Here is a 65,613-nt window from a genome sequence, read left to right as displayed (position 1 = left end):
ATGTTTGGTGCAAACCTTTGGCACTGATCACACTTTTTAGCATACTCCTGGGAGGCCCTTTGCATGTTTGGCCACCAATACCCTTGAGTCATAGCTCTATGGGCTAATGATCTTCCTCCAGTATGACTCCCACATATTCCTTCATGTAACTCTTCTAACAAGGGCTCTACAGCTTCTGGATGTATGCAGAGCAGATATGGCCCCGAGTAAGATCGTCTGTACAGTTTTTGTTCTTCCGATAGCCAGTACCGAGAAGCACTTCTCCGCACCTTCTCGGCTACCATCTTATCTTCATGTAATTCTCCGTGTTGTAGGAAGGTAACAATCGGATCCATCCAGCTTAGGCCCACGTGAATGCTATGAACCCGCACCGCCGAGATGCCTGTGAGGCTAAAAGTCAACAAATCCTCTACCATTACCATCCGAGGCAACTTTGCGCCCAGTGACGTGGCTAACATGGCCAACGAGTCGGCATGAGCGTTCTGCCCTCTTGGAATTTGTCGTACTTGAAACCTTTTAAACAAACTTAACACCCCTTTGACTCGTTCAAGATACTTCTTCATTCTCTCATCTCTTGCTTCAAATTCTCCATTAACTTGTCCGACAACAAGTCGGGAATCACAATACAATTCCACTACTTCGCCACCCAGATGCCTAACCATTTGGGCGCCCGCCAAGAGAGTTTCATACTCGGCCTCATTGTTAGTAGCTGGAAACCCAAGCCTCAATGATTTTTTCAGAACTAGCTTCTCGGGAGTAATTAGCACAACTCCAATCCCGGTTCCCTTTCGATTCGATGCCCCATCTGAATAGACTTCCCAAAGAGGGAGGTTCCCCAGCCCAACATTCATTACTGTTATCATTGCATCTTCTTGATTAGTTTCACTTTCTGTGAATTTGGCCATGAAATCGACAAGAATCTGTCCTTTAATGGCTGTCCGGGGCATATATTTAACATCATAGGCCCCCAGCTTGGTTCCCCATTTGGCTACGCGACCAGTGTAATCAGATTTCCTCATGATAGCTTGTAGAGGTAATTGGGTAAGCACCACTACTGTATGAGCTTGAAAATAATGAGGCAACTTCCTTGTAGCATGTACTACGGCTAGAAGAGCTTTTTCCAAAGGTAGATATCGCTGCTCGGCCTCTTGTAAAGATTTGCTAATATAATATATGGGTTTTTGAACCCCGTCATCATTCCGTACTAGGACAAGACTTACAGCATGGTTCGTGACAGCTAGATAGGCATACAACACATCCTCTTTTTCTGGCCTTGATAATATCGAAGGGTTCATCAAGTATTGTTTCAAATCTTCAAAAGCCAAATTATACTCATCTGTCCACTGAAAATCTTTCCATTTGTGCAACAGACGATAAAAAGGTCAACACCTATCCGCAGACCGAGATATAAACCTATTTAAGGCTGCAAACATGCCAGCTAGCTTTTGCACCTCCTTAGGATTCCGAGGAGGGTGCAACCCTAATATGGCTTTAATTTGGTCAGGATTAACTTCAATTCCCCGATGAGTTATCATATATCCGAGGAACTTTCCCGAGCCTACCCTAAAAGAACACTTAGATGCATTCAAACGCAACTTGTACTTCCTTAGTACTGAGAATGTTTCGTGTAAATCCTTCAAATGGTCTCCCATCTTTTTACTTTTGATCACCATATCATCGATATATGCCTCCATATTACGCCCCAATTTTGAATCAAATATTCTTGTCACCATTCGTTGATAAGTGGAACCTGCGTTCTTAAGACCAAAGGGCATTACCCGATAATGGTAATTGCCGTTAGGAGCCCGGAAAGTAGTCTTCTCCTGATCATTTAATGACATGGGAATTTGATGATAACCTTGAAAAGCATCCAATAAACTCATCCAGGGATGCCCAACAGTTGCATCCACCAATTGATCAATTCTAGGTATGGGGAAGGGGTCCTTTGGACATGCCTTGTTCAGATCCGTGAAGTCAACACAAACTCTTCATTTGCCGTTCTTCTTTTTTACTACAACAGTGTTGACCAGCCACTCGGGATAAAAACTCTCCTTAATTTCCCCTGCTTGCTTTAGTTTACTAACTTCCTCCTTAACTGCCTCTACGTGCTCTTGGGATGCGCGCCGAGGAGGCTGCTTCTGTGGTATTGTCGTGGGGTTAACATTCAAATGGTGGCAAATGAACTCCGGATCAATTCCCGGAACATCATAGGTTGTCCACTCAAAAACATCAAGATTATCCTGTAAGAATTGCACCAACTGCTCCTTCTCCAGCAGTGGTAACTTTGATTCCACTTGAAAATATCTCTCCTTATCTTCTCCTATAAATATTTTTTCCAACTCCTTGGCAAAACCTCCATCCTTATCATTTCCCACTTCCCGAGCAGATTTCTTTAATTGCTATGATGGTTCCGTGATTTCCCTCGTTGATTGACTTGTTTTGATATTTGCAGACATTAAACACTGCCTCGCTACCAACTGGCTGCCATGCAATACTCCCATAGTTCCACGGACAGGATATTTCACCATTACATGTAAAGTGGACGAAACTGCCCCCATTACATGGAGCCAAGGCCTGGCCAAAATAGCCGTGTACGGTGAATATGCCCTGACGACTATAAAGTTAACTTGAACTTCGGTACCCTCCACCTGTACAGGTAACCTAATCATTCCCCATGGAATTACTTGCTTTCCGTCAAAGCCTACCAACGGGGAGTCATATTTTTCCAAATCCTCTTCTTTCAATTTTAAACCATTAAATATATCAGGATACATAATTTCTACACCACTTCCATCATCCACCAGGACCTGCCTCACGTCGTATCCCCCGATGCGGATAGTTACAACCAATGCATCATCGTGGGGTTGATACGTGCCCTCCATATCTTTATCAGAAAACCCCAATACCAGCGTTGCCGAGGACCTCATTCTTTTAACCAGCTGATTGTTTTCCTCCATGGCTCCGTTACCAAAACCATTTTGCACAGACATGATTCGCGAAGGATCCCCGACCTCTTCTCCCCGCTGCGTCAAAATGACGTTAATAGTGCCTAGAGCTGGATGGAGAGTATTACCCCAATACCTCCGAGTACCTTGTTGTCCCCCTTGCCCGTCCGGTTTGGCCAGGAAGTGATTAATCTTCCCAGCTTTAGCTAATTGATTCAGATGATCACGCAATGTCCGACAATCTTCTGTAATATGTCCCTTGTCTTGATGATAATGGCAATGAAGATTTTGATTCCTCGCGGATGCATCTCCACTCATTTTGTTGGGTGGTCTAAAATACGGTTCATGCCGAATCTTCTCCAATACTTGATGTATAGGTTCCTTGAATAACGAATTAACCAGAGGAGTTTCAGCGGGCACTGGGCAATTTGAAAAGTCTCGCTTAGGCCGACTACCTTGAAACCCCATTCCCCGAAGATCCTTCTTCTTAGGATATACCCTCACCTTTCCCTTACTTTGCATCTGATCCTCTTCCACCCGTTTATATTTATCTATCCGATCCATAAGCTGGCGCATATCTACAGCGGCCTTCATTGTCAAGGATTTTCTTAGTCCATGCTCCGTGGGCAGCCCCACCTTAAAGGTTCTCACAGCCACATCTTCCACATCTCCATCAATTTCATTGTACATTTCCCAATATCGATCGGAGTAGGTTTTAAGTGTTTCTCCTTCCCTCATGGCCATAGATAATAGAGCATCCAAAGGTTTTGGGATCCTACTACATGTTATAAAACGTGCCCCAAATGCCCTAGTCAATTCTTCAAAGGACGCTAAGGAACCTTCCACCAAAGCATCAAACCACCGCATGGCTACTGGCCCCAAACTGGAGGGAAATACTTTGCACATCAGCGCCTCATTATTTGAGTAGACGGCCATTTTTTGATTGAAGTGACTGACGTGTTCCACAGGGTCAATCCTTCCATTATAAATAGTAAATATAGGTTGGGAAAACCTGCAGGGGAGTTTTACCCTATGTATCTTGGCCACAAATGGGGATTTTGAGATTTGCCTCGAGCTTTACCCATTGCATCGTTTCCATCATCGTAGTATGCTCCACCTTCACCGTGCGTCTCCTTCCGCTTCTTTGTCCTACCACCCGAAGAAGCGCTAACACAGGCCTCATTGTTAAGAGACTCAAGCACTGGAAGCCCCTTTCCTCCAAATTCTGCTTCAGAACTTTTGCTGGAAGAACAAGAAGAGCTCTTCCTTCCCTGTTTCTTACTATCTAAACACCTACGTAAATAATTTATCTCTGACTGCATTTGTTGCAACCTATCGTCCCGAGACATTTGCCCTTCAGTTGGTGGTCGTTGCGCAGCCCCCTGACCGCTACGATATGATTCCACCACCACCCCTGAAGTATGTCCCTTCCCTACTCCATGTTGGAGACTTACAGTTAGGTCCCTTCTTCGTGAACTTACTGATTCTTCCCTTTTTGGACTCGCCTCTGCCATATGCCTTTAAACAGAACGTCTCACTTTGTTGTTCCCACAGATGGCGCCAATTGTAAGGACCAAAAATCATATATCAAATCTTACAACTACAACAACGGTTTCTGACTCAAGATCCAAATACAATGAATTTATAGAGAGGGTCCCAACAACAAAAGTCCCATTTTTCTGTGTCTTTCCTCTCTTATTTATACCCTTTGCCCTTATCATCCCAGCCCTACACCTCACCATCTACTCTACCCCTTTCAATTGACACCTGTCTGTTCCTTTGTAGTCGGTAGTGGAGAGAAGCTTTAGCTCTGTGTTTTGTACTATTCAGGTCATTTCTACATTAATGCAGCGGACAAAACTGGTACTTCCCATTCAATGCGGCCAAAACAGTTGGTACAGAACATTTAATGCGATGTTCATAGTTATCCAACCACACCCAGATATGTGCAATATGTCTCCTACATCATCAGTCTCTTTTTCTTCCTTTACCCACCCGGCCCACTTCATCCTCGGGCCTCTTTCTTTATCCTTCTCGGCTCATTAAACCTTTCAATATGTCTTCGGGTCTTTGGCTCTTTGGATCCTCGGGTCTTCGGGTCTTCGGCACCTCACAATTATGATAGATGATTAAAATAATTAAAATAAAATATAATGTTTTGGAAATTTTTTGAAATGGAATATTAAGTTTCTTAAAACTTAGTTAATAGAGTTTCTATTTTACCTAAAAGTGAAGATAACCATAGGCCCAATTTTTAATTTATAACATAGGATGTTACAATTCTGTATCATGTGTAATATGTTAGTCCATTATGATAGTTCTAAATAATGCCCTAATACCTATCTATATGAGTTTTCTTTTTAATGAGGCCATAAATGATAGAGTTTAATAGAAGCATTTAAGATCAAACGCATCCAATAATTTGTTTTAAAACAAATTTAATTTCAAAAGCCTTTTAATTGTAAATTTTTTTAATCATAAAATAGACTCTATCTAAACTCTAAAGGAAAGCATTTGGAATGATCACATCATTGATACCATATCATGATGGTTGCAAATAACAATATTATTATTTATGATTAATAGATGAATAATGAAACTGTGAATTAACAATTTAACAATTCAAATACCAAGTTTAAACTACAATAAACTACAATAACACATATACAGAAGACTCCAAATATTGGAACATACTTCTTCTTTCATTATTCAATCAAAACCAAAGTTTTAAAGATAATTCCAATTCTATTAAATCCAATACATACATACACATGAACGTAAAGAATTCCAAAAATAAAAAAAATAATCTCTAAAATTCCAAAAATAAAAACAACAATCTCCAAAAGCCTTTGCCCAATACAGTTAGTAATTTTTTTTTTCTAGAATGTGAATTCTTTAGTTCTTTTTCCTTTTATGTTTCCTCAAACTTTTTCTAATTTACCAAAATATCTCTCATATATGTTAACATTAGATCTGATAAGAAAACTTTACATACCTTTTGTTTTAAAGGCACTCCAAGAACCAAAATCAATGCAAGAGACTGTACAGAAGAAAATACCCAAACCAAAATAGCTCTCCCTCACAAATTCAAAGATTAAGGGTTGCACCTAAAACAAAGAGAAATTTACATTGCTAATCAATAACTTCAAAGAGATATTTATCTGTGACTCAAACTAACAAACCAAAACAAAATACAAATTTCCATAGAGCATAAATCAAAGAGAAGGCTACCAAACATATTTGCAGCACACACAAACCAAAAACATTGCTTAATATATATATAAGAGAGAGTACTTTCTACACAGCATCATACGTGACTCAATGTTAATGAGATTTCTTTCATACTTTTTAGCTACGCAAAATAACATCGCTTTTTTTTGGATAATCACAAAATAACATCGCTTGCTATTACACATAGCAAAGACAATCATACAATTTTCACAATGACATATTCACTTATAAGATAAAAAGGTAGACAACGAATTATGGACAAAAACATAGAAAAGGATTTTTCAGTGACTGAAGTCCTTGCTACCTGCACTTTGAAAAGAATTTCCTGGGCCAGTGCTTTACCCCTTCGTAGGGCTCTCCCGGCACGAACAGTGATTAGTCTCTGGTTGAAAGCCTTGAGGATACACTGTGGGCAACCAAAAAAAAAAAAAAAAAAAAAGTCCTTTCTTAGTGATAGCCAAATAACAAATCTTTTCGTTTCCTTGAATTGGAAGTTTGATTCCTAACCGGACCCTGACTATTCATCTCTTATGATTGTTTTCCTTGAGCCAGGCTTACACGCATCTCGTACGTGAGTTTTTTTTTTTTTTTTTGAATTAAATCAAATTAAAAAAATATAAATAAAAGATGCTGATGTCAAAAATTGTGGAGTGGTCAACAAAAATTCAAGGCTTCGGTTTTTTAATAATAATAATAATAATATCAACATTTGACTTTGAGTTTAAGTTGGACTTATTAAAGAGATAGAGTTTTACTCCTTGATAAGTTTGGATTAAACAAAATATTTTTGTATAAAAAAAATGATGAGTTTGAGTTTAAGTTGGACTTATTAAAAAGATAGAGTTTCACTCATTATTAAGTTTGAACTAAATAAAAATTATTTTATTTAAATAATGCTGACGTGAAAAAATGTGGAGCAAGCAAAGCTTCGATTTTATATATATATATATATATATAGATTAATAGCCCATCAATAATGATATCTTTCATAGCATCTCATGTTTATGGTTCAAACAACATCTATTTATCAATGAACTCCTGATGAGCACACTCCAAGTAAAATCAAATTGATAAATCTCAATTGTACATGTAGAAAGACAACATGGTCTTGATCCTAACTTTAATTTAGTGTTAAGTATACTGCAAAATGTTGCCTATTTAATTGATTATGAACACACAAAGAAATCTTACCTCTAAAACCAACAACATATATAATTCGGATCTTTAGAGCATTCAAATCAAAGATGAAAAATGCTAAATCCTAATTTTAACTCTCATCCCCTTAAAATATCATCCACAACAAGCATGCTATTCTTAAAATTTTTGACATTTTTACTATAGTGGAGTGTCATCTTTGACACCCTACTATAGCAACATTTTTTTTTTCTTTTTCTCTCTCTCACTATCTCTCATTGGATAAAAAAAAATGAATTATAAATAATTTAATGACGTGGTAAAAATAAAAAAAATTAAAACTTTTGATGTTAGATGTTTTATAAAGTAGAATGTTAAAATAGATAAAATAGTATTTTCAGATGCTAAATGATATATTTTTTTGATATGTTTGATAAGAATGCTTAGCATTTTGCTTTGGTTTAAACAAATCTCTCTGACTTAATAAAATAAATATATAAATAACTCATTGTAAAACAAAACAAAACAAAAGCAGAAGGAAAAAAAGTCCAAACTTTTATAATTGGATACGAGTAGTTTGAGACATTCAGGAACGCAATTGAGAAGTGAGAACAAAACTAACAAACTTGATCTGAAACCAGTCATGGTAATGTATTATTATGTATTATAAAGCAAACCATAGAGCAGTGACCAGTTATAGTAGTTGTGAAGAATCTGTTGAGTTACCCAACAGGCAACAAGTTGACTTCTTAATGTGAGGAAACAAAACAAAAGAGCAACTAACTAACTAAACTAAACTATATATATATATATATAGTTGGCTGGCAGCACCATAGCCAATAACATGTGTCTTTCGCCATATTTCCTATACAAATATTCAGCGCAAACCGGCGTGGTTTTCGGGTCATCACCCGAGCCTGCCAAATATGTTTTTATCACAAACTCCGACTCTCTCTCTGTCTCGGACCAATCATCTCATTTTTTTCTTCTTGGGTAAGCATCTGTTTTAATAATTTATTCCACCATTTGGCTCGTTGTTTGATTGTAGCCACTAGGCATCTGTCAAAAGGCCACTTGGTTTTAGTTTTATGCTATTGATGAGAACAAAATCCATACATATATAATTTTTTAAAAAAAAGATAAAACACCTGTTATCTCCCCAGGTAGAGCCTAATAAGAAAGGGACAGTGTGTTTGTCTCTATGCGCAAAGCGCAAAAGCTTATTCATCAAATCAAATGGGAAGTGATGATGAGCCATTCATATTCTTCAATTGAGTTCAAAACACGTGAGAGCCATTCATATTCTTCAATTGAGTTCAAAACACGTGAACGGTAAGTCATCTGTTTGTTACGTGTGTTTAAAAATTAAAAATTATTATTTGAAAATATTTGTAAAAATACGTGCGAGTGATAAAATGTGTGCAAATATTTGTAATGTTGTTTAAAAACTGAAAATAATTGTTTAAAAACATAAACCAAACACCCCTTATATATGAATCATCTCTTTATCTTTATTTTAAAAGAGGAAAAGGACTGTCCCTTGTACTTATTGTAGAATTAACAGTGTATATTTAATTACTGTTTTGTTTTTTAGAAACGAATTTACAAGTTTTGAATAAAAACATGTGCACAGATAATACTTTTTATACAGAAATGATGAAAATAAGAAAATGTGGTGATAATCATTTATAGCATGTTTGATACATGGATTTAAACACATATTTTTTAGTTTTTAAACAACATTATACGTATTTTTATACATTTTTTCACCACACGTATTTTTAAAAAAATTAAAAATTATTGTTTAAAAACACATATTAAACAAGTCCGTAATATGCTTAGACTTTGAAAAATAAAAAATAAAGAACGAAAAGATGAAGGAAGATAAATATTACCTTTAGTAATTTAATAATGGTTGGGAATAGAAGAGAAATGAAATGAGAATTGAATTAGGTTAGATGAATGATCAAATAATTAATTAATCATAGGGAAAATGGTTATAAAAATATATGGATAGAAAAGATGGTCAAGGGATGACAGTTGTCTTTTCCATCCGTGGTTCTAAAATGACTTCACTATTTGGACAAGAATTTGTATTTTATCCAGCACTAGCTTTCTAAATTCCTCGATCCATAGTTCAAACATATATAAATAAAACCATTTAATTGATACATCTTCAACGCAAAGAGAATTAAAGACTTGAGAATAAAAAATATATATAAAAAAAGATGCATGATTAGACTGTACTTAATAAGTAAACAAGTGTACAGGTGTACAAGTAGGAAATGTTTTAAATTGGGCCAACTTGGCCCATTGAATTGCCATTAATTAGTGGACTATAAATCTGGTGAGCTTACCCGTTGTGGAGATGTACAAGTACAACAAACCCACCCTACTTACATCTAATTCTTCTAAGGATGCCACATCACAGCTTAAGCGGCTTAGCCCTAGTGTCGGCCATGTACAACAACATTCATGCTTATGAGTTATGACTTATGACAAGGCTTTTACATTATTTTTGGTTAATTTTTGTAATTATTTTCACTTTGTGATCCTTATATTATATTTTTTTTATATATAAAGATGATTCATAAATGACTTTCTTCATTTTACAAATGGAGGGGTAGACCTCTCAAGAATTAGAATAGTATATGTTTATTGTTTTTTCATAATTTTCATCCATACATGTGCCTTGAGGCTTTAAATAGAATCACGTACAAATACTTTCTTCAATGAATAAAAATTTAGGCCCCAGAAATGTAATTTGTAAATTTTTTTTTTTTGTGTGTGTGTGTGTGTGTGTGTGTTAAGGAGATAATACTTTAGGGATGCTCCAATTAAGGTTTTATAGAGATAGTATTTAACTCAAAAGCTTAAGCTTAATAAGGGTTTGGACTCATTTATGTTATATTAAAACTTTCAAATTCTTTATTTTCCATCATGTGGATATTTCACTCACACGTATATACTTAACATTTTCCTCTCACAAGTGATTCATTGTCTTTATATAGGTTTTGAGATATTTCTATAGATAACAAATTAGTCTAATTAGTTCCCTGTTGCCTATGTCTCAACTCCACACACTCCTTCATGTGAACCACAATACCACATCCACGTTAATGGAAACTTTACATTGTGTCATTCGTCTTTGATCTAGCATTATTGGCGATACCACGCACATCCTACCATAATGACTATCTCTCAAAGAGGATGTATGCACAATTCTAATCATTGTTCATGAGACATTTTGAAAATCCTACAAATTAATAATGTTGTTGATAACACTTGGGTTCTACAAATTACAACATGTTCTTCATATCTATTGAGCTCATCACTTAGATGTCCCCAAAATAAGTATTAAAATCTTCTTCTTCTTCTTCTTTTTATGAACGAATAATGCGTAGAGGGAGGCAACTTGAATTGACGTGTTTCATCTAAGTGTGACCATAGTGATACTCTACCCGTTGGACCGAGCATGAGGGAGCATTGTATCATTGGGAATTGGGAATTTTTTTTTTCAAAACAACGTCATTTTGTAAACAAATTCGTTAGTTAACACAGTTTTCAAACTGTTTAGAAATCTAACAACTTGAGTTCGGTAGACTTGATTTCGCTAGCAAGTCATGTCTTTAAAACTCAATTTCCACCAGGAAATCGAGTTTGTAAATCTCGAGTTCCTGCTCTGAAAAACCAAAGAACTTCCTTCTTCCTTCTTCTTCTCCAACTCAAAAATCACGATCTCAGCACCGACATTGGAGCGGCTCTTGGAATTAAAAAAAAAAAAAAAAAAGGCGAAAAAGAGAAAAAGAGAGACAGATTTGATTCACCACTAAGATAAGAACAGGTGGGTATGGGTCTCCTCTTCTTCTTCATGGGTATGAATAGCGTTTGTTGGGTTTTGGTTTAAGGTTCCAATCGGGATGAGTTGCGGTGCGATTGTTGGTTTTGGGTTTGTGAGTTCTAATTAGTGGTGGTGTTGGTTTGGGTTTGGGTTTGGGTTTTGATTGGAACAATCGTATTGGTGTTTTGCTGGTTTAGGTTTGAAGAATTTGCTGGAGATGGGTTTTGTGTGAAACTCAAAGAATTTGCTGGAGATGAGTTGTGTGTGAAACTTGAATCTCTTGGGCTCGATTTCAATGGGGTCAGATCACAGAACTCGAGTCTGTTATGCTTGAGTTACTATAGCAAAATCAACTCTAACAAGCTCGAGTTGTTAGTTTCCTAAATAGTTTAGAAACCGTGCTAACTAACAAAATTGATTGCAATATATTGTTATTTTGAAAGAAAAAAAATCCTTGTAAATTGCCAAAAATAATAGAAAAACTCTACAACTTTTAAAGGCATACATGCGATCCAAAGGAGGAATTGGACTTGGTAATTGGACCGAACCAAACTAGATGCGATAGTTCATGAACCGAACCAAGTCCAGTCCAAGAACAAAAGTTGATAAGATTAGGGTAGGGCAAAAAGAGTAATCGAGAGACGCAGCCCACTGTCCATGCTGAGTTGTAGAAGGAGAACAACATCTCCATTGAGGATGCTATTGCAGCTATCACCATTATTTTATTTCTCTAACCCTAATTTACTGCTCTCCACCACCACCACCACCACCAGCTCTCCATCTCCAATTTCCAGAGCCTCACAGTCCCACCGTCCTCTCTTCTTATTCTGCAACAATAACATTGATCCTCTCTCAAGCTCAAGCTCAAGCTCAAGCTCAAGCTCTCACACTCAAAGCACCATGACTGGCATTTCCAGATGCTTCTTCTCTGCGCCAATCATCGAGCCCAATGATGACCCTGACCCTGTTCCGGAGGATTCTCAATCCCTTGTCGTTGTCTCCTTCTACAAGTTTGCTGATTTTCCCGACCATGCCCATATGCGAAAACCCCTCAAGGACCTTTGTCAGCAACTGGTACTTTCTTCTCTCTCTCTCTCTTTCTCTCTATGTAAAAGGATTGCCTTTTCTTTCTTTGCTTTCAATGCAAAATCGATTGCTTGCAACTGACCCTTTTATTTTTTCTGGCTGCTGAGTCTGAGAATGAATTCTAACTAAACCCATTTGATTGTTAGGAGATGTCAATCTGATTTTACAAGGCACTTATTAATTATTATTGATTTCCTTAGAATGTCTATCATTTGCTATTTATTTTCAATAAGGAATCCATGCCCCCACAAACTCTACTACTTACTTTGGAATGGGATCAAACCTCAATTTGTTGAGTTGAGGTGAACTTTATAAAGTTTGAAACTTTTGTATTGTTGGCTAACCAGTTAATCACAATGTTCGGACTCTGAATGTGTTCTCTATTTATTTAGTGCTTGGAAATTCACAATGCTAGTGCCTATTGCTGGGCCTGCCAGGGCAAACATCATATGCAATTTTGTTTTTCTTTCTTCCTGTATTGTATCGAATGCTATATGACTTGTCATCTTTACTTAGTCCAAGTTGCACTTCTGACCTTGTGTACTTGTACCTCACCAAGCTGATGCTTTTCAGCGTGTTTCAGGTGGTATTATACTTGCACCTGAAGGAATCAATGGCAGCATTTGTGGGACGCGGGAATCAGTGGAGAGAGTTCTTGGATTCATCCAAAGTGATAACCGTCTAAAGGGGCTAAGACAAGTGGAATCACCTGTAAGTCCTGAGGATGAAGCTATCCATCATGGTCATGGACACTCTACCAGTTCTCCTCTTGCTGCAGGGGAAGATGCACCCTTCAGATGGGATCATGTGAGGGTCAAGTTGAAGAAAGAGGTTTTTTTTTTTTCTTAAAACTAAGCCTATGCATTTTCTTTCTCGCTCATCATATAAATTTTAAGGCACTCTCTCATTATCATGAACGGTGTGAAGTACTTCAGGAACTCTGTTTATATGGTGATTTCTTATCATTGGTCTTTATCTTTTTTTGAAGCAGATTGTTACTCTTGGAATGCCTTCTGTATCACCTATCGAGAAGGTTGGAACATACGTGAATCCAAGGGATTGGAATGCTTTGATCGGTGACCCTGATACAGTGAGTGATCAAAACTTTTTCACAGTTGTTTACCCTGTAATTGTTATGAGGATTACAAATAAATGTTACTGTCATTTTCAACTTCTCTACAACTTTGACAAATACATGTTCTACTTATTATAGTTTTTGTGAGAACGGTTTATCCCAAAGCTTCACTTTTTTTATTGATAAGCTGGATAGCACCTGGCAGAATTAGGTCCCTGGCCTTAGAAAACTCATTGCTTTATGTTTTCTTGGTTGAATTGAAAAAAAAAAAAAAAAATCTGATAAACGTGTTACAAATCTCTAGTTGGTTCTTTTTTTTCCCCCTGACAGAAAACAGATATAAGATTTGTTGGTTATCTGTTCTGAAACAAAAAAATTAAAAGGTTTGGAGTTTTCATTACCTTTGAGAAAGTCACAACAGAAATAGATACGGTTTTGGGTTAAGTTCTGTTATCTGTTATACACTTATACCCATCTGACAGCAGCGAAGCAAGGTTTCTTGGGTAGAGGCATGCAATAATTATCATTTTTCCTGTATTATTTGTGTAGTGTAGAAGCTCTAGAAACTTTTTTTTTTGTTAAGTAACAGATTTTATTGAGATATAGAGGCGTGTAGACCAAGTACACAGGGAGTATACAATAGGCATACCCACACTTAAACTCTAAAATTACAATGATCAATCAAATTTAATAAATTTGTAAAATAAAATAATCTTGATGCGGTCATCCAATCAAACAAAAATCTGAAAAACAGAAGTTTCAGATCTAAAATGTCCAATTCACAACTCTCAAAGCTTCTAGTATTCAGTTATCACCATCTGTAAAATCGCATGATGAGGAATCACCTTCCAAATTTTTATTTTTCAATGTTGGCCAAAGTTGCCTTGCCAACAAGCTTGCAAGTCTATTACACCTTTAGGCATCACCCACTAGACAACAAATAGGTTGAACACCATTGTCCACAGGACAATGGAGGAGTAAATAATCATCTTCCCATTTCCTTTGTACATAAGACACCAATTTAGCAAAATAATATTCCTTTTTCTTAATTTGTTTATTGTTAAGATTCTCCCCAATGCTGCAGTCCACAAAAAAGAAAGCGACTCTAGTACCTTTGGCTTTCAGAGGCTCTTCAAGGGGAGACGTGAACTAAGGTACCATAGTAAGATTTGACCTCAAACCCCTTTTTTTGCAAATGGGGTCCAACAAAGCTTATCATAGTCGTGCTTTCTCCTATCTATATTCCAAATTTTCTACAAAAATTTCAAGCACTAAAAGTCATTTTGATTTATTTCTAGGATTGAAATAAATGTTAAAATTATAATAAGAAATGTAAACACTGTGTATGGACATACAGAGTGGTCACAATTGAAATTTGAAACTTTCATTTTGTATTAACTTTGCATGTGTGAAGACTGGGTCTGACTGTATTTAATTTACAGTAAGCAGGCATAGTGATAAGTATTTAATTTACAGTAAGCAGGCATAGTGATAAGTGTTGGGACTTCCATTTGCATACATATTTTGATTTTAATCTTGATTTTGTTAAACACATTTAGGTGGTGATCGATGTGCGCAATGACTATGAAACCAGAATTGGGAAATTCAAAGAAGCAGTTGACCCATGTACGACAGCATTCCGGGAATTTCCATCTTGGGTGGAGGATCAGTTCCAAGTTTCTGATACAGATGACGAGCATTCAAAGGGGAAGGAGATTGGGCCAAATGCAAGCACCAAAACACAAGAAGAGAATCCAGAGAAAAAAATGCCTCAAAGGGTTGCAATGTACTGCACAGGAGGAATAAGATGTGAAAAGGCTTCAAGTTATCTCCTCAGCAAAGGTTTCAAAGAGGTGATTCTGTTTGGAAGATCTTTTCTGCCAGATTTCTAGTTATTTGTTTTATGAGTTATTATACAAGGGTAGATATCCTGTGACCATGATGATGCTTTATCTGGTTATACATTTACTTCTGAACTTTGGAAACACATAGTAATTGACAAGTTTCTATCATGTGAAATGCATCACCAAAATGCAATGGATGAAATATGAAACCAACATGTGTCGTGTTTGTACTGTCTCTAGTGCATTGGAGATTTGGATGCAGGCCAAATCCCAATATTATTAGGGAAAAGTTAATGGATGCCCTAATGACATTGATTTAAGAAGTATTTTTAGAAACTTTTTATTAGAAAAGAAAAAAGTAACTAATTTTTTTGATAGCTTTTTATATTTCCTATGAAAATGGTATTAAAACTTTCTTCAAATGGGCCATTAACAAATGCCCTGAGGGCACCCGTTAACCCGACCCATGTTATTATGTGCCATTGTTTTGGCCCATCCACTTGTTATAAACCTTTATCTTTTCATTTTTCACTTGCATAGAAAAAGCTTGTAATATCATTTGTTGGCAACTTGCCATCACTTTATTTCTTAGAGAAACATAAAACAACCATCTGTTATTGCAGTTTTTATTTGACAATTTACATATCTTCAACTTTAATTCTTCCCAGGTTTATCATTTGGAAGGTGGGATTTTGAAATACCTTGAGGAAGTACCAAAATCAGAGAGCCTCTGGGAGGGTGAATGCTTTGTGTTTGATAAGCGGGTCTCAGTTGGCCATAGTTTGGTACAGGGAACTTTCAAGCTTTGCTATGGGTGCAAACAACCAGTGAGTGACGCTGACATGGAATCCCCTGAGTGGGAGTATGGAGTTTCTTGTCCATACTGTTACTCATTGAAATCTGATGAAGAGAAGGAGAGAGCAAGAGCTCGACAGAGGCAATTTGAGGCATGGGGCATCATAGGTGGCCCAGACAAGGGTCGTCGACCAACATCAAGTCAAGATGGTAATAGTATTGAGAGTTCTACTTCTACCCAGCTTTCTGATTCGGCTTAGCTAGTGCAGAAAATGCAGTTTGAGAGAATTTTGTGTTGGACAAATTTTGGTTGTGTTAGAAAAAGTTTTTAAGAACAATGAATTAATGTTATGATCTCTCTCTTGCATTCTGTCTAATTAGATGTCTTTACTGTATGCATGGAGGGTTTTCCCCTGTATTTCTTATGGTAAGTGAACTCATCCCATTATACTGTAATTACTATAACACCAGATCTGTGTGGGTTATAGAAAGCTCTTTGGATTGGCAATTGGTTAGGTGATTTTTAAGTGTATATACAAATATAACATGCGGTGCAAGAAGGAAAATGTCATATTTGTTTAAGTGCGTTGAGTGAATTTATGCCTTTGCATCTGCTTTGTTCACATTTGGCAAGAGAAAATAGAGCTGCGGAGAAGTTAACAACTTTTATAACAATATTATAAAGTGGTATAAGGTGAGTGGTAAAACTTGACGGAGTGATAAGTCCATATAAAAGTGATTGTCCATATCGCACAAAGTTGTGTTTTTGAGTCGTAGTGGGTATGCCTATTGAGTTGGAGAAAAGTTTTCTAAAAAACTTTAATCACAATTTTATAAAGTGGTCTAATGTGAGTGGCAAAAACACCACATTTGTAAGTGGTGATTTAATGTAAAAGTGATTGTCTACCACTCAAAGCTAGAGCATCTATCACTACATTTTCATATCACCATTTTTTTTTTCTACCTTCTCTTTGAGGAACCTTTTTTTTTTTTCTTTTTTCTTTTTTTTTTCTTTTTTTTTTTTTTTAAAGTTATGGTGGGTATGTCCGTTTCCCATCAACTTTTCAGTTTAGTTTTTAACTTATATTGTTTATATATTTTTTTAAAACTCACTTTTTCTAGCTTTAAACTTTTTTAACAGATAAGTATTGTGAGGACCTGAGGACCTAAGAACCCGAGGACCCGAAGAAAGGAAGGCTAACATTTAGTATGCAAGATGAGGTCTCTCCGGGTGTGCCCGAAGATGAGGTGGCGTGGACGATAACTACGTAAGGGACATGTTACAAATATCTGGATGTAGTAGGCTGATTTGGAAGGTTGCATTAAATGCTCAGCAACAACCATTCTGGCCGCATTAATTAGCAAGCATCACCTCTATCCGTCGCATTAATGTGGACATGACCTGAACAGTGCGGAACACAAAGTAGAATCTTGCTCCATTGCCGACGGACAGGTGTCATGGGAAAAGGGCCGCAGATTGCAAGATGTAGGGCTACGATGAAAGCAGAAAATAATATAAATAGGAATTAAGAGACTACGAAGGGGGACTTTTTGTTGTTGGACCCTCTCTACCAAATATATTGTAGAAGGATCTTTGATCAAGAAACAAAGAAGGAGTAGTTAAACAAGTTTGTGATTTCTCAGGTCCTTACAAGTATAATTTAGTTTACTTTAGTGAAAAAAATAAGACAATCAATAAAAAGCCAAATAAGTTAATGCCAAATGGACACAAGCTTGTTCACCAATAAAATGAATCAAGATTGAATATATAATCTCATTTATTGATAAGTTTTAGCTTGACTCGTGATTAAAAATTAAATTAAATAAATAATAATTTCTAATATTTGGTTCTCATACAACTTAGGCTTAGCTCAATAAAAAGTTTGTTCTTGTTTGTTCGTTTGTTTATAAACAAACGAAACTTGAGCTTTAGCTTTAGGCTTATTTAATATACTAGCTAACCCCACCCCCCGGCGGAAAAAGGAAAAAGTTCATGAGAGGACTTTTAGAAAAAACAAGTTTAAAAAGTTAGTTTATAAATTAGTTTATAAACTTGACATAAGTTTAAAAAATGACAAAGTTTAGTTACAAACATTGGTTGTAGCTTAAAGTTACAACCTTTCTCAATAACATTAACATTTTACATATTTCAAAAATCTATTCGCTGAATTGCACGTTCTTTAAGCTCTTAATACATATGTCAAATTTTGTGTCAATCGGATATTATATTTTATATATAATTTTAAATTACAAAAACTTACAATTTAAACAAGTTATTGATGACATAACTATTAATCTTTAATTTTCTAGAAATTTTACAAATATAGAGGATATAAGAAGAAAATGTAATCCAATAATGGATTTGTAAAAAATCAAATTTAATATAAAAATATCAAATAAAGTTGTAACCTTAAGCATATATCTTACAACAACTTTGAGAATGATCACTAGGTAACTCAATGGAGTTTGATAGTTTATTTGCATTGAATCTCAAGTTTAAGAAATTGATATTCAACTTAACTTTGAGCTTTATATTAAGCTTAAGCTTTATTGAATTCGTTCCTGATGATAGCTCTTTATCATCAGACCAAGTCATCAATCAGTTTTTGGTATAAGCAAAAATTGAAGAACATATCTCTTATACAACCCATCAAAAATTTAACTAGTTAAACTAACTAAAACTTACCCATCATTGTTGTTGGGCTCAACCCCTCAAGCATATTTTAGTTTTGTTATTGAGCCGAAGGGGAATATTCTATACTAACAAGAGTCGGGTCCTATGCAACAAAAAGAGAGTTGAAGGTGTGACGTGGCGGGTCCAATGAAATGAGTCCAACAGTTTCTCGTCCTCCAGAAAGAATCGAACGGTGTAGAATTTATGAGATGAGATCCATAAGACATTGATTTGAGACAAAGATTGTTGGATTGAGTAGAAGTCAAATAGGGAATTTATTAGGCTTTTGCAAATCTAAAGAAAAGAGAAGAGAAGAGATGGCAGGAGTGTTCAAGTTCCTGAGTCCTAAGGCTCGTCCCCAGCCGATTGACATCCAAGCCGCCGCCTTGTGGGGCGTCGCTGCCGTTACCTCCGCTCTTTGGATCGTCCAGGTTCCTTTTTTACTTTGTTCAAAAATTTATATATTTTACCTTTTATTATTTTGATGATTAGAGCTGAAAAGTGAAAACTGTTGTGGCGAGGCGAAGGAATTCTGGTGCTACTGCTACTTCTACTTGCTTTGCTAGCCTATTTGATCATTTTGTATTTTCAGCCTTTTCTCACTATTATTTCTTCACCTTCAATTTCTGTGCTTATTCGTGGAAAATAATCAATGGGTTTCATTATAAATTTCTATATTTTATATGCATGTTCCTAGAATTCTTTTTCAAGTTGTTATTTCCTTCGATTTAGACTTAGTTAACCTTATTTTACTCATAAAAAAACACACCTTTAATGCTGTTGTTGGTTTTTTTTTTCTTGTCCCCCTTAGTTGTTGGTATGATCAGTTTTGGAGTTCATAATATACACACGGACACAAGTCAAATTTCTTAGGCCTTTGAGCATGAGCTTATTTTTCTGAGGGTTGGGTTGTTCATATCATATGTAAATCGATGCTACCAACTCACCCGTATTGTGTATTTAAAAGGATTTATATGATTTGATATGTTGATAAGTACTAGCTTATTGTTGCTTCTGAACTTGTTTGCATTTCCAGGTTCTATCTATGTTAAGATGAAGAAGTGGAATTATCTTCGAAGAAGAATAAGAAGAGAACATGTTTGCTTCTTTGATAAGTAGAAAAGAACTTGTTTGTTACAAGATTGATAGTGCTGAATGCTGATGCTAAAATAGTTGGGACTAAGATTGCGTAAAGAGAGTTTGTTAGACATAATTCCATAGCTGCTTAACATTTTTTTTTTTTTTTAATTTGATAGTTGGGAGAGGGGGATTAACATATAGAGGATTTAAATAATTTTTATCTTTATTTTTTCAAAAAAAAAAACAAAAAACAAGTTCCATTGAATTATCTAAGCATTGTCTACTACAGTTGATTCTGTGTTTTCTAAGTACTAATGCCACTTCTTTCTGAAATATTTCACAGCCGTTTGATTGGTTGAAGAAGACCTTTTTGGAGAAACCAGCGCCTGAAGAGAAGTGAACAAAGATGTCAAAATTCTGGTATAACTTTCTGATAGTCTTATGATGGGTTGATGAGGAGAGAATAGGGGAAGATGAAAATATTTGATCTGAATAATGTAATTTGACTTTCTAGGCTATTGTTGGTTTCATGTTGAGGTTTTTCTTCCCCTTGATTCGTGGAATCATATGATATATTCTGGCTCATAAATTTGGCATTGCTCTGTCTCTGTCTCTGTCTCTGTCTTTGTCTCTCACACATTTTTAGCTCTACTCTGCACTTGTGGACATTCAATGCATACTTGTTTGATAATTCTCTAGTTTTAAGATACCAAACTCAATCTCAAACTGTTCAATGCATACTTGTTTGATAGTTCTCTACTTTTATAATACAAAATTCAATCTCAGACTGTTCAATACTGGTGAGACTCCTAGAGTGCTGTCTGACACTGTACCTAGCTGACCAGAACGTTCCGGTTACATCCTGAATTTATGATTGTTTTCGAACATTTGATGCTTCATGCCTGTTTTTGTTTATTTCTTCCCCATGTTGTCATTTGCATACGATAGCAAGACTCCATAATGCACAGATCTATTCTCATTTAGTTTTTCTTATCTGAAGGTGGTCTATCCATGCCCTTCAATCATTTTTGTACAACGACGATCCCAGGCCTTTTACATATGAATATCATGTTTTTAGTCCACTGGAAGTAGGAGTTTTTCACCAACCAAAAATAACAAAGAAAAAAAGGGGGGAAAAGGCACTCAGGTAAATCATGAATAACAAAAACAAATGATTTTGTTTTCTGGGTAGAAGTTAAACGCAACTTTAACAGGTTTTTCCTTTTAGGTGGCCTGTGGTGTTTGGTAGAGTGGAGGTAGAGCTGGCGAGATTTGGACCGTGGTAAATGGTAAATGGCACTAGGTGGTTTGCTTGTCATTGTTAGGTGTGTGGATGGTATCATGGCACGTACCAAAATGGGGAAGAAAAAAAATATGTCAATATATGGTTGAGGAAATCTAGTACCACAACTTATCTCATAACTTCTTTGCTACAACTGTGACGTGGCAGAGTGAAATGATGGATTTATGTGTAAATGATAAACAATCACTCATACTTTGTCACATAAGAGTTGTGGTAAAAAGTTGTGAAATAGTGTGTGATTCTAGAACTACTCTGTATGAAAAACAAATTTTTTTGCAATAACACTAATACCACGCCCATTTGCCTCAACAACTATCCTATGTGGCAGATTGAGTGGTGGAGGAAAAATGACTAGTCCATGTGACGGATAGTCAATCATAATCTATCACATAGAATGATTTGTGGCAAATTGTGTGTATTAGTGTCTGTTATTAGCATTATTAATTTTTTTGGGATGTTAATATAGAAAGGAAATTATCTATTTTGGATGTCCAAAATCATTGTATGTTTTATTTTATTTTATTTATGCTCTATTTGTATCAACATCAAAATTTTCTAAAAAATGAACCATTTTTCAAAAAAGTATTTTCTAGAAAATTATCTTATTTTCTTATATTTGACAGGAACCTTAAAATGACTTGAAAAACTATCTCTTAACCTTTTTTATTTAGCATGGCATGAGATAGAATTGTGTTTTAGATAATTTTAGTGGATAACAACTCTATCCATGTTAAGCTAAATAAGAGAAATTCAAAAATAGTTGTCATTTGACCACTTTTTTTTTCTTATACTACCAAATATAGGAAAACACAACAAAATTATCTTTAGATAATATTTCCTCTAAAATAAATGGATTTGTAATGTAATTTTTAGGATAAGAAGTTGCTCTTTTAGTGGAGACATGATTCGATACAAGTTCTTTATTTGATGACATGAGACTGCTAATTTATTTGTGGATAGATAAACCACGAATGTATATTTAATACTCCAATAGTTTTTTTTTAGAATCTTAAATACTTCAATATTTTTTTTTATACAAGATAGAATTTATACTCTAGTCTAATCTAAGTATTTATGTATGTGAAGCTCCCTCTTAGATACTTGAACCCCGACCCTTACTCCCACACCCCACAAGCGTTTATATTTGTGGAGTTTAATCAACTATTTTTGCTTTTAATTTATAAGATGATGCAACCAAACCCAAAAAAAAAAAAAGTTATACCATCACTTTATTAAATACACAAGCAACTAAAAGAGACCACTTTTAAGTTGTTCTTTTGTTCTATTGTTTTTTTTTTTTTTTAAGGTTTGTTAGAAGCTAAATTTGATCACTTTGAGTTATGAATCAAAATCAATCGCATTAAATTGTTAGGCTCTAAAAGTAATTACTTTTAAGTATTTTAGGGACTAAAAAATAATTACTTTAAGTTTGTTAAGAATTTCTGAACTACAAATGATCACTTTAAATATCACAGATTAAAATAAAATAATTTTAATTTTAAGTCATTGTGCATTTATCCTTAGGAATCAGCAATGTTTTGGATTTATGGGGCTTTTTAGTAAAAACTGAAAAAAAAAAAATTGGATTTATGATAGTTTGAAAATTATATTTTGAAGACAAGATGTTATATGCAAAGTTTAATTTTTATATTTAATGATGTATTTTAAATATGATTTAATCATTATGGAAAATAAATAATGTTAAAATTACTATTAGTTTTTCTTAAAAAAATTCCGAGATACTGAGAATGTCATTAATGCCACATAAATAACATTAATATTAGGGTTATGCTAACGAGTGCCCTTAGGGCATTGGTTAACAATCCATTTTAAGAAAGTTTTTATATCACTTTTATGTGAAATGAAAAAAGCTGTCAAAACATTAATTGCTTTTCTATCTTTCCCCATAAAAACTTTTTTTAAATGGATTATTAAAGAATACCTTAAGGGCATTCATTAGCATTTCCCTTAATATTATGGGTCGTAATATGAGTAGTACATATTTTACTATATCAAGTTTACAAACTGATGTGCCATTAATTATAAAAGTATAATTAAAATATTCAGTTATGAGGTGGTTAAAGTTCACCGATCACATTAAATGTCACATTAATATTATATATATATACATACACACACATGTGTGATTGTAAGAGTTGACATATTACTTAGGAAAAGAGCATGTAGTAAAACAATGGAGTATGGATTTAATCTCTTATCTAGTAGAAAAAAAAAGAAAGAAAAAAGAACTAGATAGGAATTAAAAAGTAATTTCAGACAACAGTGTGAAGTACAACAAAGGTAGGCACGTGGCAAAGAGAATTAGAAAGAGAGCAACCAAAAAAAGGCAAGGCCTAGAAGTAAAGAGGAGTTGTATTAGGAGGAGGAGCAGGAAAGGAAAGGAAAGGAAAGGAAAGGAAGACCATTTCCAAAGTCATCCAAACACACAACACAACACAACAAAACACAAAAACCCCAAAAGTAGTAAATACTAGTAAATAGAATCAATCTGATCCCCTAAGCTAAATCAAACATCTATTACACGTGTCTCAAATTTCAGCCGTTGGATCTGATTACTCTCATACTATCGCCCCCTTAAATACCAGACAAAATCCCAACCCCGGCCCTTTCTCCTCCTTTTTTTTTCTTTTTTCTCTCCTTGCTCCTATTTCGCATTACACAAACACAAACACAAACACAGTCTAGGGATTAGGGATTAGGGATTTCTCTCTCTGCTTTTTGGGTTTCTGAAAAATCATCAGAGAGCTGGCTAAATTCCTCATCTTTCCGATACCTGATCTAGGTACGTTTATTTCACAAAATTCTTCTCAATTTTTTATTTTTTTTAATAAAATTTTTGTTTTTTCTGATTATTTGAATCTCTCTTGGATTACTAAATTTTAAATTAGGAGTAGCGAAATATAAGTGCAATGGAGAAAGAACTGGTGGAATTTTTCGAAGCGGCGAAAAAAGCAGCGGACGCAGCTGCATCCGAATCGGCGGACGGAGGAGCTGAGGAAAGTCGGTGCCTTGATGCCTTGCAGCAGCTCAAGAATTTTCCTGTCACTTATCAACTTCTTGTCTCCACCCAGGTACTTTTTTTTCCTACTATATTATATATACATTTGTTTCTTTAATTTTTTATTTTTATTTTTAATATTAGGTTGTTACAAATTATTTGTAAAACCAATGGAATTTGGGATTTAGGGTTTTTTTGTTCTTTTTTGGTTATATGGGTCCCAGTGAATCTAGAAGCTTTAGTTGGGTAATAAGGCGTTCTGTTTGATGAATGTAGTTGTTGAAATTTTGAGCTTTGGATTTTATCTATCAAAAAAAAAAAAAATTGAGCTTTGGATTTTGTGACATATCATTGCTAAACTTTAAAATTTAATCCATTGTTCAACACATCACCAAAAAAAAAAAAAAAAAAAAATTCAATTTTCATATTCTAAGATGCTTTTGGAGGATTGTGTTGTTACAAATAGTTTGTAAAACCAATGGGATTTTGGATCCTAGCCAACCCCAAAAAACTTGGGACCACGGCATGCTTCTTGTTGATATGGGTCCAGTGAATCTTAAACCTATAAGCTTTAATTCACTAAAGCGTTTTTTTTTTCTTTTTTGTTGTTGTTGAAGGTAGTGTTGAAAGTTGGAGCTTTGGAATTTTTCATATAAAAAATCTTGGTGGTAGTTGTGAAATTATAGTCAAGACCAATGCACAAAGCTTACACTTTTGCAGGGCTTAATGCTGTGTATTTTAATTTTAATTTCAATGACACTTAATGAGTCAACATGCAGTAATCATTTTTGAGTGTGTTAAAAGTTGTAACACAAGTGATTGGAAAGGCGCTTTTCTGTTTTCGAAGAACTCCATAAGATAATTTTGATGTTTGTTTATTCTCTTATCAATTTTGTTATCCACATAATTAATGATCATTCACTGAGCATTTGAACAATTTTTAATTTAGATGTTTATCTTCTATGTTAGGTACACATTAAAATGCTTAATGCTGTGTATTTTTATTTTTATTTCAGTTACACTGTATGAGCCAACATGCAATGAGCATATTTGAGTGCGTAAAATATTGTAACACAAGCGATTGGAAAGGAACTTTTATATCATCAAAGAACTCCATAATAAAATTTTGATTTTCGTATATTCTTTTATCAATTTTGTTATCCACATAATTAGTGATCATTCAATGAGCATTTGAACAATTTTTAATTTAGATGTTTATCTTCCTACACCACATGTTTATGAACTGCCTATGGATTTTTACTTTGGTCTCCATATGCTTGATACATGGCCCTTTACCAACTAGTGTTGATTATAAACTTGGATGGTACTCCAATGGCTCTAAATATTAAAAATATCTAGGCAAGGGCCATTGTCATATTGAAATTTTGGTCAAGTGGTGGCACTGGTGTTGGAAAAAGTGCACTTAATGCACAAGGCACTAGGCCTTTAGTGCATTTTGCCTCTAAAGTGATGCGCATTTTAAAAAATTTCACCTAAGATGTAATTTTTTGGAGTTTCAATAAGCATGAAACATGCCTTTTGAGCTTTTATTTTTTCAAAAAATAAATTAGTTATTAAATGTGACCCTGAAATCTTAACGGTTGATATATACCTTGATTTCTTATACAAAGATCAATATTGTGGTATGATATAATACCACATAAGCTCACCCCTCAACACCACATTACAAATTCTAGAAGACAATAAACATATCTATGGAGGAACACTCAATCTTACCACTACACAGCAAGACAATCAAGCCTAAGACAAAGCCCCCTTTTTCTGAATTGCTGCTTAACTCTCTCTTCTCTTTTAAGTTTTATGTTCTCTGACCAAATTTCTGCTTAACTGTCTCTCCTATACTTGACCCAACATCTAGTTCCTTTTTTTCGTTCTTGGTATAACCCTCTTCCTTTTCTTTTCTTGGTCATTGTATTTTGTCTAGAAACTCAGTCCTGATCCCCCTTTCTTCTTCTTCTTTTTCTTCTTCTTTCAATGATCTTTTTTTTTTGATAAGTAACGAAAAATATATATTAGAGAAGAACACAGCCCCGTACATAGAAAATGTACTAAAGAGGCAAAAACATCTGGAAACCAAATTACAATGATCAAGCAAAATGGGGAAAGACAAGAAAAAGATGGTAAAACTAAACACCATTCAAGAAGAGTAAAAAAGAAAAAAGACTTAAACTCAAGAATGGACCATTCACGACCCTCAAAGCTTCTAAAATTCCGTTCCCGCCAGATACACGACATCAAACAGTACGGCACCATCCTCCAAATCACTATATTGTGATGACGCCTGAAATTGCAAGCCCAACAATCCAACAAATCCACTACCCTTTGCGGCTTCACTCAACAAATACCAAACAAGCAAAAGACCATACTCCACATCTCATATGCTACAGGCCAGTGAAGGAGGAGATGATCTACAGATTCCCCACACCTTTTGCACATATAACACCACTCAAGAACAACAAAATGCCTCTTCCGAAGATTATCAATTGTAAGAATCTTGCCTAGTTTGGTCCCAACATGCTCCTCTTCTTCTTCTCTCTCTCTCTCCCCCCCCCCCCCCCCCCACAATTGATCTTTTAAATTTATCTTGAAATTCAGATTTCTTCTTCTTTTTTTTTTAAATGGTTCACTTGTGCCCCAGAGGAAGTACAATTTATGTCATGGCAATCAATTATCATGGTTATGTAAATTTTGCAAAACATGAGAATTATATAAGTTGTTATATTTCCATTTTATATGATTAGTTAATCACTTCATTGTCATATTGTCCATTATAATTGTTCTCCAATTTCTTACGTCAAATTTTAAAAATGTGTTCTTTACTTCAATCAGGCACATGCTTGCGCTTTGTGCCTAGACTCCTGGAGGCCTTTGTGCTTCATGCTTTTACCAACACTAGGTGACACTCAATCTACATCAGTGTGTCTCTGTGTATGTGTGTGTGTCTATATATATATGCCTTTTTGCCTCTGTTTTTTTTCTTTGTTTGGTTTGAGAAGCATTTGGGATCTGGTCCACAAGGTGGTTCCTGAAGCAAGAGCTATGTGGTCAGTTTAACTATGATTTCCGTTTAAAAGAAAAAATAAATTTGAAAATAAATTTGAAAAACTTCCGGGTAAGTTCTGCATTCAGAATTTTGTGGTTTCTTATATGGGCCAGAATAAAAACTGCTAGAAAGTAGAAACTATAAGCATTGATAATTATTTTTATTACAATCACTTAATTTCCTTTATCAAAAAGATCCCACATCTGTTTCAGTTTTTAAAGGAACTAAGAAACATCTTGTAATTTTCTGGTTTGCTCTATGCTTTTCTTGAATATAGTAGCCTTTTGTATATATATCATTCTTACTTATCCAAAAAAAAAAGAAAAAAGAATTGGGGGGGGGGGGGTGTTGGAATTTAGCTCTGTTGTGTTTGATGTGGTGCATTTGGAGGGAACGCAACCGGCGGACTTTTGAGGACTTAGATAGATCCGATGACCAATTGTTTGCTCTTTTTTCTAGTTCCCTTTTTGATTGTTCTAAGGCTCGGGGACTCACATCTAGTAAATCTCTCCCTTTGTTCCTTAACTCTCTTTTTCTTTGTAATTAGTTTTTTTTCCTTTGTTTTTGCTTTTCTATCTGTTTTTGTAATCTTCGATATGCTTTGTGCTTCTTTGCATTAGTTTTTTGAATATACATCTTTCTTACTTATAAAAAAAAACACCCTTTTTGAGTTTGTTTTATGCCTAGGAGTTTTGTTGATTTATTGCATTGCTGAAAGAGATGTTAGCATTGCAGCATCGACATTTGGCTTGCAATTCCATTGTGTGCCTTATGTGCTATATTTGGAAAGAAAGAAATGCTCTTAGCTTTGAAACATGTGAGAGTTTTGTTTTGGATCTGAAGCTTGTTTCTGTGTTCCCTATATGATTGGGCGGTTACCACTAATTGCTTGCTTTTCTCTTTCCTATTTGTTGGAATTAATTGATCTTCTAAATTTTAGATGCTAGTTTTACATTTTAAGGTGTTTCTCTTGTATACATCCCGTGTTTTAGTGTTGCAGCTTTTGCTCTTTTTTAATAATATTACTTATAAAAAGAAAATCATAATATTTTTTAAATGAGAAAAACATTTGATGATTGTAGGAGAAAATTTTTGTTTTTTGCATAAATCTATGCTTGTTTATGCTGCAGTGCAGTAATGCCTTTGGTTTAATTATATGCAAAATTGGATTTGAAATTGGTTGTCTTTCATATGTAAATCAGGTTGGGAAGCGTCTTCGACATCTCACAAAGCATCCTAGGAAGAAAATCCAATCATTTGCTTCTGAACTGATGGAGATATGGAAGGATATAGTTATAAAGGAAACAAACAAAAACAGAAAAAATGAAAGCTTGGATGTTAAGGATTCTGTCAAAGTTGAGTCCGTAAGTGCAGGGACTCCCAAGGCTGAGAAGGATCAGAAGCCCTTTTCTGTGAAGGTTGAGAAAGTTTCGAAGGCTGAAAGCATCAAGGTCGAGAAAATAGATCGGAATGGTACACCAAGCTCGGAGAAGGCTTCAATGTCAGTTGGTGTCAAAAGAGAGAGAAAGTTTCAAAGTGTAGATGTTGTCAAGATTGAGAAAACTGATTCAGCTGAAAAAGTTAAGTTTGAACAGAGAACCAAAGAAGAAAAGCAAGCTTCTGGAGTGAAGAAACCATCACTAGTCCCTGGTGCTCCCCCAAAGCTGACATCAATGGTTAAATCTAATGATTCTGCCCGGGACAAAGTACGAGAAAGCCTTTGCCAAGCTTTCTCTAAAGTTTCTGATGAGGCTGATGAGGATTTTAAGGATGAAGTGAATGCATGCGACCCTATTAGGGTTGCTGTTTCTGTAGAGTCTCTTCTGTTTGAGAAGTGGGGAGGTTCTCTAGGGGCTCAAAAGGCCAAGTATAGATCCTTAATGTTCAATCTTAGGGATGGTAACAACCCAGATTTTCGGAGAAGGGTACTTCTTGGACATATCAAACCAGAGAGGCTTATCAACATGAACACAGCAGAAATGGCAAGTGATAAGAGGCAAAATGAGAATAAAAAGATTGAAGAGAAAGCATTATTTGAATGTGAGCGTGGAGGGCAAGCCAAAGCAACAACTGATCAATTTAAGTGTGGTAGATGTGGGCAACGCAAATGCACCTACTACCAAATGCAGACACGGAGTGCTGATGAACCTATGACAACATATGTAACATGTGTAAACTGCAATAATCATTGGAAATTCTGTTAGTGTTGGGTAGCCATTCTTTATTGGATAGCCATCATCATGAGAGAATTTATGTAACTGCTCGTGTCATGGTGTTTATGTTTCAGCACCTAGTGTTAGTCAAGAGTCTGAAATTTCAGTGAAGAACCTTTATTTGTAGAATTAAAATTTTATCTTATTTTTATTGATGTTATTGTAGGCGTTTTAGATCTTACTTTGTTTGGATGCTGAAAGTTTTATTGGAGTAACTCGTTTTATTTGATAAACATCATTTCATGTTTTGTTACTTGTTTGGACTACGATTTATGGTAGAACTCTGTGGTGGTGGCCACTGGCCAGTCTCTTTCAGGTCAATACAATGCTTTTATTGATAGTTGCACTTGGGGGTAAATGCTCACGCGTCTCTTGTTTTATTTCTGTGATTAGATTACTACTCAAGATGTACTTATTAATCAATCTATCTATTTGCATGAATTTTGAAGTTTGCTCTTACACACTGATGGGAAATTGGGTAAAACAATAAATAAGATGGAACGAAATAGTAAATGGTTATGAGGATGGAATCATATATATAAATCATAAATGGCATTATTATTAGAAGATGATTTGATGATACATGGATGGCGTAGAATCAGATTATGATGACGTGAGGTGTGTGTTTTTCTTTTTCCTTCAGGGCCTGGAAAACTCTGGAACTGCTATCAAAGATTTGAGCCCTTCGGTTGTAGTCAGTAGGCTCTCTACCTTGATCTTCTCCCATAATAGCTTCGCTTTCCAAACACTCGAGCAAATCCACCAGTCCCCTCCTCTCTCCACACTTGTTGCTTCTTGTTGTTATTGCGCTCATCCACTCTTCCTCTTCTGGGTTTATCTCTATTGCTTCCAGTTCTCTTTCTATTTCAGCCAATGGACCCTGAACCGCCGCTGCGCATCTAACTGCTAATCCCCACTTGCCTACCTCGGACCTCAGCCTCAAACCAGTCTGTGTCTCTGGAACATTCCACCAACCACGACGACTTTCACATTGAAATCTAGCATGGTGCTTGATTTTTCCAAGGCCAAGGGGAAGAAGAGAACACATGTTGGGTGTATTGGTATTATGATAAAGTGAGACTTCCATGGTCACCTAAAACTAAAAAGAATAAAAGAAAAAGAATAACACTGGGCTTTGTTTTGTTTGTGAGCTGAGCACAGCAATGGTGATGTTGGGTGTGGAGTTTATGTATAAATGTAGAATGTATATATAAGGGTTGAGGGGGCACCTCTTCTCCACGTGTTGCGGAATGCAGACGTGACAGACATGCAGTGAGTTAAGAGCCACTTGTTGCTAGCTAGCTAGCTAGAGTGTTCGAGAGAGAGAAAGAGAAGGCACGCGCTTTCCACTTTGATTGACACGTCTTTAATCAAACTGATTCAAACATACTTGTTGTCTTCTTATTATAAAATGTGTGTCGAATTTGTCTATAATGCTATCCCTATCCATCCAACCAACCTTTTCAAGTCCATTTTTCACACTGGGCTTTCCACACTGGTATAGCGTCCCATTAACTCATTAGCTCGACACCATGAATGCTACAATGCCGGACTTGCTCACTGTTGATGTGATTCGTATTGCAATGTTTGGCAAGCAATACACAGGCTATTACATTTCTAAAGACAAAAGACAAAGAGGGATATAAACAAATCAAATAAACTTCATTAGCTCATAATAATTGAATTAGTAACGAATTTGTTATTTACTAAATAAATATGAATCAGTTTATTACAATGAATTTTCTACTTTAAATTAGCCTAAACCTATGTAGTTGTGTCATTGCAGCTAGAGATATCTCCAACGAGGAATAAAAAGAAAGAAAGCATCTTTAACACACTGCAATTAATAATTAATTTTTGTTAGACTAAACAAAAAATTGATCACAATTCAAGATTTTGCCCTTGTGACTATAAAAGCAATATCTGGCTGGATTCAATTTAGCCAGAAAATTGCTTTATTGCACTTGTATCAAGTAACCTATCCAATGCTGCAGATTGATTAATTACATCTTCATGAAGCAGATGCTGTAAGCTCCTTGAGCCTCCTCTCAGCTGCTACACCAGCAGCAACGGAAGGTGGCAAATGTCTAAGACTTTCAGTTGCTTTGTCCTCATTTTCTGGTACCGTTGATGCTACAGTTGCAAATAGGGATTCAACATCTTTAAGAGTCAAAACAGGCTGATCTTGATTTTTAGTGTTCCCACTGATGAACGAATTAGTATTCCTGTTTCTATTCAATTTGTATAGGCTCTCTTCAACAGTGTTTTTAACCTACACGCAAGAAAAGAGAGATTTAAGTACTGTTATTCCATGCATTTATCTATAGTAGATTCGCTGTTACAAAGAGAGCGTGACTGTTTGTGCGGGTCTACGTTTATGTATATTTGATGACAACTACAACTAACATTGCATAAACAGAATAGTGCACATACTATAAAACGGTGAACGAGTGTCTTATTTTCCTGCCCAATTCGATGTACCCGGCTGATAGCTTGTGCTTCTGCTGCTGGATTCAGTAGCGGTTCTACTAAGACAACGTGCTGTGCTTCTAAAAGATTGAGGCCATTGGCTCCATGCTGGATTAGGATCAATAACACCTGAAATTTTTTTGATGGTGGTTGCTGGGCATTCACTTTTATATTTTCCATTGAACTGTTCTGTCCTCTAAATTTGCTGATAGCAACATGTGCTTTTCTGTACTTACAAAGCCAAAATCATTACCAATATGAATAAAGATACACACACACACAAAGTTTGACTTGTGTGTTTATGACACAAACACACAACTCAAAGCCTGATAAGTGCAGAATAAGTACTTATAACAATATAACAGCTGAACACCCCCCCTCTCTCTCTCTCTCTCTCTCTCTCTTTTGGGGACTGCTACAAAATAAAATGCTGATATACTATCCATGTCAAGTAAATAAATTTCTTTTGTGAAGTAGAGATGGGATGAGAAGAACGATCAGTGCTTTTTCAGGGGAAAGATCCAATACAAAGTAAATGTTGTTGTTTTATTATTATTATTATATTTTTAAACACAAGTAAATACAAAGAAAATGCCTGTGTGCACAAACCTTGCATATGTGAAGCCGCTCAATTTCCTCATGGCATACCAAATCAGTGTTTTGATATTAAACAAAGCATTGTATTGATATTTTTACAATATATGGCATCCTCTAAGTTCCACACTTATCTGTCTCTCACGCCCTTGACATATTATGTTTGAAGGTTGGGTAGATAACATTAGGTGCTATATATTCTTATTACCAATCTCATTCGTGACTATGTATTACATTTTAAGACACAGGAAATTATCATTTGCTACTAAAGAAAGTGCTTCAGCTTATTATACTCAACAGATCAGCAATTTAAATTCCATATTGAATTGTCTGACAGATCTCTTACCTGCCACCTTTCATCCTGATGAAGCTGATGTCATTAGCAGTGAAGGCATGTTCCAATACATCAAGGACATCATTCCAACTCGAGAAAACAAGAATTTTTGCTATTGGATCTGTATGCTTAATCCACAGAATTCTTCTTGTGACTGCCTCAATCTTCAGAATATCCCAGAGAAAATTAATATATTGGCAATGGCATAATAAAAATGGCAGGGAGACTTCCCTTTTAAAAAAAATAAAATAAATAAAAAGTAAAGAACTGGACTAGTTAAAGAGTAGACAAGATGAGTGCAAGAACTCAAATTTAGTAGAATACGTCACTTAGGTGTATGGGTCACTTAATATCTACCAGGTAAATGAAGAGCACTAGAACCAATTCCCAAGCATGATGAATCTGAAAGTGCTATGCAATGGCTTGCCATGAAAGTATTGTACTACACACACAAATCGTGGCAGCCCAATTGGCTTGGGTAGACTCAAGTCTATACACTGCAAACCAAACATTGAGTAGAATGGTTGAACCAAAGAGTTACCACACTGATAAATTCTGGTAGAGTCTTTATCATACAGAGTGATGCAAAAGTAGAAAAAGGAGTAACTAAAACCCAGGGGGAAAGGGCAAGGATCATTTGGAGGCAAAAAGAGAACACATAACTGCACATAATGTGCTGGAAAAAAATAAATAGCAGATCATTGTAAGTCATGCCATGCAAGCTATATCTAAGGCATTACGAACAGATATGTGATAAGGCATTAATTGGGTACAAAGCATACCTTTGTTCCATATGAACCTTGAACAATCAAAGATGCTTCACACTTCTCAAGTCCTTGAATTGTGTTCAGCACAGATGAATTACAAGATTCGTTCTGCCTATCATCAACATAAGCAATATTTCCAAAATCTGTATGCTGCCGACATGTTGGGCACATTACCCATTTATCTTTAAACTTACTATGAAGTGCTCTCCGCTCAGTCATCGAAAATAAACCTGCAAGAAAGAAATGTGAAGTTACAAAGATGGTGTTTATTACAAAGAATATCCATCAATATGACAGAGACTACTTATCAACAAAGAGAAAAGCCCACAGAAAAGGAGGTTGCACTTAAGAAGGATGGGAACATAGCTTCATGAGTACCTTGGTTTATGAAAAACACTTGTCTCAAAAGCTTAAGCTACTAGGAAAGGGTGAGTTTTAATCATTTAACCATATTATTCTAACACACTCCTCTCACATATGTGGTTGTACTCCCCTCAGTAAGTCAACCAGTGGAATTTTTAAACTTTTTATATTCCATAAAGTGGAGAAATTGTTCAAGCTCAGGACTATCCATTCTATTACCAAACTACCACTTGTATAAATTTAATATATCAATTATATTATTCTAGCATCATATTCCTGATATGAGCCTCATTTCTTGTTTATTTAAAGGATTTCACATACAATGCACAATCACTACATCACAAAATGTATACTTACATTTACAGCATGTAACATGTCCACATTGAAAAACCATCTTTTGATTGCTCAACTTTTCTTGACATACTGGGCATGTTTCCTCATCAGCCTTAGGTGCACATCCACTTTTCTGTTCTGTAGAAGTTGACATGCTACCTATCTCCTGAGTTAATGAGGAATCATTTAGGCTTTCCACTGTCGACTTTTGTTTTGATAGTACCAAACCCTGGAAAAGATACATACAGACTAAGTAAAAACAGCAGAAAAGAAAATATACTGATAAAAATAGTCTTAATTATGAAAACTTTCCCATGGACTGAGTTTTGTACCTTCAAATAACGAAGTTTCCCTTTTGTACGTGACAACAAGGTCAAGGAGATGAACTTGTCATCAGAAAACTGTACACTAGCTGAAGGTAACTCATCTTGACTTAAAGCATCAATAGCTCTATCATCCTCGTTCTCTCTTAGGTGTAATCGTGTTGTCGCCATCTTAACTTCATCATGCGCACATAGAAATTGAGCTTGTGCTATTGCCAAGGACCTTGCATGAGCATACTCCTTCCGCATGCCCTTAAACAAGTGAAAAGAAAAGGCATCAATTTTAAAAATCTCTGACCTTACATAGTTACATCATTAATATTAATTAAGAACTCATGGAAACTTATGAACAGATAATTAACATGTTAACACAATAAGGAATATGGCTGGGTTATCCACTTTAAACCTTACCAGTGGTAAAGGATTAATCCCTGGTGGCAGATAAGTAGTTGCAGCCAATTTAAAGAATTATTTAGGCTATACCTCAAGAATGTGCAGTTGCTTCATGGCTGCTGGCATACCCTCTCTCCCTAATTGAGCCTTGCAATAGCTCTTTATAACTCCAAGAACAATCTCGAACTCAGATGAAGACTTGGAAACCTATCGACCAATATTATCACCAGAAGAGATTATAAGAACAACTGCCATGCATTTTTTTTTCAAATATCAAATTAACAGTCTGAAATGAAAATATCAACAATAAATTCCCAGAGTATCTGCATCAAACCAAACCAAGATATAGCTTCTCCACATACTCGAGGCTATTAGGGTAACGAACTGTCGAGTTTGGTATGCAACTAAGTTTTAACTTAACCAGTTTCCTTCATCCAGATGTGAAGGACAATCATGATATGAAACCTTTTAGTATTTATTTGACAAGAGATTGTTTCAAATCTGAAACAAAAAAGATTATAAATTTCATCATGAAGACAAACAAGAAAAAGAAGCAATCTGCACCAGGCTACAGAGAGAGAGAGAGAGAGAGAGTATAGCAATCCGCTCTGAAGGTCTGAATCAAAAAGAGATTCTGAATTTCATTATAGTAAAAGCAAAACATTGGTGTAATGACATAGGAAGCACAAAGAAATATTCAATTTAATTTTGGAGTCAATTATATTTTATTTTAGGCATTAGTATTAATAAGGTTTATTATTATTATTACTTAATTTACTAGAGTCAAGGATATTTTTGCAATTCAATAATTGAGATTTCTCAAATCATATAAACTAACTCGTAACCCCATGCATAAGGAATGATACATTTAATAATAAACATAAATAGATGCATATTAAAATTCCAATGTGAGTTGAATACAACTAATGGTCATTTTTATATTCTTGTCAAACTCTTATAAAATCCTTGAAAGGATATTATTTGGTTGAGTATGCAAATTGTTCATTCTTTATTAGTTTTATTTTAGGGGGAAAAAAATAAAATATTTGTTACTTCTCAACTTAATTTATGTTATTGTGGTGTCAAGAGCTTAGTAGCTCAACTGCTTGGCATCTCCTGGTGGGTTCATGACATCTAGTGTCCATAACATGTAGGATTCAAATTCCCCCTCCCCGTTGTAACTACAAAACGATTTTGTGGTGTAATAAATTCATTTCATGTGTACATTTTTCAATTAAGATATGAAAAACCAGATTTTTAGAACATTGTATACTTTTTCATTGAAATTTATATTTGAGCTAGTAATAAATTTTTGTAAGAAATTATAGATTAGTTTTATAATGGACCTAAAATAGTTTTAATTTTGTCTAAAATATTACACATTCAAAGTTTTACATAGAAGTATAATAAGTTTTTAATTGAGTCTTTTTATTTTTTTTAAGTTTAGATTCATGAATCTACATGTAAAGACACTTGACAAAAAAAATAGAGATGGAATGACATTTGGCATAAAATTGAAGCCTATTTAAAATCTATAACACTTGGTGCAAAATTATAATGCAATCAGAATCTAATCTGGATTTTTAATAATATAATATATGTTATTAGGTTTTCATAGTCAATTAGAATTAGAATTAGGGTTTTCCTATGTCATAGGAATTAGTCCTAGTAATCAATACAAGCACAGGTCATGGGAATCGGTCTTGGTGCGATGGCAAGTACTTTCTAGTAAAAGCGACATGTGACATGTCACAGGTTTAAGCCCAACAATCAGCCTTTCCAAAAATAAAAAATAAAAAATTGGGGTAAGGCTACCTACCATGGCCTCTCATAGACTCTGCAAAAATGGGAGCTTTATGCATGAGGTACAACCTTTTAATCTATATAAGCACTATAATATACTTCTATGGAGGCAAATTATTTTAATGAATTAAAATATCTCAGGGAATTTACCCAATAAACTGGTGCTGATTGAAGCCAACCATAGGTGCAGGCTCCTAGAGGTTCTCTCTTGCTTGGTGCTGACTCCAGCAACCTAAGTGCTTACTAGTTACTCCTAAGTTATCTATCCTTTATGTTTTGTTCTTCAATTTTATTGTTGCATTGTTTTGATTTTGTCCTGCATCAATTACTTTAGTGTACACAAAAGGAGATAAGATTTAATAACTAACCACAACTCTTTCTCCAACATCTCTTTTCACTAATTTTCCATAATTAGCGACATGGGAAGTCTTGTCTTTGTCTGGCTGTGAAAAATTCCAATAGAAACGATTGAGTGCAGAGTTCCTCTTCTGCAAATCAATGGCCTCTTCAGCAGATGTAATCATCCCTCCATGTTCTTTGTTAAGACGAAAGAGCCTTGCTTCATAATCCTGGGGAAAGAAGTCAAGAGATATGAAAAACCATCATATGAATTAATTGTATAGCACAACATCAAGGTTAATGGACTGATTAGCAACCTGGAATAATCCATCTAGTTCACATGAAACACATAAAGGACCATCCCCATTGACAATACAATTCCGGCAGTATCTCACTCGTTCAATATCGTCCTCTTTTGGTTTCTCCATACTATGATCAATTTCCAGAAGTCGATCAAGTAACACTTTCCTAGATGCTTCCAGTTGATCCAAACCAGTCTGGATATGATACTTTAGAGAACTTATGCTTTGAAATCTGGGATAGAAACAATATAAATTACTATCTAATTGCAATATAATATTTGATATGTGTCATATCTACCTTTTTCCATTGAAAACTATAGGCAAAAGGCATCTTTGGTTTCCAAAGTAACATATTCCTAATTGGCATGGAACTCTATAATTTCTGCACTCTTATCCTATTTGAAAAGTCAGAAACTTAAGGAATGACACTAATGTTTACAGCATGGGATGTATAATCACTGGTTCTGATGCAACTGCTGTTAGATTTAAATCAAGAAACTTTCACACAATGCACACAATAATGTCTTTAATTTTAATAAATTCCAAACGTATGTCACCTTACAATAACCTTGTGGCTTAAAATTCTTAGCACAAAGTACTTGTATACGGACATTCTGTAGTCCTTGTAAGATGGAGAGAGTGATGCAGAAGCAGAAAATTAGAGAGAGAAATAGAGAAGGGAGGGGGGGGGGGAGTTGTGGGTTACTGTTCATATTATTGCAGTGCAGGTACTGTAGGTTGATATTTAGGTAATTTTTTATGGCCGATATTTTATTATTTTCAAGGGCTAGGATTTAATTTTAATTAGGGCTTCTAAGTTATAAAAGTGGCTTAAGAATTGTGATTAGATTTACTGAGATTTGAGAATTTTTCTGCAAAGAAAGTTCTTTTACTCTGCCCTAGCCCAGAGGACCAGCCCCTTGTGGTGTTTTGATCTCTATGGCTCCCTCTTTTATCTCTAAATATCTCTAATAACAAGACGACCTGTTTTTGTGGGTTTATCAAAAGACTATTCCAGAAATATAACTTTAACCTAAATAAGAACCACAACAGAGTCAATTTGAAAGATAGGAACCTGACCCAATTTTAAGCGTGGCCTGTTTTTTGCTAAACACATTTCAGAAATTAACTACCAAATATTAACTAGTGGAGTTTCTTCACAATAATTATGCTGATGACTAGAGAGTATCACAGGAAAATTCATGAGGTGGAAAATCATGTCTAAATACAGTTGGAGGCAAATACAAAAAACAGTTCAGGAAATTGAGAGGAATAGTCACATTATTCATGGCAAAAGGGATGTAATATAGAGGTTTAAAACCACAACTAACCGGGATGCAATTCTTGATGACCTTGAATTATTTAGTTTTCCCGAGATGGCTTCTTCAATCTTTCTGAGCAACTCACTTGAGAAGTCCTTGTTCTGCTCAGCCTGATGAAGGACTTCCAACCACCAAACTGTATGTTGATCTTTTCTGTCTCTAAGCGCGTTAGAAACCTTCCAAAAAAAAAAAAATGATTTAAAATATTTTTTTTTTGATGAGTAAGTTATGGCCCAGGGGGGAGAAGAAATTCGAACTAGCAACCTCTGCATCATGACGCATGGTCCCTAGCTGATTGTACTACCCCTTGGGGTTGACTTTAAATAAACTATACAAAAATAACCATTGACACATAAAATATGATCTAAAAATTCAAACTACCAGGAGGTATGATGATAAATAAAGAAATAGTAAAATCTTGTTTACAATGACATTTCTTTGACAAGCGAAATTTTAAACAATTAACCATTATTCTACACTCCCCTCACAAGTGGGCCCCAAATCCCCTCAATAAGTAGATCCTAATACTTGGAATTTTTAACTTTTAAATGAACTCAGGATGACAGGATCACATGCTCTGATACCATGAAATATTACCACTTGTCCCAAAACTTAAACCTATAAGAAATGGTAAATTTGATCATTATTCTAACATCTATCTCCTGGCACTAATTAGCTTAACATTATATTTGTTAAGTATATAATTATTTCTTAAAAAGCAAGAGAAGAAACATGCTTTTATTTTCCCTTTGTTGCTGCAAAGCAAAAATAAAAAGCATTTTCTTGGAAACTGCCACACAGAGGATGTGGCATTTCAATTTTCTGAAGAAACATACTCTTCTTTCACTACTTTTTGTTAGAGAATGAGAGAAAAGGGGGGGGGGGGGGGGGGGGGGAGGATGAGGGGGACAAAAAACAACATGCTTGGGAACAAATTGTTGACATACAAGAGCTGTAGGGAAAAATAATGGTTGATGCTAGAGGGTATTGTGAGAATGAAATTTCTAAGTGCAAGATATAGAGAGCACTTGGGATGCCACATGAGGTACAATGAATAATAAGCAATCGAAGGGACTAATTTGGATTCATGTTATTAAGTGGGTTGTTTTTGAAGATGCATATGAAATAATTGGCTAGAAAGAAATAACATCAAGTTACCTACCAAAAAAAAGAAAGAAATAAAATCACATTAGATGAGATATGTAAAGTAGGGCAAAATGAGGAAGTCTTTGAGAGATATTAACATTGCTATTGACTTGCCAAATGCAAAGGGAGATTCTTAGTGATCCTAAATAGTCCCTTGGCTGGTCAGAGCAGTGGTTGGAATATCTCTAAATTGCAGAGGTTTGATTCTTGAAGGTATAGACATGTATAGGAAACAAATGCAGCTGCCAACTCTATATAGATAGCTTATGTGCAGTTTTGGGTGGTTAGAGGCAAGTGCTCAACCTTATGGAGCATAGTAGACTGTCATTAATTGTAAGCAATATGCAAATGGATCTACAGTATAGATGGATCGTTAATAAAATTTCACTTTTCACCCATGAAACTTATGAACTGATAGCATGTAAACTTTCATTAATTGAAGATACATCATATTGCAGCATAAATTGATCGTAAGTTCATATAATCTGTTAGGATAAATGATCAAATTCATAATTTTCTAACAACTTAAGCTTTTAAGGCAATCGGTAATTTATCATGGTATTTGAACATGAGTTCCTAGTTTCAAACCCCATCTCCACCTTACCTCCCATTAAATTTTATAAAAAAAATCCCACATATTTGGCCCCATTTAATAAAGGGCAGTTTAGGCCCATGTGTGAAAAGGGAAGGTTAGATTATTATTATTATTATTTTGATAAGTTAGATTAAATGTTTAAATTAACTATTTCCTAACAACTTAAATTTATGGGACAATTGGTAATTTAACATCATTAAAGTGGACTATTATGCATTTAATACATTAAATCAAATGATATATATTGTGAAATGAATACTCAAATGCCAAGGAACATCATGGAGGAAAAATACCTGCATGTAAGATTTTCTGAACTCTTGTTGAGCTATGGATAGCTTTGAATTAAACACAGATAAGTACTTCTGCTTTATATTCTCACATGTTGATCTTAAAGATATTTCGCTGATGCAACTGGATGATACATGGGGATCATTATCACATCCTTGGTCACCATTTAAGCCATTTTCTGATATGCCAGATGTAAAATCTGTTCGATTAGCAGCCTCAATTGGGAAGTCCAAGTTGTCTTCCCTACTCACTTTTTGTCTCTTATTAATAACATGTTGATCGCACTCTTCAATGCCAGGTATTTTGGAGGACTTCTTTTCACAGCTTCCAGAGAACTGTTGTCCCTCTGAGCAGTTCGAGACCAAAGGGAGTATCTCATCAAGATTATGATGAATGTGAATATTCAATAAAGGGTCCAGGCGGAAATCTTCAGAGTGCTCTTCAACTAAAGACAGCGCTTCCTTGTATAATGACACTGCTTGACAAAATTTGTTCTCAATTATTGCTATCCCAGCAAGCCCATTTAAAGCAACAACTATTCTCCTGAGAGCTTCCTCCCCTTCTATCTTAGTCTTACCAATCAGAACCTATAGAACATGATCTGTTTAGATAGAAAGAACCACTTGATAAATTTTAAATTTGGAAATGAAACCAATAATTTTCTCATTTTTTACCCACCATCAATATTTCCTCCATAGTCATTGGGGATTGTTGCAAGGAACGCAGCCCAGAGCTTCCAACTTGAGGATGGCAGCAGGCCTGGCGAAGCTTCAAGAGTGTGTTCAGAAGCTTTCCGGCCTCCGCATGAGTGATGAAAGGATCAGAAGAAGCATCAGAAGACACACAACCTGAAAAAGGTGAGCATGAAGTTAGTGTAAGATTTAAAAATTGATTGCTCTACTTGAAAATTGGTATTCTTGTAGCTGACTCTTATATAAAGTCACAGTATAATAACTAGCAACCTTGGAATTCCCTCTTGAGAAGATCATCTTTTAAATGCTCAATAACTTCACGGGCGTAACTCACACAAGTTTCATGTTGTCTTTGGTAAAAGTGCTCTTCAATTGGTGACAAAGTGAGCCAAGAAACGCACTCTTCCTGAGGCGGAAGCTGCAATTCATCTGCAACGTGTCTTTTTGATGAACGCCACATGATTTGTTTAAGGAACTTATGAGTAAATTCCATAGCTCCTGTATCTCTCCTCTGGAAAGGTAAAGAGAAAAATTAAGAAGCTGGAGAAATATAGAAATATCAGGAACCCCAAAGACTGAGTAAAATGCTCAAGAAAAAAAAAAAAAACCAAAACAAAATTGTAAAGAGAGCCAGTGAAGAAAGGGTAAACATGACGAATGCAAGTACTAAGGTCTGTATGAGAAAAAAAAAAAAAAAAAGGTGGGGGGGGGGGTGGGGCAGGCTGTGGGAGTGGATACTTACGTACTATCCTTTTGACAAGGAGGATATCCTCATACAATAATAAGCAGACACAAATGCCGGTTTGGCATCAATTAATACTAACTTTGTTAGAGAAAACATGCACCATGGTATCTTATCTTAAATATTGACAAATGAATTTGTTAATACTCTACTTTCCAGGGAAACTTTCACCATATCTTGAAGTGCCCTTACACAGTATGCTACTCAATGCTCTCTACATGTATCTAATGGCGTTATTATATAAATAGACCAATATAATTGCACATAAGTCATGAAAAATTCTGTCATTTCAAATGTTAAGGAACCTAATGGTAGCTCTCATCATGTCATGGACACATGTGAAGGGTCTTTCATTTTCAGTCCACAGTTTTTCATGGTTATCAAAATAAACACCTCTCTAAACTCTGTCTTCTTCCAGGAGAAAGATCAAATTCTACCACTCTTTTTCCTTTTTCATCCCTGAAAAAAGGACCGTCTTTAAAATTTGATAGATACATTTAGTGTTTGTTGACAATTAATACTTCTCTTATTATGTATCCTTATACGGTTTTTAGCATAAAAATAACAGCGTACCTTATAAAGAATAAAATGATCTTTATTTCAAGGCACAATCCAACAAATAGCTACAAGTATATCAAATTTTAATTCAAACTTAATGATTTGATGGCCATATGGGCATAGGTATCAAAATGGATGAAATATTGACAAGTCATTTAACTGTATTGATTTCTGTTAGATGTCTTCCAAAACCCTGGGCAAGGACAGGCAGTAGCCATTCTTTAATAAAAGTATTGACATGGCAAACGACAGTGTCAAGTGTCCACTATTTCAACCTCAACTGCTAGGGTGGAACCAGAATTTAGCCACTGAAAGTACTTCAGGGGGTAATAGAGAAGAAAAAAACAAGTCATTATATCATCTCATAAAGAATTTGCAGCATAAAGGACTAACTTATTTCCGATTATACTAAAAGCAGTCCCTGTCCAAGTTTAAAATTCACCTTGCATATGCTTGATCATTGAACAATAAAAAATATAGATATACCTCATAAGGATCTCGTATAACTTCAATCCACCACCTAGAAACATCAAAAGGACTTGCTTTAAGAAATCTTAGAAGTCCAAATAAGTCGTCCAGTTTGCGTTGTATAGGAGTCCCTGTAATGCACCAACGATGCTTAGCATGTAACCGAAGAGCCATTTCCGTGGCAGCAGCAGCATTGCACTCCACCATTTGAGCCTCATCCAAACAAATCCTCCACCAGAATATTCTGGTCAGAGGAGTTGGAACAACAGGATACCTGCAACAAAATGATCACTTATCTTGAAACATTCTACTCAGAGATCTGTGTGTCTGAAATCAAAACATTACTGTGTGTATGGAATGGTATAAAAGGAAAAACAAAAGTAACAAATTTTGTACCTTTTTTTATTTTTGTATTTATAAGTAATGTAAATTTTATTCAGACCATAAAAAGGAATCACCCAAGTGTATAGGAAGTATAAAGCTGGGGACCAAAACAATCAAAAACACAAATTACAAACATCCATCAAATTACTATCGAATTTTGTACTATGCACCCGAAACTATGAAAACTTGCAATCATCACACCAATCATAATAAATTTTGCAAATTGCACCAAATAACTTGATTGACTATTAAAATTAACAATCACTGGCACATGATTGTTAATTTTAACGATCAGTTAGGCTATGGGATGTAATTTGCAAATTTTGTTAAAATTAAGGTGGTGATAAAAGGTTTTGATTTAGGTTGCAAAGTGCAAGTATTCCCAAAGTTTAGTGTAGCTTTATATAAATAACCCTAAAAATTAAAATGTGACTACATTTTACGATAGCCATAAGCCTATCTGGCCCTCCTTGGGACTGATTGGGAAACAATTGTAAGGCACTAATTGTGACATGAGCAGAGTTCAAAACAGATAACTAAGGTTTTAAAATATGTGCTTTTAGGACATGTGGTAATCAAGAATCAGAAACAGAACATAAAATGGTTTGGAAAACTGAAAAATAAAATATCACTATCTAATTTTGTTTCTAAGTAGTCGCATTAAATATCATTTCTGAAACAAATATAAATACACAGATCTAGACATAGATATTAAACAATTTATCCTAAAATGGTGGTTCCGGGATATTCCTTAAGGAGAAACTGCTAAGGATGGTGTGATAATATTAACTTTTAAAAGCATAAAGACTATAGAAATTAACTTTTCCACAAAAGATTACCAATATGTTGATATTCTAGAATAATAAGAAAACTAAAGAAAAGCTAATGAAAAAAAAAAAAGGGAAGAAACCTTAACACAATAACCACTATTGTCCCTTCTCCCCCCCCCCCCCTCCCCCCTCTCCTCCTAAACCTTTTGATATGGTGCTGTTAAATTCTTTTAATATTGAAGTTTTTTTTAATGATAAATGATATTATGTAAAACCATTTTCCAGTTAAGCAATCAATTGCATAGAAATATAACAATACTACCAAATAATAGAAACTGAAACATTAAACTGCGAACTGCAGCTTATTTTTATTTTTTAAACACTCAATCTTTAAGAAAGAGAGTAGAGGAAGACCAAAAGTAACATTAGAAGTAGTAAAAAAGGACATGTCAATTAAGAAAGTGACAGAGTATGATTTTGGATAGAATAGAATGGAGGAAAAGAATACAGGCGGCCGACCTTGGCTAATCTATTGTGGATCCATAGCCAACCCCAAAAAATTTGGGAATAAGGTTTCGTTATTGTTGAAACACTCAATCTTTTTAAACCAAAACTACCTTTATCTTTGTTTCTCAAACATTCAGAGGGAGGTGGGGGAGAATCAAAGAAACTTCCATAACATTTAGAATTAACTCCAATTGTAAAAATTTCCTTGAATGTGGTTGCATGAAAATCTGTGCATGCTAATTCTATGTCAGAAAAAAGCTTTACAGGCAGATGGGTGCAATCTAAGAAAAATGTAGGGGCAGACTAGTATAATAATTTTTCAATACAATTCATGAAACAAAGTCCGGGCAAGGAAAAATGGTCATTACAAACAAAAGCTAAATTACAGACCTCTTCTGAAATCTCATTAAGCGCCGATCACCTTCATGCCTATCAGAGTCATGTGATAGATCTTCCTTAAGCACATCATATGTGGTTAACACAATGTCTGCACCAACAAGCTCACTGATATCTGCTACAGATGTATTTGAAAGAGGAGTGATTTTCACGCCTTCATAGATACAAGTTTTTAAGGAACCTGGATGTGTGTGACTAGGATAATAAATAACAAATAACAAGTCAGTTGGTACAGCAGTTTGATGCATCAGAAGAAAAAGAATACAGTAACAAATTCAACAAACCAGCCTGGACATGGGTCCAAATTGAGTTGTTTTTTTAATTTCATTGATATGGAGTGTGTTTGACAAAAATTACTTTTGCCAACTTATTTTACTATTCAGCTTATTTTTGCTACTATTCATAGGCTCCACTGCACTTTTTGGTACTATTTATAGGTCCCACTGTACTAATTCAGCTAACTTTTATCTTTATCTATAGTATTTTCAGCAAAAAGTTTTCAATTTCAGCAAAATAAGCAAATCCTAAAAAAATCTGAATTTTTCATCCCAAAAGAAGTGGAAGTAATTAGTTAATTTAAAGCACATATAGTAACAACAAGGATGAAATTTGAGGATCCTGCGTTTGCAAGTGTGCACAAGAAATATAAATTTTTGGCATTACACTTCTAAGTAATTTTTCTCCCATTAATACAATGGTTATGTGTGGCTAAATTTTTTCCTATAATGCCTTCTTCATGGATCTTAGCTAAAACACAATTCTTGGATGACTGGAACCCTGGTTAAAGATATAGTGATAATAATGTCAAAGGCTAAGAAGAGCCAAAATCCTAGTAGATCTTCTATGACATTAATGATTGATTGCAATATAGAGATCAAGAACTAGTTCATTGTCACAAATCAACAACCAATCTAATCTAAAAATTAACTCAAATGTACTCTTAAGAGATACTGAGATTTTGAGGACAGTTAAAGCAAAAAATTATACCGTATAATTTCAGCATGCCATTGGGGCAATATTGGAGCTGGGCAGACTATAAGAGTGGCACCAGTAGCAACAGGAGATTCAGTTGCTTGTATCAGTTCCAAGCACAATGGGCAAATATGTTCCCCGTCTCTCACAACTATGTCGGCATTATTTTGTTTCCTTGTGTGCTTTTCGAACTCACCCATTGACCCATTTTTATATCGTTGTCCATTGGAAATTTCACTCGATTTTAGACGTTTTCTTTTAGGTGAATATCCAACACAATCTGCGTGTTGCCAAGAATCACATATGTCGCACTGCACCCATAATCCTTTATACTTTTGACTCTCACTAACAGCTCCACATATACACTCAACACGCTCCCTTTTCAATCTCTTAATATTAATTTTCTGACGCCCAGGAAACTGCACTTCAGTATTAGCAAAGATGCCACATTCAGATGCTGACTTCTGATGAGCAAAGATGCAAGCAAGCAATTCAACTGTTTTTCCCAGACCCATCTCATCTGTGGAAGTCATAAGAGTCATAATCACCATGGTCAAATCAATCAGACCCACATCATATTTGCACACACTTACTACCCTTACAATTTGAAACTTACATAATCATAGCCACAATTTTCAGAAGATTTATTATAGCTTTATGCCATCAATTGAATTATCCAATAGAATGAGGACAGGAAAAAAGAAAAGCAAAAAGAATCATTCTTAAGTGTATTCCTCCCCTTACTTTCATTTCCCGAGTGCCAAGACAATTTTACAAATTTTCGAATAAGCACAGGTGAGTTAGGACGAGTCAATATCATAATAGAATGAGGACAGGAAAAAAGAAAAGCAAAAAGAATCATTCTTAAGTGTATTCCACCCCTTACTTTCATTTCCTGAGTGCCAAGACAATTTTACAAATTTTGGAATAAGCACAGGTGAGTTAGGACGAGTCAATATCATAACTAGTTCTCACTCAGGTAGGCCTACATGTCCAAGCTATTTTTCAAGGTTTCTATCACAAATTAAGGTACCAACATGCCACTCTAAACATTTGGGAGCACATTTAGGCCCAAATCAAATTGAAAACTAATTAGAAAAGAAAAAGTAGTGACATAATGTGAAACGCTTGATTACAAATTATGCATAGAACATAAACGAGGCCACATCCTAGGCAATCTCAGAATAGACATCTGCTAGACTCGCCTTGGCCATTTAACCAACAGGTCCTCAGTTTATAAGAAAAATTTGTGTAAAAGATTAACCTTTTCAAGAATTAACAAGGCCAATATTATGCATAAATTTTAACTCGGTTCCACAAATTTTGAACTACATTATTTGTTAAGAGTTTTGCATAAAGTTGTAAAAAAAACTCCATTAAAGGTTTGATTCATGCAGGAAAAAGTATGGAAGTGGTACCTACCAGCAAGAATTCCACCAAAGACATATGGTGAAGATTGCCCTGGGTGAAAAGAAATATTTCCACTGAAAACAAAAATATAACGAAGTAAGCATATGGAGAGAGAGAGAGAGAGAGAGAGAGAGAGAGATCAAAATAAAGAAAGAGTAAAGTGAACAATGAAACTAGTTTTCCAGAATACTCAGACCCAATTGAGAAAAGGTACCTGAATGGATTGTAAAACATTTTCGTAGATGTGTCGAGAAAGTCCACGGGCAAACATAAAGGAGAAAAAAATGGACTTTTCTCACTTTCAACCAAACTCCTTAAATCTCCTTTTTCACGTTGTACCATCCAGTGGGCTGCACGACGTTGATATGGCCTCAATTCAGGAAGCAAGTCAGGTATGTCATCTTCAAGCATGGGATCCACTCTGTACAAAAGAGATGCCATGCACTTAAATACAGGATTAAACCAAAAAATTTAGAAGTTGCAAAGAACATATGAAGGTAAGGTTGTGGGTTCAGAATTCAATAGGTGCTTGTGTAACTTACTGATGATAAATAAAGAATGATATCATTATCATTAGTATAGAATAGAACAATGGTAACAGAAAGATGTTGTTACTCACTTTGACGGCTTGATGGCTTCATAAAACCTAGCAGCATCAAACCTAGCTTGTTTCTTGGCATTAAGATTACCATCTCCCGTCTCCATATGCAAATCAATTTCCATTTCTGTTGATATACTAACTCCATACCTAGCCTCTGAAGTCATTACTTCTGGACGCAACCAAGCCATAACATTCACCATACTCCTTTTCCATACTTGCCTCGTATTCTCCAGAAGGGACTCACAGGCTTCAAAGGCATTTCTAAGAATCTCTACCCTCACCCTTAAGGATGACTTGTTCTCCAAAGATGTAACCCCCAGAACTGGCCTAAGCGTCATAAACTTCAAACTTGCCAAGTGAACAAGACCTGTAATTCCCTCATCTGGTCCATCAAAACTCCCTGATAAAATCACTGAGTGTGTCTCTGTATCCTCTCTTGTGCATTTTTCTACGAATTCTAAAGATATATCTCTAGAGGATAATACAGGCCAATGACCTAGCTTAATACGACTGACAAACTCATTTACATTGCACACCCTAAACCTTAAGGCATACTTGGAATCCAGGATAAAATCCTGACTCCATTCATAACCAGAAAACCCTTCCTTCAAATTCAAATCTATTAGAACAACTTCCGAAATATCAAGGTGGTCATGTGAATTCCAAGAAGCCCGATCAACTTCCACAAGATATGGCTTATCAATTTTATCAAAATCATTATTCTGGACTTGCTCGGTATTGAGAGCTTGCTGATTCTCTATCCCTGCTTCAGCAGTATCATGGGGTCCTACTATTACCCCGCCCGAACGATGGGGATGGCTTTGCTTCCTTCTTCCCATCACTATAAGCAAAAATGAATTATTTGTCAATATTAAAAGTGTACAAAATATAAACTTTAATGAGTAACTTCAGTTCTCAGGTGGCATGGATGCAAAGCAGATAAAAATTTACATGATTACATTAATTAGTAAGTAGTAAGGACAAGAAGAAGAAGAAAGAAAGGTAACGAGCACACATTGAATTGAATGGTAAGGAAGAGCACCCAGGTACTCAAATAACTTAACTAAAATTAGAAAAAGAAGAATGAAGGGAAAAAAAAAAGAAGCAATAAACAGAATTGGCAGAGTTGATAAAAAAAAATTGCAGTGATAGCAAAAATTACTTAATTGTGAACATTACTAGAATTAATAAAGCAACAATAAAGGGTAAAAATAAAAACTTGAATGAGAAGCTTAAATTCTCAGATGGCATAGACACAAACCCAGAGAGGAATTTGCATGATTAGACTAATTAGTAATGAAAAGCAAGAAACACATGTTGAATTGAAAGGTAAGGAAGAGCACCCAGGTATAACACTAACATTAGAAAAAGAATTGAAGAGAAAGCAAGAAACAATGAGAAAGGGAATTGAGTGACATGGAAAGAGAGAGAGAGAGAGAGAGAGAGCATGGACAGAATATAGAAAGCATAATGGTAAGAAGGCGAATAGAGTTGAGAAATTATGGATTTAGAACCAAACCTGAAAGCGGAGCATTGGCAACAGCAACTGGAAATTGAAGAAGAACAAGAACAACAAGAAGATGAAATATGCAACCAAAATTTTTTTTTTTTTAAAAGTTTGAAAGAAAAGAGAAGGGTTGTGTATTTATATAGGTTGCATAGAGAGAGAAGGTTGGGAGTCCGACTACAGCAGTAGAAGAAGAAGATTAATTTTTCCTTTCCTTTAAGGATCCGCTAACCTGACAGCTAGTGTACGTTCTTTGGCGTCAAAAAAACAGACTTTATGATTGGTCCGTTATTTATGTCATTCACACACGTAACAGTAGCTTAGCACTGGATGGGCCCCATATTTAAATTACTGTTATACCCTTGCTAAGGACCGCCTCTTTTATTAAAAACCAAAAACAAAAAAGCCTATACTACTTTGCGAAACCCCGATTGAATAACAGACAAACACCGCCTCTCTCTTCTTCCCTGAAAATACATCGACCACTTTCTCTGTATACAAACACACACACACACACTCTGTCTCAGCTGAGCAGAGCAGAGCAGAGCACAAACTGACTGGCAAAGCTCTCAACTTTGGTAATTCGTGAGTCCTTCCTTTTCATTTTTTTTCTTCTCTTCTTAGGTTCGGTTTGTGTCATTTGAATTCTTAAATGAGAGTTGTTTGTTTTTGTTTGCATTTTTATGTTTTCTTTAGCACCAGTAATTCATTGTCATTGTGTTGTGGTTTGATAAAGTTTCAAAATTTTTTTTTTTTTTTTTTGGGGAATAACAGTGAACCGCGAAGAAACAAGAAGAAACCCTAGAAATCTCACAAGAAAATTTTTTACAAGAAAATTTTTTGCAAGAAATTTGGAGGAGGTGTAGTAGACTAATAGAAGAGGATGATGAAAGGAGGAAGGAAGAATCTGAAGATGAGAGCAGTAGAATCTAGTGAAGACAAGTTGAGTATGCAGGATGGGCAGAGCATTATGCAAGTCGTGTCTCTTCGAGGCTCTAATCTCATCGAGGTACTACACTCTTCTCTCTTTGCTTGCTTCCTGTTCTGTGTCTCTAATATGAATGATGAATTGGGTTCCTGTTCAATATTTGATTAACTGCCCACCAACACCAACACCAACACCAACACCAAGCTTTGTTTACTTCCAATTCCAAACGAAAATATGCACCCATTTGACCACCTTCTATATCTCAGGGCTATTGTACATTCAAGCAACATCCAATTGCTTTGCTCAAACATTCAGGATAGTACGCTGGCTTATAAAATGCTAATGCTGAGCTAGGAGGTAGAACACTAGAACAAGCTGAAATTGTAAATCAGAATTTTAATGCTTTTTATTTTATTGTAATGATTTTCTGTTCCCTTTCTTTTCTTTTAGAGATTTGTTTGCTTCTATTTTTACATAATACTTTTCTACCTACAAGTTTTAATCCTGCTAAGTCTATCTATCTTCTAAGGTAATGGATGCTCAAGGCGAGAAATCACTGGCGTTGTTTCCAGCTAAGTTTCAAAAGAGCATGTGGATAAAACGAGGTTTGTTCCACTTCTTATGGAATCTCAAGAGTCAAGCCATGTTCCCTACTAGAAATCCATCTAATTTCTACATATTGATATCATGATAACCAGGGTTTTTTTATTTTGTAAGGTGGCTGATCAATTACTTTAGTCTCAAATATGTTTTTCACTTCTATAAACATCATGATTTGAGTCTTTCTATTTGGTAGAGGAAATAAGAAAAAAAGTTTTATGTTCCCAAATTAGAAAAAATATATTATACATGTTTGGGTGAGTTCAGAAACAGTTTTCAAAAAATTTCCTGAACACCTAGCAGTTTTCTGTACTTTCAAAAATCTGCTGTTGTTTTAACAGTTCATTATCTGATAAGGAGCTTGCTCTCATAAGAGAATCATGATTTTATTTCTAAAATCAGCTTTCGGAGTTAAATCTTATTTGGCTCTGCCACTAAGATGGCTCTTAGCAACTGAATGTATAAAAGTTCTTGGAGATTAGGGGAGCATTAGTAAGATAATTTTTATGTGTGTTTTATTCTGTTGACATCCTCTAAAGGAAAATTATAATATACAGTAGCTGTTCCAATTTGCAGGTAGTTTTGTAGTGGTTGACATAAGTGGAAAGGAAAAGGCTCTTGAATCAGGTAGCAAGGTGGCATGCATTGTTTCCCAAGTTCTGTTTTATGAACAAGTTCGTTCACTTCAGAAATCTCCAGAATGGTGAGTTTTCTTCACATGTTAACTACTGCATGAATAAAATAACTCTGACCACTTATGGTTTTCTTTGTGTTCTCACTTCCTTTAGTATCATAACCAGATTTACTAGTGAGTTGAAATTGAGTCCAGCCATTAGCTGAAACTGAACTTGGCACAAAGTTTTTACTGAAATAGGGACTATTTTATTGAAGCTATAAAGTGGCAAAAGAGAGGGGGAGGGCTTATTTCTTAAACCAAGCAAATATAATTGGTATGCCAATAATGCCAAACTGGACACTAGTGAAAACTTGATACAACTGAATCATTCGGCTACTACTAGATGTATTGGTTTATGATGTCCACTTTTGTTCTTTCTTGCTTATATTTTGCTTCTGCCACGCATTGCAGGCCAGAAGTCTTCAAATCTACAAATTTGGATGATTCTAATGGGAGCTTGCATAAGCAGACCGCCCAAGCAGAAGAGAATGAGCTTGAATCGAGTGATGATGAGGGACTTCCCCCAATTGAAGCCAATACTAACAGAATCAAACCCTTTGAGGCACAATCAGATGTAGAATCAGATTCCAATTCAGATACAGATTCATAATCGGGCTCATTGATTCAATTGTAACAATTGTACCCATGTCCAATGTGACATAATATCTATTTTAATATATGCTTTGAAGTGCCACTCATATAATTATGAAACCTCATGTGTTTCTCCATCACCCCTATCTCTTGAGAATTTTTTTTCGTTGGCTGTAATGTCATAGAATGTGCATTTATTTATTATGGATTTTTGGGTTTATTTGTGGTGTGCGTTTGAATGAGCAGATAATTTTACTGAGTGAAGGAAGAATCCGTAGTTTGGGTTTTGGAAAAATGGGGACACATGCATTTTTGACAAATCAATCATACTTTGTAATTCAAAGAGCGGGTTTTTTTTTTTTTTTTGAGAAGATGATGATATCTTTTTCTTTTCGAAGGCAGCACATCCAAATTCCATTAACACTTCAAAAATGCGATTTTTCAAACATACTTGGCAACAAACTGTCGTGCGACGTGGCAGCCTTTATTTACACGGGGTTTTCTTTAAGATATAATAATTATTATTATTATTATTCGCGAGCGTTGCATGAAGAGCGCACAGACGTTGTCGTTTTATGGTAATTGCGATTTGCGAGTGATAACATATGTTTGAATGAATGTAATTGAATGAATTGTTGGTGTCCTTCCTTCGTCCTGGTTTAGACAGACACAGCTGGAGTTTCAGCTAATTGTGAGTGATTGGTTAGAGAGAGAGAGAGAGAGAGAGATGGCGGTTTCAGCTATAAGAGGCGGTCGGTTATTTTATCATCATCATCGTCGTCCTCAGTTGTTATCATCCTCAGATAATTCCCTAAGAAGAAGGAAGCAGCTGAATTTCACTTTCTTTGCTCGATATTCTCAAGCCCAGGGCCAGGGTCAGACCCAGGATCGTTTCTCTTCTCCTTCTCGCCTCCAAGGTCTCCTCTTTTCCTTCTTTTTTTAATTCTTAAAGACAATCGTTTGATTCAATTTGCTCACTTTCTCTTCTAAAGTCTTCTTCTTTTTTATTATTTTTTGCTAAAATTTATGTTCTTCTTTTTTATTATTATTATTATTAATAATATCCCATCATCATCATCATCATCATCATCATCATCATGAATTAAGGTTTTGAATTCATTAATGTTCCAAATGAAGAAGTTGTTGTTCGGGGTTTCAGATAGTATTGAGGGGCTTCCTAAACTGGTGGAGGATATTGTCCAAACATCCATCACTACTGGTCCACGTGGTGCCCTTAGGCTTGCCCAAGGTATCCAAGCTTTTCTTGGTGTTGGTAGCGAGTGGCTAGCTGATGTCTCCAATGTAAGCTCACTCCTGCATTTTTAACTCTCATGCTCATCCCGCTTCTTCATTCTATAAAATTGTAATAAGTCTTTGGGATTTTCTTTTCCTTCTTCCTCCCAATCCCATCACCATTACCATTTTCTTTGGAGTCAATTGAATCTGTTCGATACTCCCTACCGGGATCAATGACTTACTCCATTTAATAAATTCTTCAATTTCAACCAGTTTAGAAGAAGATGTTGTACTTAAACCCCTTCCTCCAAAATAATAATAATAGAAGGATATTATGATTTTCATTCTTAATGGATTTCATTTTGGTCATTAACATGATAGGAATTTGAGTCATTGCTATTGACTAGATTTCTATCCTATAACTTCCTTTTGGATCTTTCCAAATAAAAAGATTTTGAAGGATTTTGATTGAGTAAGGCCCCCCTATCTGTAGGTCTTCTTGTTGATCTATAATTTTTTTTTAATCCTATTAACAAATTATGCTTAGGTAGTGGATACACTCAATATTTATTTAATTTGATTTGATTTGATATAATCATCTTTTCCTGTAAAAAATCTGACAATGTTGAATGAAATATTAACACCTTTTCTTCTTTTCTAGTCAACAAATTCATCTGCTGGATTACCAACTCAAATGCAGCTTGGACTACTTTCACCAGTTTATTTAAGAAGATTATTTGAACGCATGGGGGCGACCTACATCAAATTAGGTCAGGTAAGTCCTGATTGTTGCTTGTAAGGACCTCCTCCCCTCCCAAGAGAGGGGGTCATTGAGTTATATGAAAGTAAAGCGTACTCTTTTTTTTCTTTTCTTTTTTTACTGAAGTGCATATTTTAGTTATGACCACAAAAATGCTGCTTAACTTGAATGGCCACTTAATAGGCACATTCTTATATAAATTCATTTTTTGATTCTCTTTCTTTCTTTTAGATCTGCTCTATGAATACATTGTAACTAATGAATAACTTGGCTTCCACTTGGGCAGTTCATAGCATCTGCACCAACATTGTTCCCTCCAGAATATGTCCAAGAATTTCAAAGCTGTTTTGATAGAACTCCTGCAGTTCCTTTTGAAGACATTCAAAAAATTTTGCGTGAGGAATTGGGGAGACCCATAGATAGTGTCTATGAATATGTTGACCCAACTCCACTTGCTTCGGCCTCAATAGCCCAGGTTAATCTCTCTCTCTCTCCCTTCTTCAATATCGTATACTGTAGACTTTTATGGGTAAGATTTATGTTATATTATGTCCAGGTTCACGGTGCAAGGCTTAGAGGCTCCCAAGAGGATGTAGTTATAAAGGTCTTGAAACCTGGAATAGAGGACGTATTGGTGGCAGATCTGAATTTCGTATACATCGTTGCTCGCATATTGGAGTTTTTGAACCCTGAATTCAGCCGTGCATCACTGGTACTTATGTCCAGCTAACTTCAGTGCTTATTTTGGATGAAACTTATAAACACCCTTCCATGATATTTTATACTCTTAACAATCATCTTCAAGTAGCATATTTGTTCATTTCACATTGTTGCAGTCAAATTTGAGGATGTAAATTCAATTTTAGGTACATGCAATTTGGTGGTATGTGAAATAATCTAATGAAATAATGAAATTTTGCACTGTTGTGGTGTTTTTACTTCCCTGTCCTTATTGTGAAGAATCTATGACATATTTCTAATTATTGATAAATATAGTTGCATACTGTATTATTTTTTTCAATTTTTTTCTTTAATAATGATAGGTTGAAGCTTCCATTTAATATAAACTTCCTTTCAGTAGGTTGGTGTTGTCAAAGACATTCGAGAGTCAATGCTTGAAGAAGTTGACTTTTACAAGGAGGCTGCAAATATTGAGTCCTTTAGGAGATATCTAGAAGCCATGGGACTCACAAGGCAAGCTACAGCTCCAAAAGTGTATCAGCACTGCAGCACCCGACGAGTTCTGACAATGCAGAGGCTTTATGGAGTTCCTCTTACTGACCTAGACTCCATAAGTTCACTTGTTTCTAGTCCAGAGGCTAGTCTTATCACTGCTCTTAACGTGTGGTAGGACCAAAGCCTAATTTTCAATGCATGTGCTTGCACGGTTGATGTTTATTTTAGTTCAAGTTTTGAAACATAAGTCTCTCAATGAAACATCAATGCAGGTTTGGTAGCTTGCTTGCCTGTGAATCCTTCCATGCAGATGTTCATGCAGGCAATTTGTGGTTGTTACGCGATGGTCGTATTGGGTTTCTTGATTTTGGTACGCAGCCATCCTTTGTGATAAGTTATATTCATGGTTTACTTTTAGCTTTTATCTTTTCCAAAATAATTATCATCACTAACTACTAAAAATGCTTAAGTTTGGTGTTTACATTACTCAAATCAAGTAAACCTTAACCCCAGTTTATTCTAGTTGGCTCTATGGATCCTCTTCAACTAATTGGGGTCATCTTATCTAAAATTCCTACTACCGGGTCTGCAATATCTCCTCTGATGATATGTTGGCACATTTTGTGAAGTGAATTTGATATCGCTATGAAATACTGCCGTTGATGGGTTCATGATTTTTCTTTTTTTATTAGTAAAAGTAATATGGAAGTTATATATTAAACTTTACTATTTTGGTAGGAAGGAAAAAAAAAATCAATTAGATATTACTGATGGAGCATAAAGGAACTGCAATGTTTGTAATATGGATAAAAATGGCCATGCATTTTATCATATACTGTGAGATTTGAATGAATCCCTGCCTGACCAACCCACAGAAAGGGGAAAATAAGTGGTATCCCTACCTTGGAGCCAGCAGATTCCAGATACTTGGAGTATCATCATATTAGCGATTCCCTAAACCATGATCTTTAAACATTTTATATTTGTTACGAGGCTTTAGTTTGAGAAAGATCTAGCCTTGCCCTCACTTTCTCTTCCTGAGTTTTTTATACTTCTCATTAACAGTGGGCTGTCATTTTCATATACTTTACTGAACTGATTATTCATATGCCTATGAACTAATTCTGTTGCCATTACCGTTCAGTAATTGTACATGAAAGTACTCTTGCGTGTAACACAGAATGTATTAAAAATTACAGGAATCGTTGGGCGTATTTCTCCCAAGACATGGGCTGCCATGGAAATATTTTTGGCATCAATTGCAACTGAAGAATATGATTCAATGGCATCTTCCTTGATTGAAATGGGTGCTACAAACAAGGATATCGATACTAAGGCTTTTGCAAGAGACTTGGAAAAGATATTTTCATCAATACAGGCAAGAACAGTAAATTATCCACTTGTGCAGTTGATGTCTATTGAGAGTTTGCTCCAAAACTATTATGTTCACATAATAGTTGGCAGTTAGTACATGTTAAATCTGAACATGAATCATCTCTTGGATTTTTTCTCTCAACACCTGCTTACACAATGTTTCTATTATACTCTTGTGGAAAGAACCAATGCTAGACCAAAGGTGCTGGGACATGGTTCTCTCTCTCTCTTCCAGAAATAGAGAACCGTAAATTATCCATTTTGTAGGTGTCTTTTTTCTTGCTTGTTGAGGGACTGAATTTTGGTAAATTGTTTAGAGGAAGTTAGCACCCTTAAGATTCCTTTACTTTGCTTATGAATGAAGGAATGAACTGGAGGAGGTTCCTTGGCCAGGTATATTTCCTGCTTGGCTGTGTCCTGAATATTTTTTTTCTTTGGATTATTAATGCAGGATTTGGATACAGAAATAGTGGTAGCAACAGCCAGGGGGACAAATACAGATGCAACCGCTATCTCTGCTAATCTAGTTGTTGATGAGAGGCAAATGAATGCACTCTTTCTTGATGTGGTAAGCAGTTCTATGATAAATTGTTCAATACGAATGGCTGCTATTCAGACTTGTTATGCAACAACTGTATTGGTTTTAGTTGGTCCAACATCAGCCCCTGCATGAGTATTTTCTGATCTCTATTGATATGACAAATTTTGGCTCACATACTGGGCAGGAGAAACACAACAAATTTAAATATAGCATTCTGCCAGACCATTTCAATGAAGTAGTGGCAGCATACTATTATGTACATACATATATATAGGCAACCTTGGCCTTAAAAAATGAGAATACAGCACAAAGGGACACACACACACACAGACGGATATACATATATATATATATGTGTGTGTGTGTGTATTACAATGTCCACCAGTTCATTAGCTATCTGTAGTTGTGCATCTCTGCATCATGCCCTAGTTCTGTCCTAGACTATAGAGTAGTAGATCAAAATTCAACTTTGAATACGATTTGCTTGGAGTTCTAGTATCAATGTGAAATATCACGATAAGTTGGAGAAAGTTTGAAAGGGTTTCTTTTTTGGGAAAAAAAGGAAAATTTTGTGGAATTAATTTAAACTTACATGTGGGAATTTCAATAATAATCCATAGTCTCGAGTCATGGATAAAAAGTAAAAATTAAAACCCTAAATGTGTTTGGTTATAGATGCAAAGTATATTGTATGACTGCCAATAGTTTATGGTTGACTGGCACTTCCTATCTCTCCCTATCCTAATGAAGTGACCAGGGTTCATGTCCCCGCAAGAGATATTATATCCTTGTGTTTTGGGGATAGATTATGTTGTACCTTAAAATGGAGTATAATATAAGACTGAAAACGCTATGTTTCTTGAAATGGTAGGTGAATATATTATTGAGTCTGCTGAAGGGTAATGACTACCTTTGAACTGTTTCAAATGTTTTCTACTGCTCCACAGGTTCGGGTTAGTGAATCTTATGGATTGAGATTTCCTCGTGAATTTGCACTTCTCATGAAGCAGCTTCTATATTTTGACCGGTACACCCGGTTGTTGGCTCCAAACATGAATATGCTTCAGGACCAGAGGATCTCCATTGTTTCAAACCGAAGAAGCAAATACGGGGACAGTTTCAAATGAATCTTGTTAATGTAGATATACTTCCTCCTAGGTGAAAAGCTTTATTTTTGTTTCTCTTTTATATATAAGACAATAAGCACTCCATAGTTAGAATTAAACATCCAAGGGGAAAATATAGACAAAGCAAGAAGGATATGTACTCATTTAATTCAAAGTGTTATACATGATTTAGTAGCAATGGAACTTTTGATATTTCTGCTGTATGAGCATTTGGTTACCCTTGGTGTTGCTGGTGCATGCTGGATCTGATGATGGTGCGAACTTTCATTGTATCCTTGGCTTTAGTTTAATCAATTAGTCTCATTTTTTTTATTTTTAATAGGTAGATCAACTAGTCTCATGTTATTGAATTGTTTCAGATTTTCTGACTAGTGCTCCATGGGGGCTCCATAGCTGTAGCTTGCTCTGGCCTTTGGAATTTCGTTCCATATTAGATCACCAATTGTGTCTTCAAGTATGACCCCCCCCTTTGACAATCATAACAACACTCTGTGCAACAGAAACATACTGCTTTAGTTACATTGCTAGAATGATAAGTATATCACTCTCTCCCAATATGATGGCTGGTATGCTGGTGTGCCAGTAGCTCTACGTGAGTGACCAATAAGCCTGACCTTCTAATTTTTGGAGCTCGTTTAGAGTTCCAGGAATGTGTTATCATGGGACATAGGTTGTCGAATATTTAGATAGAATGAAGGTTTATACTTTATAGGTGCTAGTCTTATAATTCTCCTAGAATGAAGGTTTATACTTTATACGTGTTAGTCTTGTTCTTATTCTCCGTTGGCGACTTGGCGTGTCCTATGGACTGTCATAGCTTTTGGGATGTAGTACTTAAAGAATTATATTCAAACGCTTGGTCAAGTGCACAGATATGGATCTGTGCTGGATCGAACAAAACCAACCATTTTGGAGTATGGCTTCCTCTGTTATTTGGAGATAGAAGAAACCCTAAGCAAAAAATATGAATATAAAAATGAAGAAAGAAAATGGGAGCATTTCCAACTGTTTGGCTTGCGTCTAATGTTCCAATGTTTAAAAATAGCCACATGTCACTTGTCTCTAATGTTTTTGTCCATTTTAATTTACATTGGTCCATTTAGTTCACTTTGGTGATGCTTTGGGAGGAGAGGTTCATGTAGAAAGAAGAGCTGATTCATCGACAATTATGTCGCTTTTCAGCTTAACTTAATGTTAGTAGGTTCTTAATAAAATTATATTTTTCTTTTGTTATTAAAGTCTTGTATTTTTTTTTCTAATATAAGTGATTGATTTAAGACATATAGACGATGAACCGTTTATAAGGAGCACTAAAAACCAATTTCAATCAGTAAATGGGTTGGTACTTTCATCTACAAGTCTTATCTACTATTTTTAGCTTTCACTTAAAAATACTAAATTTAAGAGGCATAGACGGGGTATTAAGAAGCGGGCCATCCTTTCCAAGATCTATGTACTGCCTCTTGATTAAGGATAGTGCACTAACATCATTAAAACCTGCACTCAGAGAGTCAAAATTATGTCGGATGTCAAAAAGCAAAGTGAAACGGTGACATTTATGAAAAGGCAGATGACATTTAGAATTCATTCATATTACATTATTTATGACCCATTTCAATGTCAAGTATCTCTCTATGTTAATTGAAAAGCAAACACTGAATAGATCTAACAAGTTTGAAAATTCATTATACATGATCGACTATATTATACACAAATAAACAAATCAAATAGAAATCTACGTGAATATCTACACACAATAAAAACTTTGGTTTCTACTTCTGCTATATACTCCAAAGCAATGAGATCAATCCTATTCCACCAGGCACCAACCTCCGAGGAACGAGTATCTAGTTGGCAGTTTTAGTAAATTCCCCAGGACAATCAACAACTGCCATATCCATAATGTTGTGCTCTGATCAAGATCCCTCATTTCCTTGACCGCATGCCTTACTCTTTGTAGAGTATGAGCTTCCTCTTGTGCCAGATGGCCCAGACCCATTTATGACCTGGCTCGGTAAAGAATAACCCATAAGCTGATGAAGTGGGGTGCTTGATGTTGCTGGAAGCTCCTCAATTTCTGAAGATAATTTTTCTTCTTTGGACAGATTAGAGGAAGGCCTAGATGTATCATGCCCAAAATTCTTCTGTTTCTTTTGGGACTGATTCAAAACAAACTTCTTTCTCTCTCCCATAGGCTTAAAAGGATCAGATTCATACGATAGATTTCTTTCATTTATGTTGCCTTGGAGAGCATGAAAGGATGTGATGGAAACAGGATCTGCTTCAGTGGAGCCACTTTTGCAGTAAGAGAGTCCATAATCATCAGAACATGACACAGGATCCGCCTGTAGACAAGCATTGGCATGAGAATGAGACGCTGAGACCAACCTCCTATTAATAGAATCACTGTAGTCATCAACCTCACTTGGTGGGGGGTCTACAGCATTCAATGAATATGGTACTATATGAGTGCCATTTTGCAGTGAAAACTTGAGCAGCTCCGAACAAGCACCGCACCTTAGCCGATGAAATCTCCTTCTGGAGAGAACAAAATCTGCAGGTAGCTGCAGTGGGCTCAAGCAACTATAGCAAGTTATGATAGGGGCTCCACCTGCTATGGGTCGGAAATGTCGCTTAACCAAATGCTGTTTCTCTCTCAAATACTTCTTCACCTCATGGCCTTTATGCCTCTGTTCCGCAGATTTTGTTTCACGACTGCACATGGGGAACTTAGAGTCCACATACCATTGGGGACTAGAAGGACAAGAGCTGTAAGAATTGTACAAGTTATGACCAGGATGGACCCAACATGACCCTTTATTATGGTGAAGGATGGGCAGCGGCAACTGTACTGAGCATTGCCAGTCTTGGGGATAGCAATGCTGACAAGAGTGATGAGCTTGGTGCCTGCTCCTTGTTGTCTCTCCTGAGAAAGGTATGTGGGAGGAATTGGACTGCTGGAGCTGGCTGCTTCCCTGCATGGACCTTCTGGGAAACCTAGGATAACTTAAGTCATGACATACTTCCTCAGCTGCCTCGTGACCATAGTACGATGGAATATGCTTTTCCTTCCAAGTGGAAACCCTTCCATTAGGCATTCCACTTGGATAGCATCTTTTGCTAAGTTCATCCTGCAATTCAGAAACCATTCTCAACAATTTCATCTTGTCCGGTTCAAGGTACTCAGACTTGCCAGATGAACAAAAGCTTGTATTGCGGTCAAACTGATTATGCTCTTCATTTGAAGGGCCACCACTCTCATAGCCAGATAGGGAAGCCCTTTGATAGAAAGGCACCCTCGATGGATGGCTTTCTCTCTCACGTCTCCTCCAATTTTTGACTGGGCGGTCATGAATTGTGGGTTCCAGTAATTCATCTTGATCCCACTTGCTTTTATTGGCTAAATGCTTCTTAGCTGATGAATGAATTTCCCCTTCATGTTCAATATAAGAACTACAACTCATCATGCCGTTCACCTGGAATTTGTCCTTTTTGTGCCTTTCTTCAGAAGGAACAAAGTCTGAAACCTTATAAGCACTTCCATATGAAGGTATATATTGTTCAGGAAGGTGGTCATCCGTCCCATCATAAGAAGAGACACTGCCCTCATATGCATAATAATTTCTGGTTGGGGATTTCGACAAATCTCTAAGTCCACCACTGAGCTCAGAGCTGGGGTTGACAAACTCTGCGGTTTCAAATGTATCTGATGAAGTGCTTTCCCTTGCTGGCATATGATGAGTAGCAATTGAAATAATTCCATTTGTAGCCACTAAATTATCAGTGTTCAAGCTTCTGAAATTAGAATCACCCTCTTTGATATCTATCTCTGACTTTGCTCCCGCCGACAGCAAGCCCTCGTCATTTGCCTCTACTTCTGAATTTTCTTGTGCTATTGGCGATGGCTCTTCATTCCTCTGAGAAGCAAGCTCAGTTGACAAACAAACTTCTTTGGAAACCCCAAGCTGTTCAACATTGCAGTCACATGATTCAATTTTATCAATGTCACTGCTTTGGTAGTTAGGGGATAAGTTTACACCCCCAAGTTGCTCACCATAACAATCCTCAGACTGGCTTTGATTCCTCTCATAATTTTGATCTTCATTTGATACATTTATACCTCCAAGCTGCTCGCTGATGCAATCCCCCAATTGTTTTTGATCCCTCTCATTGTTTTGGTCCAAGGAACATTCTCCCAAGGAAGTAAGAATTTCTTTGTTAGAGCTGTTGGATTCTTTATCTTCAACAACAAGATCCACTGCATTTGTCTGAGCAGCATCTGTTTCATGTAAGCCAGAATCTATGCTTTTTGGATCACTTTTTCGATTTTTTGCTGCATGCAGGAAGAGGATTGTAAGAAATTAATACACAACTCTAAATGCATCAAGGTATCTAAGCAACAATTTTTAAAATCCATATAAAATGTAAGCCGTGACTTCAAACTTATGGATAAGCAATAATTGTCATCAAAAGTCAGCACTAGTGGTAAAGGGCCCAGTGGTCCATAATTTTTATCTTTTATATTAAAAATGTCTGTTAACTAATTTTCATTTGAGAAAATAAATAAATAAAATTGCACAACATTGAGATAGTGGAGGGTTACAACTTACGGCCACCAGTTCTAGAAATTTCCCAATGTAATGAAACTAAATTTCTGATTTCTAATCCATACATCTGTTTCATGAATCATGACAATTATAAAACCAATCTACATTCTTAGAGTTTATCGAAATTGTTCTTATATTTCATAGATTATTACCTTGGAGAATTGTGCCACATCCGCCACACTGATATAAAGGAAAGTCTGCCAACTCTGGCAGAACTTGCCGACATTTGGGGCATTGAACTAATCGAACTTTAGTAGTCACTCCGCTCGTCATCTTCCCCCAATTATGAAGTCTTGATGAACCTAAGATTGCGCTTCCAACACCCCACTTTGACAGAAAAATTAAATATCAAAGACCAGATTCATCCATGAGCAGTGTTTTTTAACAAAAAAAAATAGTTGCCTCTCACACTGTCTGCAATAAGATAGAACAAATATATATAGGAAATGAGTTAGGAGTATAAAAGACAGATTTTGTAATTGTGAATAGAGAGATGATGGAAAAACAAAGAAAATTCAAAAAATGACTTAATAACAGCATAAGCTATGTCTAAAGGAGTGGTTGTCTCCAATTAAGCATCACAACAATGATCCAAAAGAGTATTTAAATTTTGTTGTGCCGATAGGGGTTGACGAGTTGTACGGATAAAAGAGTAAGATAATTAAGTAATCAGAGAAGCTAAAGTTTAAGATTGAATGCAAGTTGGAGCACATGCACAACTGGTGATTGTCAGTCATTTTGCATTGTTAGGCAATTTTTTCTAAGAATAAAAGATCATGGAAATAATCACTTCAATGCAAATTGATTTAGGAATCAGCATACCCAATGTCTTTTGTTTGATTGAAGAAAAAATTGCATAAAATTTCAAACTTCTAAATGCCAGTATATGAGGAAACAGCATACCCAATGTCTATGAAAATTATTGCAAAAAAAAGGGGGGGGGGGGGGGGATTAAGAATGAATTGAAACATAAAAACAGATTGTGGATGAAATGAAATTAATAATGAACAACTATAAATTTAGGAGCATAATAAAAGTGGAAAAAAGAAGAGAGCATGTAAATATATTAGTAACATAAGGATAAATAAGAGGAGAGAAAATGAACAAATATAGTTTTGAATTTGGATCTGGATTCTGTAAAAGTTAAAGGAATGAGAGTGATATTGAGAATATTAGTAGAGTAGCAGTAGTAAATTAAGGATGTCATATTATGTGAACCCTGCCTGGAAAGAGTAAAATAGATATACATATACAAAGAGAAGAGACAATTACTTAAGGTTGTTAAACATAAAAAGACATACATACCTTTCTTTTTTCTTTCTTTTTTTTGACAAAATATAAGATCTGCAGAGAGTTGGGAGTTGCCACAGAAATGGATATATATATATGTTGATATTAAGTTTTAACAATGAATGATGTTTAGGTATAGAGAGAGAGAGAGAGAGTATGAAAAGTAAAGAGAAACGAACCTGTGCGGAAACAGAGACAGAGATGAGAATGAAGAGAATTTCTTTTTCTTTGCCGCAAAGTTCACGACCCCCCAGCTTTTCTTTTCTTTAATTTTGAATTTTGAATTTTGAATTTCTAAAGTTTTGTATTTTTCCTTCTTCTTTCGCATTAACGAGTAGTAGTCTTCTTCTTCTTCTTCTTCTTCTTCTTATTTCTATTTCGTGGTTTGGAAAATGCTTTTACAGTCAAACCCCTGAGTCTTCAAGACTTTAAATTTTTTTTTTTTTATAACAAAAAAAAAAGGAAGAAGAAAAGAAAAGAGAAGAGCTAGCTGTCTGAAGACTTTTTTAGAGATTTTAAGGGAAGGGAATAGAAATTAGAGATAGTCTCTCTTTCTCTGTTTAGTTTTTTTTTTTTTTTGGCTGAATTTTCTCTGTTTAGTGTTTACACACAACAAAGAATAAAAGAGAGAGACGCGGAGAGAGAGAGAGAGAGAGGGACAGACAGACAGACGAATGGCGGAAGAAGTTGGTGAAATCGCGCCGATCCCATTTAAAGCTCTCTCTCTCTCTCTTCGTTTTCATTCATTCATTTATGACGTGTACACATTTCGTACACATTTCACTCTTCTTCCGTCACTCTTTTCAAAACCCAACCCAAATGATAATTTTTTTTTTAAGTACTTTTTTTATAATTAAATAAAATTAATTTTTATTTACCGTATGTTTGACCAAATTTATTTTTTTTAATTTATTTTACTATTTAGTTTATTTTTATTACTATTCATAATTCCCACGACGCTTTTTGATACTATTTACAGGTCTCGTGATACTATTTCAGTTAATTTTTACTTTTATTTATAGTAC

General features: G+C 35.5%; 7 protein-coding genes and 1 long non-coding RNA gene across 12 annotated transcripts; 5 read left to right on the top strand and 3 right to left on the bottom strand.

Annotated features, from left to right (window-relative positions):
• Window positions 1-11,762: 11,762 nt before the first annotated feature.
• On the top strand, window positions 11,763-16,461 carry LOC142641709 (rhodanese-like domain-containing protein 7). 2 transcript variants are annotated; one of them, XM_075816187.1, is made up of 5 exons: window positions 11,763-12,225; window positions 12,811-13,044; window positions 13,229-13,327; window positions 14,872-15,165; window positions 15,825-16,461. In XM_075816187.1, the coding sequence occupies exons 1-5, from the start codon at window positions 11,809-11,811 to the stop codon at window positions 16,209-16,211; spliced, it is 1,431 nt and encodes a 476-aa protein (XP_075672302.1). In that variant the 5' UTR covers window positions 11,763-11,808; the 3' UTR covers window positions 16,212-16,461. The 2 variants fall into 2 exon arrangements, with proteins under 2 accessions (XP_075672302.1, XP_075672301.1); XM_075816186.1 differs by having other exon boundaries at window positions 11,764-12,225; window positions 12,811-13,068.
• A 2,288-nt stretch (window positions 16,462-18,749) lies between these two features.
• On the top strand, window positions 18,750-20,319 carry LOC142641230 (uncharacterized). The gene is made up of 2 exons (XR_012845330.1): window positions 18,750-19,056; window positions 20,049-20,319. It is a non-coding gene; the product is annotated as an uncharacterized LOC142641230 (long non-coding RNA).
• Window positions 20,320-23,630: 3,311 nt separating this feature from the next.
• On the top strand, window positions 23,631-29,504 carry LOC142641153 (transcription elongation factor TFIIS). Its single transcript, XM_075815548.1, has 3 exons — window positions 23,631-23,811; window positions 23,918-24,100; window positions 28,294-29,504. The coding sequence occupies exons 2-3, from the start codon at window positions 23,939-23,941 to the stop codon at window positions 29,293-29,295; spliced, it is 1,164 nt and encodes a 387-aa protein (XP_075671663.1). The 5' UTR covers window positions 23,631-23,811; window positions 23,918-23,938; the 3' UTR covers window positions 29,296-29,504.
• Window positions 29,505-29,902: 398 nt separating this feature from the next.
• On the bottom strand, window positions 29,903-30,352 carry LOC142639976 (uncharacterized). Its single transcript, XM_075814097.1, has one exon. It carries the CDS (start codon window positions 30,350-30,352, stop codon window positions 29,903-29,905), a length of 450 nt encoding a protein of 149 aa, XP_075670212.1.
• A 591-nt stretch (window positions 30,353-30,943) lies between these two features.
• On the bottom strand, window positions 30,944-49,835 carry LOC142641152 (uncharacterized). The gene is made up of 20 exons (XM_075815547.1): window positions 49,695-49,835; window positions 48,194-49,016; window positions 47,789-47,995; window positions 47,587-47,648; window positions 46,180-46,684; window positions 45,187-45,387; window positions 43,154-43,409; window positions 41,638-41,878; window positions 41,354-41,523; window positions 40,681-41,262; window positions 38,656-38,822; window positions 37,340-37,556; window positions 37,052-37,252; window positions 34,971-35,087; window positions 34,497-34,739; window positions 34,189-34,393; window positions 33,484-33,698; window positions 32,714-32,865; window positions 31,738-31,999; window positions 30,944-31,576 (listed from the first exon to the last, which is right to left on the bottom strand). Exons 2-20 carry the CDS (start codon window positions 49,012-49,014, stop codon window positions 31,316-31,318), a joined length of 5,085 nt encoding a protein of 1,694 aa, XP_075671662.1. The 5' UTR covers window positions 49,015-49,016; window positions 49,695-49,835; the 3' UTR covers window positions 30,944-31,315.
• Window positions 49,836-50,091: 256 nt separating this feature from the next.
• On the top strand, window positions 50,092-52,616 carry LOC142640656 (uncharacterized). 3 transcript variants are annotated; one of them, XM_075814841.1, is made up of 5 exons: window positions 50,092-50,260; window positions 50,457-50,691; window positions 51,140-51,215; window positions 51,787-51,913; window positions 52,298-52,616. In XM_075814841.1, the coding sequence occupies exons 2-5, from the start codon at window positions 50,566-50,568 to the stop codon at window positions 52,494-52,496; spliced, it is 528 nt and encodes a 175-aa protein (XP_075670956.1). In that variant the 5' UTR covers window positions 50,092-50,260; window positions 50,457-50,565; the 3' UTR covers window positions 52,497-52,616. The 3 variants fall into 3 exon arrangements, with proteins under 3 accessions (XP_075670956.1, XP_075670957.1, XP_075670958.1); XM_075814842.1 differs by having other exon boundaries at window positions 50,097-50,267; XM_075814843.1 differs by lacking the exon at window positions 50,092-50,260 and adding an exon at window positions 50,877-50,967 and having other exon boundaries at window positions 50,557-50,691.
• A 377-nt stretch (window positions 52,617-52,993) lies between these two features.
• LOC142640654 (putative aarF domain-containing protein kinase At5g05200, chloroplastic) lies at window positions 52,994-58,894 on the top strand. Its single transcript, XM_075814840.1, has 10 exons — window positions 52,994-53,394; window positions 53,637-53,779; window positions 54,375-54,488; window positions 54,760-54,948; window positions 55,030-55,185; window positions 55,555-55,820; window positions 55,922-56,019; window positions 56,849-57,027; window positions 57,475-57,591; window positions 58,512-58,894. Exons 1-10 carry the CDS (start codon window positions 53,205-53,207, stop codon window positions 58,689-58,691), a joined length of 1,632 nt encoding a protein of 543 aa, XP_075670955.1. The 5' UTR covers window positions 52,994-53,204; the 3' UTR covers window positions 58,692-58,894.
• A 1,352-nt stretch (window positions 58,895-60,246) lies between these two features.
• LOC142641045 (protein ENHANCED DISEASE RESISTANCE 4) lies at window positions 60,247-65,266 on the bottom strand. Of its 2 annotated transcripts, none has more exons than XM_075815402.1 (3): window positions 64,768-65,266; window positions 63,451-63,712; window positions 60,247-63,024 (listed from the first exon to the last, which is right to left on the bottom strand). In XM_075815402.1, exons 2-3 carry the CDS (start codon window positions 63,569-63,571, stop codon window positions 60,608-60,610), a joined length of 2,538 nt encoding a protein of 845 aa, XP_075671517.1. In that variant the 5' UTR covers window positions 63,572-63,712; window positions 64,768-65,266; the 3' UTR covers window positions 60,247-60,607. The 2 variants fall into 2 exon arrangements, with proteins under 2 accessions (XP_075671517.1, XP_075671518.1); XM_075815403.1 differs by lacking the exon at window positions 64,768-65,266 and adding an exon at window positions 64,604-64,734.
• Window positions 65,267-65,613: the final 347 nt, after the last annotated feature.

Source organism: Castanea sativa, chromosome 6, assembly GCF_040712315.1.
Source record: "Castanea sativa cultivar Marrone di Chiusa Pesio chromosome 6, ASM4071231v1".
Classification (NCBI taxonomy): domain Eukaryota; kingdom Viridiplantae; phylum Streptophyta; class Magnoliopsida; order Fagales; family Fagaceae; genus Castanea; species Castanea sativa.
The sequence above is the reverse complement of the archived record's forward strand: the minus strand, read 5'-3'. Positions and strand labels throughout refer to the sequence as shown.

Excerpts from the sequence above, each read along its gene's own strand:
- LOC142641709 (XM_075816186.1), top strand. The coding sequence starts at position 11,809 with ATGCTGAGTTGTAGAAGGAGAACAACATCTCCATTGAGGATGCTATTG. Across the intron at positions 13,069-13,228 it reads GGGTCAAGTTGAAGAAAGAG|ATTGTTACTCTTGGAATGCC; the intron begins GTTTTTTTTTTT and ends TTTTTGAAGCAG. Across the intron at positions 15,166-15,824 it reads TCAGCAAAGGTTTCAAAGAG|GTTTATCATTTGGAAGGTGG; the intron begins GTGATTCTGTTT and ends AATTCTTCCCAG.
- LOC142641153 (XM_075815548.1), top strand. The coding sequence starts at position 23,939 with ATGGAGAAAGAACTGGTGGAATTTTTCGAAGCGGCGAAAAAAGCAGCG. Across the intron at positions 24,101-28,293 it reads AACTTCTTGTCTCCACCCAG|GTTGGGAAGCGTCTTCGACA; the intron begins GTACTTTTTTTT and ends TATGTAAATCAG.
- LOC142639976 (XM_075814097.1), bottom strand. The coding sequence starts at position 30,352 with ATGTGTTCTCTTCTTCCCCTTGGCCTTGGAAAAATCAAGCACCATGCT.
- LOC142641152 (XM_075815547.1), bottom strand. The coding sequence starts at position 49,014 with ATGGGAAGAAGGAAGCAAAGCCATCCCCATCGTTCGGGCGGGGTAATA. Across the intron at positions 41,879-43,153 it reads TTATACGAGATCCTTATGAG|AGGAGAGATACAGGAGCTAT; the intron begins GTATATCTATAT and ends TTACCTTTCCAG. Across the intron at positions 32,866-33,483 it reads AAGGTTCATATGGAACAAAG|ATTGAGGCAGTCACAAGAAG; the intron begins GTATGCTTTGTA and ends GATATTCTGAAG.
- LOC142640656 (XM_075814841.1), top strand. The coding sequence starts at position 50,566 with ATGATGAAAGGAGGAAGGAAGAATCTGAAGATGAGAGCAGTAGAATCT. Across the intron at positions 51,216-51,786 it reads GAGCATGTGGATAAAACGAG|GTAGTTTTGTAGTGGTTGAC; the intron begins GTTTGTTCCACT and ends TCCAATTTGCAG. Across the intron at positions 51,914-52,297 it reads CTTCAGAAATCTCCAGAATG|GCCAGAAGTCTTCAAATCTA; the intron begins GTGAGTTTTCTT and ends CACGCATTGCAG.
- LOC142640654 (XM_075814840.1), top strand. The coding sequence starts at position 53,205 with ATGGCGGTTTCAGCTATAAGAGGCGGTCGGTTATTTTATCATCATCAT. Across the intron at positions 55,821-55,921 it reads ATCACTGCTCTTAACGTGTG|GTTTGGTAGCTTGCTTGCCT; the intron begins GTAGGACCAAAG and ends ACATCAATGCAG. Across the intron at positions 56,020-56,848 it reads TATTGGGTTTCTTGATTTTG|GAATCGTTGGGCGTATTTCT; the intron begins GTACGCAGCCAT and ends TAAAAATTACAG.
- LOC142641045 (XM_075815402.1), bottom strand. The coding sequence starts at position 63,571 with ATGACGAGCGGAGTGACTACTAAAGTTCGATTAGTTCAATGCCCCAAA. Across the intron at positions 63,025-63,450 it reads ATGTGGCACAATTCTCCAAG|CAAAAAATCGAAAAAGTGAT; the intron begins GTAATAATCTAT and ends TCCTGCATGCAG.